The 71,838-nt window shown below is 41.3% G+C and overlaps 3 protein-coding genes across 4 annotated transcripts; 1 reads left to right on the top strand and 2 right to left on the bottom strand.

The window, feature by feature from the left end:
* Nucleotides 1-32,571: 32,571 nt before the first annotated feature.
* Nucleotides 32,572-43,871, bottom strand: LOC124053909 (DENN domain-containing protein 2A-like). The gene is made up of 20 exons (XM_046379498.1): nt 43,613-43,871; nt 42,531-42,602; nt 40,487-41,578; nt 40,239-40,330; nt 39,591-39,685; nt 39,288-39,497; nt 39,048-39,141; nt 38,900-38,950; nt 38,617-38,819; nt 37,796-37,905; nt 37,481-37,550; nt 36,984-37,061; nt 36,758-36,898; nt 36,127-36,275; nt 35,313-35,490; nt 35,167-35,208; nt 34,953-35,061; nt 34,561-34,839; nt 34,395-34,481; nt 32,572-34,294 (listed from the first exon to the last, which is right to left on the bottom strand). Exons 1-20 carry the CDS (start codon nt 43,642-43,644, stop codon nt 34,263-34,265), a joined length of 3,216 nt encoding a protein of 1,071 aa, XP_046235454.1. The 5' UTR covers nt 43,645-43,871; the 3' UTR covers nt 32,572-34,262.
* Nucleotides 43,872-44,788: 917 nt separating this feature from the next.
* Nucleotides 44,789-56,397, top strand: slc37a3 (solute carrier family 37 member 3). Its single transcript, XM_046378888.1, has 14 exons — nt 44,789-44,924; nt 47,095-47,289; nt 48,510-48,615; nt 48,845-48,937; nt 49,081-49,164; nt 49,611-49,756; nt 50,175-50,271; nt 50,370-50,454; nt 50,762-50,964; nt 51,078-51,219; nt 51,389-51,490; nt 51,636-51,835; nt 52,139-52,204; nt 52,429-56,397. The coding sequence occupies exons 2-14, from the start codon at nt 47,213-47,215 to the stop codon at nt 52,519-52,521; spliced, it is 1,494 nt and encodes a 497-aa protein (XP_046234844.1). The 5' UTR covers nt 44,789-44,924; nt 47,095-47,212; the 3' UTR covers nt 52,522-56,397.
* A 477-nt stretch (nt 56,398-56,874) lies between these two features.
* cdkn1d (cyclin-dependent kinase inhibitor 1D) lies at nt 56,875-61,370 on the bottom strand. Of its 2 annotated transcripts, none has more exons than XM_046378889.1 (3): nt 61,215-61,370; nt 57,864-58,339; nt 56,875-57,657 (listed from the first exon to the last, which is right to left on the bottom strand). In XM_046378889.1, exons 1-3 carry the CDS (start codon nt 61,223-61,225, stop codon nt 57,599-57,601), a joined length of 546 nt encoding a protein of 181 aa, XP_046234845.1. In that variant the 5' UTR covers nt 61,226-61,370; the 3' UTR covers nt 56,875-57,598. The 2 variants fall into 2 exon arrangements, with proteins under 2 accessions (XP_046234845.1, XP_046234846.1); XM_046378890.1 differs by lacking the exon at nt 61,215-61,370 and adding an exon at nt 60,725-61,065.
* Nucleotides 61,371-71,838: the final 10,468 nt, after the last annotated feature.

Raw genomic sequence — 71,838 nt, 5'->3', positions numbered from 1 at the left:
GCTTTCCAAATGAGCCGCGTAACTGATCCTGCCAAGCAGCTGGTGCTGATGGTCTGTGGGTTTAGATGTGATGAGAGGAGCAAAGGGAACAGAGGATCTAAATCTTCTTCCCCCTGTAGCTCATATTTAATTTCATTTATATTTGCATTTTACAGTTAGGAAATATACTCATGCAGCTTTGACCCGAGGTGAAGAAGAAGGGATGGAAGAACTTATTATAAGTATCTTATTATAACTTATTATTATAATTATTACTTAATAATATAATTAAGTATTAATATTGAAGTCATCTACTTGGCTCACAGACTTCTTAGTCTTGTATGGTAAACAACTTTAATTGCCAGGCAACTGATGAAAACTCCCTCACTCCACCTCTCATCATCTACACTTTACTCCTATATGCCTGCTTTTGCTACACCTCTCTTAACACTCACACACACACACACACACACATCCTGCCCCTCCTGCCTGTCGTGCCCAGACCCGTCTCTGTTTTATGTGCCTGAGGAGAGGGGTGTACGTCTCTCCGTCTATGTCTTTACCATGTCTGAACCGCAGGCAACACACGCGACTTCCACTCGTCCATTAATGCCTCCGGATCAGGAACAGGTGGTTAATATAATTCCATTTGAAGGCTTTTCCAACACTGACTGAGCGCTCTGTATTCAGGCCTAAAAGTGGAAAAAAATATATTATGGGACTTATAAAGATTGCGTGAGCAAACAGTTGTAGAACCTATAAGAGGCCATTATGGGATTAAACAAGTTAGAGGGAGTGTTTCTCATTTTCACCGTTCAGAATAATATGCATCCGTGCACAAAGAGATGGGCGTGTTGTCAGGCCCGCATAGCATGACTCCCTCCTTGTGACACAAGTACAACATAAATCTTGTTTGACAAGGCTACAACATGCAGTGGAATTGCTTTAATTTGTATTGTGGTGGTATTATGTCAGTGTCACATTTTAAACATGAATTGGTAAACAGAGTTTTCTCTTTTTATTCTTTCACACCCAAGGATGAAAAATGTGTCACATGCAGTGTCTGTAAATAAACAGCAGCAGGTGAACATAGAAACTTCCCATTAATCACTGCAGAAGAATGCTGGAGTCACATGAGCGTGCCTGCAGACGCAGTTTGTTTGCTTTTCGTATTGTTATGGTGATGGTAAAGCTGATTCTGAAGGCTAAGTGCCAGAACACTTCAGGCCATCTTTTCATACTGCATTTATATTTTTGGCAATGTTATTTTCATGTTATAAATTAAGATGAGACGAGAACCTGCTGGATGGCCCTGAAATATTCAGGTCCTTTCCCTTTGTCAAAATAGCAATACGACAAGGTATGACTGCTGCTAAGTAAAAGTCCTGTATTCAAATTTTTACATAAGCACAAAAATATTGTATACCAAATATGCTTATAGAAGAAGAAAAAGAAGCATTTCAGTGTTTGCTAATCCATGCTGAGCTCATTTTAACCACATTACAGACTCTCAGCTGGTGTCATTTTTAAAATATAAGCACACTTGATGAATGAGTCCTGTGTTTTTTGTGAAATTTGTCATTTGCAACACAACTAGTATCCACAGTTGTTGTCAAATAAATGTAGCGGAGTAAAAAATACACTTTTCCCCTTTGAAATGATGAAGCAGAAGGTCTTCTGCCCGTATCAGGTGGCAGAACGGAATTTTGGGGTCGTTTACTTTAAGACCTGAGTAAAAGTACTTAGTTATTTTCCATCACTGCGTTTATCAATCTCTACAGCCTTGATAAAGCTTCAGTGGTGATTAACTGACAAAAACAAATATGTCCCCTGTGAAAGCTACTGTAAATTATTCCACTGTGACAATGATGAGAAATCAGTGTAAACTTGTATATGAAGGCTCATTATGCTGTATATCTCACTGTAAATGTCTTGCCTGACTGGTCGACTTAGTGTCTCAGTAGGTGGGGCTATTTGGTTCCAAAGCAGAAAGGACAAACTGTACAAATACATTTTTAAAAGCCACATGCGGAAGCAACTGGAAAAATAATCCGTGAGACAAGCTCATTAAACTCCTGCATTGATTATGCTCTTTTATATGGCAGGGTAAAATATAAAATGAATGGCCCTTTAAGATATTGAGGATACAGTGACTGACGTATTGCCCTCTCTACCGTGTTTATACTCAAAGTACACTAAAGTTTGCGAAAGAAAGAATGAATAGTGATGGAAGGTTACATCATAAATGAGTTGTTTAAGATAGGAAATCAGTAATTAAGTGTTTAAGAGTGTACCAGGTCATCACAGGGGCACTTAATGAAGTCAGCACTGATGGTTAATTGAATGACTGTGCCATGCCTTTACTGGAATTCTTCAGAAGCAATAATGAGCTGTATGGCATCTGCACATTAAAGGCTGAACATGGCAAAGACATCAGTCCTGGGTCACCTGCGGGTGAAGAAAATTAGTCTTCTTTCTTTGCTATATGAGTACATGTTGGCTAAGGGAAGCCTTCAAAGTGAGTGAAGTAATGGCAATTACAGTACAATGAAGCTGATGTAATAACCAATAGAGTTTGACTGCTTTATTAAAAAAGAGGAAAAACATCTTTTCTTTGTTTTACAATTTGAGCACAAAAATAAAGCTCAGCTGGTCAATTTGCTATCAATAGAGGCCACATTCCCTCTTTGTTTTCACAATGTTCAGATGACTTGCCTCCATTTCATCTCACATTTTTTCAATTAATACTGTATGACCACGCTGTGGCCTCTTGGATGGGACAGAGAGAAATGAGACCCACAGCTGATCCGAATGGTGAAGTGATAGTGATGGAAATGTAAGGGGAGCCAGTAAAAATGGGCCAGTGCTTTAGTTGGAGGCAGACCAAGACTCCGAGCAGAGAAAACAGGGGCTGGAGAGCCGCTGCAAAGACAGTTGGGATATTATCCACACAGGACGTGTACGCTGAAACTGATTTATGACAGCAATGTAGAGCTTGGCAAGCTTCGTTTTTTAATGAAAATCTGTTTTCTGCCTCTCAGAGTTGTTTGCTGGATTTCACTCTCTGTTTTGACATTTTCTGGCACAAGGTTTGCAAAGAAATCATAAGAAGGAAATTAAAAGTCATTCACAAAGGCTTTTTTTTCGCAGCAATGACTGTCAAATCATAACTTCTCTTTCTTCACAAATGGAAAGAAAACAGGTGCTGCTGGCATACATGGTACAGTCAATTGATTCAGCAAACCATCAGTGCTGATCTCGTTAAGTGCCCATGTGATGACTTGGTAGACTCTTAAACACTTAATTTCTGATCAGTTCATTGGATTTACTCCCCCCCCCCCCCCCCCCCCACACCACATTCCTTAATCATTGGTCTCAGGGATTAGAAAAGCTACATTTAAAGTCCCTTCCAGCACCTAAAGGTCCAGATGAAACTCTGAGGGACATGCCAACATCTGACATCCTGAATGAGACTTGGCACAAAAGCCTTACTGGGCCTAAACCCACTGTACACTACCTAGTCAGGTGAGGAGGAAGAGAGAAAGTATGGGATTTAGCACTGAGAGTAGGTTTCCTAGCTTGAGGCATTAGAAAGTCAGACATAAAGAGCACTGCAACCTTGAGCTTTTTATTATGTGAAATTCTGGGACACGAGTCAGTCAGGCCTAACAATTGGTCTTCAGAAGAGTCCCCTGAGGAGCCTGAGATATAGAAACCATCACGGACCTTGATGCTAGACGTTGCTCTGCTTGATCTCTCTTTCTCTCCTCATCCAAAAGGTACAAGAACTGCTTTACCTTGGAGAACTGAACAATGTAATTGAATCACCAGACTTTCCTTAGAAGTGAGAAAGGCCAGCATGGATAATCAAATAAAGTCCCTGGTCAGGTAAAGTAATTGGTCATGTAGAGTAATATGTGCTTATGAGCCAAAGCAATGACTAACAGCTGATGAGTGGAAATATCTATAACATAAATGCAAAATCTAGTTGCCCCCACCACCTCCTCCTCCTCCTCCTCTCCTCCCTTCCTGCCTTTCCCGCCATTAGAGATTTTCTTAACTTCATTTCATGGGCATACCCCCCCCCCCCCCCCCCCCCATCTCATTTTCCTTTATCTTCCCGCTCTCTCTACAAACAAATCGACAAATAAACAGATCTCACGTGAGCTCCTCTTCCACGTCTGCAGAGAGGACACCACCCTGTCTGGCCTCTGCGGCGACCTGAAGTGCACTCTGATTGGCTGAGGCGCAGAAACTGTAGCAAGAGGAACCACAAGTGGCAGACAGGCATAGTGAGACAAAAACACAGGGCAGCCTGCCAGCTGCTGTCCCTGAGGGGTGAGGACTGGAGACGGAGAACACTGACTGAGTGCCTAGCTGGCTGCCGGACAAGTCAGTGTGAAGGTTTTCACTGCAACACACTGTACATCTGTTCTGCATGCACATTGTCACCACATGCTGAACACTTACAAAGTGCAGATGATTATATCCTTCAAGTGAGTATTTTATTTTTGACAGTCAACCTAAATATCACACAGAAACATTCATTACAGCAGTCATTGAGAGGAGATGCTGGAGTTTTTAAACATATCAAATTTAGGAATGAAACACCTCCCTTGTGGGCTGGCCAAGTGATGAAATGACTGGACGCTTCAGCGGATGACAGATGCTTGAAACACCTCATGGAAAAACTAACTAAATCACAGTTTTTGTCAGTTATAAAAGAGGTCTGGCACTCACTGCTCTGAATGTGAGTTTTCAAAGCAACATGAGACAGCAGAGCTCTATTTTTGCCTCATGTTGACAACTCAAGTAATCTGTTCCCAAAGTGCAGCTGCATCCAATCAGAAAAGCTGCAAATATGGCAAGAGTAAAAAGTCTTTAAAAAGTCGAGACAAAGAGGAAAAGTAGTCACAAAATAAAACCTAACCAAGAGGGACGTTATTAACATTAAACATCTCCTGACAGACTGAACAGCTCCCTCACCGCTGACTGATTAGGTCTCTCTTTAATTGTCCTGCTGAATGACTAATTGTCTGTTGGTGGGTGGTAACTGCAGTAGCTGAGTAGACTACTGAGCTATGGTATGCTCACTCACGCAGGTGCATTGGGAGGGACTTGCCTTGTAGTTAAAGGGAAATTTCACATTTTACATGGATGTCCAATCAGTGTTGATGGTAAATGTAGTCAACTGAAGCAATAAATTCCACAGTGAATTTCTCTGTCAGTATAATTGACTGAGTTCTCCTGTTGTAAAATTGACGTGAGTGATGTATTTGGTGTCAAGGAAGAACCATGGGCCCTTTGAGTTTCTGCCTCTGGGTATCCACTCTAAAACAAAGCTTATTCTAATAAGTCTTCTTATTAGAATAACAGGAATTATTCTAATGAATAATTTGAATACTGACTCTTGTGTTAAGTCTTTTTCTGTTTTATGTCTTGCTGAAGAAAATATAAGGTCAATGAGAAACAAATACAGCAAATAATGCCATCTTTAAAAGAAAAGATGAGGTAGTCTGGGTGACCGATGAAGAGGCAGAAGGAGAAAGAATGTGGGGAAAGAGGATCTGGATGGCCCAACAATCTATACAGACTTAAACAGCTAGGAGATATTTGCTCCAAGGATTTTGCAGACATCCCCAGCCAGTTTCACCCTGTCACGCCCTGAATCTCCCTCTTCTCCCCCCCCCTTTGACTGACAATTAGCATTTTGCTTTATGTGTCTGAACCTGCCATGATGGAGCTGCTTTGCCTCTGTTAAATATGTCTTTGTGTGTCATGCAACTACTCATCTCTAACTGTGTGACCTAGACAAGTGATAGTGATTTATTTGGTTACGCATAGGCCAAGTTGTTAGACAAACCTCCAATAAGATGATCTGGGTTTAAATACCAACCTGACGAGCACCCGCCCTGGATTGGAAAAGTCCTTTGGGTAAGAGAAAGTGGTGACTAAAACATAAAAAAGTACAAAAATGATAACAGAAAGACACAAACATTTGGTTCTTATTTTAAATGAACTTTTAACCATCTTTATTTCTTAACACTCAGCTGTCAAAGCTGCCGTCCTCTTTTTCAACCTACTCCCGCCAAGGTGCTGATTGAGCTTTTCACCGTGTCATCGCTTGAGCTCAGCTAAGGCCTAGGAAAACATACACCTTTATTTCCTAAAGTACTATGGTGTTTCCAAACCATGTCTGGGTTTGAGGTGTGTGAAGCACTGAATTAAAGATGGTTTAGGTATGAGAATATATTTTTGTGTGTGTGTGTGTGAAATGTCTGGTTATGGTGGGCAGCTGTAGCCTAGAGGTTTGAGAAGCAGCTTGTGAGCAGAGGGTAGCCCAGGGGTCCCAGATTGGCAGGACAAAATTTAGGTGTGGTGGCCAATGGTTGGCTGATGTGCCCTTGAGCAAGGCACTGACCCCCCAGTTGCTCCCTGGGCACCTGGCATGGCAGCCCACTGCTCCTGTGTGTTTTACTGCATGTTGCATGTTGTAAGTTGCATTTGTGTGTGTATGTTGCATGTGTGTGTGTGTTTCAATCAGCGATGGGTTAAATGCAGAGGAAGAATTTCAGCGTGTGTGAAAAACATACTGACAAAATAAAGCTTGAAGTTTTTTTTTATGTCTTTGCTTTGTCTTTTATGACAAGGAGAAAAAGTTTGCACTTGAAACAAAAGATGACAATTTTGAAAACAGCTAACTTACTAGCAGGACAGACATGTGAGTAATTCCTCTAAACTCTGATATAGAAGCACCCAGAACCATCTCACACAGTGGAAATGCTGGACAGACAGTAAGCCACTTAGCTAGAAATTCTGATGATTACTGCTTATTTTAAAGCAGACAAACACGTTCCCACATTTGCATTTTTCTATTTTTGGACTTAGAAATGTTATAAAAAAAAAAAAAAAGACACCACTCCCTAAAATCTTGACAGGTCAGCTCAGACTATAAATGGTTGTGAAACTATGAGTAGACATTCAGTTTTTATTTCAAAAGCCAAGGCTGGTTTCAGAGAAATGACCACAGAAACCATTACAGCCTACATACATCAACAAATTCATTTGTGTTAGGGCGCAATGCATCATCACAATGACCTTTGCTTTGAAACTTCCTGCATTTTTGTAGACTTCAAAAGGCCCCTACGGGGGCGTCTTTGCGTCTCCATGGCTGTTTGCTTGTCACCAGGATGTGATGCACAGTGATGTCACCAGAGCCCCAAGAAAACAAAGTCAGAAAACTGAACGTTCCTGCTGCAGGAATGTGAAGAACGCTCGCTGTCAGCCATTTTCGGCTCCCGTGGGGTCATCAGGCAGCTGTAGGATCTGACCGAAGTCTTAACAACATAACAGAAAAACATCCATCTATCTGACAGTGGCGCGTATCTTTCAAAAGACTGATAGGATCAAAGGGTGTCGAGGTCATGCGTGATGTACATGACAAACGACGGCTACAGACAATAGAAGGATCTGTAGGAATGAAGGCTGTTAAGAGTGGTTGTGTGAAGACGGATGAAAGTGAGAGCCCTTGACCCAGGCCAGATATCAAGCAGCTCAGTTGTTTGGTCTCACATACTGTTGCACGCTTTTTGTGTTACTTTGTTTGATGACGAAACCTTTTTTGAAGGCTTTTGGGTTACTAAATGAAAGTTGGACAGCTTTAGGATTGAACCTATAAGTTTTCTTCTGGATGTTCACAAAATTCCTTTGATGCCACCAGAGTTACTGAGCAAATCAAAAACAGATTAAAACACAATTTATTTATGCGGTGGTTCATGGAAATATTGTGTCATTCTTCTGCTATCAACAACCAGAAAAGGCAGAGGGGACCAACATGCTGTTTCCACAACTCCTCGCATGACTCACAAGCAAATGTGAGCCTCACTGATGTCCTCTTCCTCCTTCTTCTTCTCTTTGTTCTAATTTTAAAAGCCTGACACTGACAAATAAATAACCTCTCCTTGGGTTTTAAAATGAGTCAGCAAAGCCTTTCATCACAAGCCGATGTGTCAGTGGGTTCAGACGTCTGTAATTCGATCGTAGCTGAGAGAAAGCGCAATTGTGGCCTTTGACCCCGTGGCCAGGCTCTGCATCCTCTCTCTCTCTCGTGAGACGCGATGCAAAGTTCCAGAGTTTAAACGCTGCCAGGCCTCCGGGACATCTGAGCGCGGTTGCTGATGTCCTCGGTGTGCACTGGGGGTACAGTCAAGTCACAAAATATGTGACTTCAATAATGTTAGAGATTGTTTTGCTGTTTCTGCAGCTCTTTTCTTTCTTTTCTTCAGTCTTGCTTTTAAGTTAGTAAGAACATGTTTATGATTAAGCTGTCAGCCACAAACTCTTCTCCCCACCTCTTTCTCTCTCTCTCTCTCTCTCTCTCTCTTTCTCTTTCCCTCTCTCTTAGTAACATACATTTTGCTAATCCTGCTAATCCTCACAGATATCCACCAGTACTGCAAAATTAAAGACAACCGAACCAAGCCTGGAACAGGGTGCCCCAAGTCCAGACTACATTTTACTTAAAGTGGTCTTGTACTTTCATAAAGTTGGGGGACAGATGAAAATCGTCCAAATCAGTGCTGTAGACAGTGAGATATCTTACTTTTTAGTCCCTAATGTGGGCCAAGCACCAAACACAGCAGATCCTACGATTAAACTGCATAATTCCTTAGACCCAACCCATCAGGTAAACGCCCAGATCTTCCAAAATCCACACCCAGCTTGTGTCACACACTTTCCGTTAAAGATGTGACAAGCCCAAAAAAACAAAACAAAACAAAACAAACAAAACATCATCAGAAGCCTTTCCAGAGTTCCAGACAGCATAATACATCTGTTTGTGGCGAGTAAACTGATTACTGTGTAAAATCTGTGCCTCTTTAAGTTTAGTTAGAAGGATCCCTTGGAGGTTTGACCAGTAGTAGGGCTAAAGAACAGCGTTTTAACAAGCAGCAGTGGTGGAGAGTAATTATTTACTCAAGTACTGTATTTAAGTACATTTTAGAGGTACTTACACTTTACTTTAGCATTTCCATTTCGTTTTGCTTTATACTTCCACTCCACTATACTTCCGAGAGAAAGAGAAGCAGAGAAGCATCATTGTACTATCTACTCCACTGCATTTATTTGACAGCTTTTAGTTACGGATTGCTTTTAATAGTTCTTCCAAGCTGTTACAATACAACACATTGTTAAAGATTAAACTAGTGGTTTACAACCTTTTGGGCTTCTGATGTCTCACATCTCAGCTGTCTAGTTGTTAACAGCTCCACCAAATAGTGATTTTACCCCCTAAACTTCTCACATGGTTTCATTTCAACAAATGTTCAAATCACTAGTACTTTAATGCCTTAACTACATGTCGCTGCAAATGTATTTTTAATTTCGTAGGTTTTCATATGCAGGACTTTAACATTGCTGTGTTGGTGCTTTTTTTTTTTTTTTAAGTAAAGTATCTGAAAATTTCTTCCACCACTGACAGTGGAGGCAGTGGAGGAAACTCACAAAGAAGCATATCAATGTGCCAACAAATGTTTTATGAGGAAGGAAATTCATTTGTATATAAACATAACTTCACAGGGCAACTTTAAAGATGTCAAATTTGCTTGATCTCTGAATGTGATGTTCATTGATACTAGTGTTCTCAAATCCAATGCAAAACAGAAAAAGAAAAAAAAAACACTCACAGCTGGAGATAATTAAAACAAATTGTGGACAGTGATGAGACAGCTCCAGGAAGATCTTGGAAAACCAAAAAAATATGGCATTGTAAATCTGGAAAAACTCTTTGGTGTTGGTGCATTGATAGGCTTCCAAAACACAAATTGGCCCTCCAAGCCAGTGAAGTGCATTCATTTCATGCTAAAACATTATACCATAAAGTTTAGCACGTAGCGTGTATTTAAAATGCATCATAATTTATACAAAATGGACACACGGCATTTGCATAAGGATGCATGTACAGCACACACACTCACAGAGTCAGGCGTTCATCGGTTTCACACAGGACAGTGACATTGAGGTGTGACTAAGCACAGCTGTGACAGAGTTATACACCACATGACCTGTGGCTCACTGACAACCTCACACTGACCATTTCTACTCAAACCGAAACCTTGACTTTTGAATTTTGTTATTAATTTTGTTATTTACAAGCAGGATCTGATGGCCCCCTGCAAACTGCTTTAATGAAAACCACACAAGCAACCCGTCACAAAAACCCTTCACATAACATATATCTGAATGTCCATAATAACTCCATTCAGAGTGTGTTAATATTTTCTGACAGGTTAACACTTTTCTGCATCTTGAGTGGGCTGCCTTAAAATGACAGAGGGGGTTGGTGTATGATAGACTGTTGATAACTGCTGTGTGGTGTAGCAAACCACACAGGGCTGTGAAACCACTGCTGAGGTCTGAATCATGAGGAACTATAACTGTCAAGTTCAGATCCCCCCCTCAAACACACAAACAGTCACAGCATCTAAAATCCTAACCAGCCTCGAACATGTAAATGATTTTGTCAGTTGGTTTTAGGTAGAATCCCAATTAGCATGTAGATGCATTAAATGAGCTTGATGTGAACGACTTCACAGCTGTTTGGCAAAGTTAGTGTCTGACGGAAAAGGGTCTTAAAAGCTTGACAGCTTGCGCCACAGAGAGACAGACGTGTGTGAAACTTGTCCTGACGAGCCCTTTCTACATCGACCACAGACTCCTGATCAATACTAAACACACACACACTCTGACACACGCACATCCTGCGTGCATGGCAGCACACTCCAACACATGACTCACATGATCTGGCCTATTATTAAAAGTGGGTACATGATAGACATGTGGTGAAAAAAATGGCAGGAGCATGAGTGGAAGAAGGATGTCGAGGTCGCCGAGTTCCTCCGCGCTCCTCTCGCTGGTCACGCCACAGAATCACTTCTAGCTTCTTCTAATCCTCTTTCTGTCTCTTCTCAACAGACGTGCAGCCTTACCACACACTAACGGTCTGAGTCAGAGAATGGCCCTCTTATGAAATCCAGGTTTGCCACATCGCCCCTCTCTCAGTTAGATAAAAAGAGACATAAGTCAGCTCTGTCTTTCAGCACTCATCCAAACTGCAGCATCGAGACCATTGCCTGACATTATATCAGTCCCTGCAAGATGAAAACCAGACACAGGTGATGTGTGTGTGTGAGTGTGTGTGTGTGTGTCTGGTGTGCGAGCCTGGATGCTTGCGGCCTCCTTGTTGATACATGGACCATTTAATTGTCATGGTCCAACTTGGTCACAACATGAACAGCTTGAAGCATTTGGCAGATGTTCCAAAGTGATATGGACCGACCTATATTATAAACATAAATGTGGCAGCACATGTTACCACTCAGATCAATGTTAAACCAGGATTTTATGGCAGGAGATGGCGTTTTTGGTTTTGCTTAAAGAGGGGGAAAAAAAATACTACTATGCGATCCAAATGTTTTGCACAGAGATGTGCAAGTAGTCCACGCATAAAGTGGTGCATCGGGATGGATCGAAGAACATAATCCAAAGCTTGAAGGAACATAGTGCTGCTTCATACAAATAAAATAAACCAACCACACAATTAGAGTCAAGCTTTTAGGGTTTGTTTTCAGTTAAATAAACACAGAGGAGTCACAGAGCAATGTAGCGGGCATAATGACACACAATTAGTTTCTTCAAAGTTTACATGTTGGTGTAGTAAAAGATTCCCATCATTGTGTATGGTCACATTTTCCACGATAGAACAAAATCGAAGCCTGAGATTTGCAGCTGTGGTGTAAAAACTTTGTTTGCAAATGAGCTGAACGTAACAGCAGTAATGACAGCAAAAATACTTAAGTCGACAATAAGTCGCTGACACAGTTAAAAGATAATGCCTGTAATTAACATACATAAGCTTCACTTGCACAGCTGACAGTTAACAGATGTGGGTGCATTTTACAGCACTTATTTTAATGTACTGTTGCAGGACAGAAAGAGAAGAGAAAGAGAGAACAGTGTGTGACATAAGCTCAGGCTCACATTACTGTGTACACATGTGGGATCAAGACCATAACAAAAGGTGGACCAACACATCAAACGCAGTTAACTGCTTTTATTGAGAAATGAGGTCATAACCCAAATACATACAATGTGAATATCTGTCAACAAAGTCCATATCATCCAATTATCTAGCTGTAGTAAATCCAGGGTTGGTGTATTTCCGTCCCTGGGAACGACAAAACATCCAATCCATCATAAACAGAACGTTTGTGCTTTCATACAGTGTGTTTTCCTGATTAAGAAGCCACATGAAATTCAGCTGGGTGTTGTTTATTACATTATTTGCACCCCTGAATTTTTTGTTTAGATTAACATTTTTTTGTTTATTGTGAAAAACATATGCCATTGTTCTCCATCAGGTAGGACGCAATGCAACCTCAGGTGAGAAACCCGTTGAATCAAGTTTCAGGGGCAAAACGTTTTTGATGACGTTAGAAAAGCTTGCACAGACTTACAGTTACAGTATGATTTCACTCTCTACAAAAACAGTTGACAAATTGTGAACTTTAATGAACTTTTCCTTGTGTAAACTCACTGTCCTAAGGAGAAGCGACTCTATGTTCACTCCTTGACTGAAATAATTGAAAAGAATATGACTATCATTGATGTCAGTTTGCCTCAGGCTGAATGACAGGAGGATGGGAACAACCAAACCAGAATAGTCACTCTCACACTTCATCTTTCTCTTTCTGTCCTTCCTCAAATTATCAGAAAATGTAGTAAACCAAAAAAGTACTTAGGACTTGTTTTAGTTAATGCATGGACACGGATGTTCTGAAAACATCATAAGGTATAAAACAGGTCAATCAGACAATCAGAACACTTATAAGGCTTTTTAATTAACATGTAACAGCTACCATGGCTAAAAATATTATGGTATAATGCAGGGTCATGGGTCAGCCCCCAAATAAATGAATACAAAAAGGGAAATGGTGTCTGAAACAATGGTAACATAGGCCCAAAAACCAGCTACAACAAAAAGACACCATATTTACAGAATAAAAACGCTTTTCTTTTTTTTTTTTTTGACAGCTGCTGCTAATTGGGATGCAGCCACTTTAGAAGGGATTTCAATACTTAATCTCCCTTTTCATGCAGTGCAGCTGAAAGAGCAAACTGACGGGAGTTTATTTTTAGGTTATGCTATAACTCTTGTGCCAAAGAACTTGATCAAACCAGTAACATGATTCTCACTTTTAGCTAAACCAACAAAACTTTAGCTTAGGTCCTGAGGAAATATTGAATAATGGAAATGGAGTTTGTCTCTTCTCAAACCCTCTCTTTTCCCAACAAACCACTTCCCAGTCTCCCATTTCCTTATAGAGATGTAGTCACGATTGGCAGGAGCAGCCTGATGAGCTTTCCCCTCTCTGACAGGTTTACCGACTGAAGGATTCTGTGGATAACAAGGCCTGACCAGCACCACCCAGCCACATCAAAACTACATCCAGTCCCACTGAGTACATGCACATTCTTTTTCTTTTAACCAGCAAGCAAGAAAACAAGGATCTTCTATTGCTGTCTCGCGGCCAGTAATTTTCCTTCAGGGCACCCGTGGGAGCCATACATTTTCACATATGGCAAACTGAGTCTGGATTTTATGGGGTGAATTGTTTTGGGATTCTGTGAGAAGAGAAAGAGTAAAAATTTAACTGTCTGTGGCAAGACAGAGAGACAGAGGGAGAGAGAGAGAGAGAGAGAGAGATGTTTTGATCTTGCTATATTTCTGTTGTGACATGAAAAACAGGTCCAAGCTCAAAGTTATGGCCTGCATTTCTAATACACACTGAGATGTAGAACCTCTAAAAGAGAGCACTCTATACTTTCATGTGAGTTACCTGGAGATTCAACACATTTCTGAGGAGTGTGCCACCCTCACTCCGGCTCTGCACACACTCATGTACCTACAGGAGAGGTGGTTCGTTTTAATGCCATGTTGCCAAAGGTCAGTTCCAGTTCAGGGCTTCTGTTTGCAGAGACAACACGTGTTGACACACATGTCACTTAATCTTCACAGTTTGACGCAATCTTTGACACACTGATTCCGGTAGGATAAATTAACCTGGATGTGAAGACCAAAAACTGAAGAGGAAAACAACCAATAAAAATTAAAATACAAAAAATTTAAAATACAATGAACAACATTAATTTGTATCCATGATGGGGAAATTTAATCTTCATCATGGGTACAAATGCATAAAAAATAGTAAATTCCCAGTGTTTGAGTTTATAAGTTTTTGGAGTAGATATTGTATTGCACTTTTCTTCAAATTGTTAAGTGTGGGCCTTTTACTTGACCCCAGTAGCTGTGAAACTTAAATACACTGAGTACAGTGCCCCCTAGTGGACTGCCAGTTAGATGTTTAAACATTAAAAGGTATCTGTAGTTAACAAAAAAAAAATCTTGTTAATTTGTGACACTTTCTCTGTAAAGCTTGTTGTTATTGTACATTCTGAAATATTTCTTTAAAAAATAATTATGTAATAGTATTTGATTTTACTGAGTCTTGAAGCCAAATGTTCATTTGTGTCAATACAGCTATGGTAATCAAGCAGCAAAACAAACACCAGTTACACTCAGTTTTATTTGTACAACATTCTTCCACACCCACACACGAAATTAAACACAGTAGGAGTGCTGACACATCGGTATGATGGGAAAGGATGTATCGATATGTCATCTGGTAGAACTGAGCTTCAGAGATGATATCAAGCATCTCCATTCCCTTAATGTTCAGCACACACATGTCCATGTAGAGTCCCATTTGCATCCAGTTATTATCAATCCATTTCATAATCAATGAGCAGTCATGAAAACGTGCCCTGGCGGATGGGTTTTCACACGGTAAAGACAGCAGCTCATGTCAGTCCACCTCTACACCTAAGGTTTAAATTTCTGCCCAGTTACACAAGCCCATAGCAAGTGAAACTGCACATTCTGGCAGTTTGACCGAGCTTGACCAGAAACACCTGTTTGAGGTAAACCAAACAGCATTTCTGAGATGGTCTCTCATCATTTTAAATCCAGGGTATGAGGCATCCAGTTGGGGTGATGGGGATCAGGGAAAGGTCAAGTGATACCACCTAAATACAACCTGGAACATGACTTTCAAATAGTTGAGCTGTTGGTATCGGTCGATGCTTTCAGCACCATGCAGGCTCTATTTTTTTCCTATGGGACTGTAAAAATTTGACTTTTCCAACCCTCAGGGAACATCCTTCAGAACAAGCTTCTATTAAGTGTGTCATTCTCCTCCAATAAAACCGCACCCTCGTCTGGGAGGATAAGGTCTCCAACTTCCCGTTTGTGCTCTTACTTCCAGATCCTTTTTCAAGAATTAGTTGTCCTTCCTTCAACTATACTTTTGCTTATGTAAATTTTTACATTTGAAGGATTTACGATTGTCTTTTAACTATATGATGTACAAATGTGCATTGCAGTTTATTTCCGCACTCCTTTGGTCTCTTCAAAAGGTGCCTGCTAATCTCAATAGGATCCAGCAAGGTTGAATGACGTTCCTTCCACTCCTCAGCCCTTCCCCTCCACCCTAAACAACCTGTAAACCTCTGATTTATTGTTATTACAGCTGAGCTGAATCAAAGAGTGGCAGGGGCATAGACAGGAAAGGCAGCGAGGAGGGGGGACTGACGTGGCCCAAGGCTACGGTCCTCAGACAGTATATAGACTTTTAAATGGAGTCGGACGAAATGGCATTTTAACGTGTCTGTCGCAGCAACCTCCATTTCCTCGTGTGGGTCAGTTGTCGTCTGCTAGGAAATCAAACTCACTTCAAAAGGTTCAAGGACAAAAGTTGGTATGTGCTGTGACAGCAATCTGAATGATAAAAAAAAAAAAAAGAAAGAGAGAGATAATATGGAATAATCAATTTAAGAAGATTCACATTCATGACCCCTTTCTTGTTTCTTCCAAATCTTCTCTCTAGTTTTGTTTTGTTTTTTTATTTTATTTTTTTCATTTTCATTTGCAGATACCAGAACGGATTTCATCAAAAAATTCTCAAGTTCAGGGAGTCCTGCACTGATTACATGTTCATAAGAACTGTGTGTAGCATAATTATGTTCTTCTGTCCTTTTTTGTCCAGATGAATCCCTTAGAAAAGTATGACAAGTCAGATGGCACAGACCTCTCTGTGTCACATGAAGTCACACAATTGCTGTTCAAAGGAATGGAGAGCGGTAATTGTCCAGATGTTTCATAATTTTGACCCTCTTTCAACATGATACAGCTGTATACAGTCTTCCTGACTGACTGACTAATTCACTCAACAAAATCCTGCTGGGAATATGTTAGCAATCAAAATATATAATCTTTTCAATATGGGGAAGAACAATTCTCAGATCAGTTGTTTTCTGGCAATGTCCCATCAGTTTTTTTGTTCATTGATTTAAAAGTTCATGAGTCAAGAGTAGTTAAGAATGTGCTTTTTATGTTCAAAGGGCCTAAAAGGTTTACATTTTAGCCATGTTATGAATGAATGGGCTTTAAGTGGGGCTGATTGCTCCCACACCAACAGAATGAGCATGTTATTAAGAACAGTTACACCCAGGCGCCAAATACAAAACCTAAAAATGTTGGTGACTGCATGTAAAGTGACTAATGTGTGTAATTTAGGTAGGCCAGGGGGAAGGAATTGGTTAGGGCCAACCTAACAGAAGAAAAAAAGGTATTTTCATTCTGTTTTGCTGTTTTCTGGTGTCTGTGTGCATCATTCTTCACTACATATCAGACAAATGGCAAGCATGCTTCAGCCATTTGCTTCTATTTCATACAGTCGTTGCCCTCTAAGGCTGGCACTAATGGTTTATCCCTTGCATGCCTGCATGGCACTGTAAAAACTCAAATCTACAGCCCACCTGCTGTGTAGACCCCACACATTGTCTCACATCGTGTATAAATTGCACACAATCGCCTATCATTGTTTTTCTTTGGCTATACCAGTGTGCCATTGATAGCATGTAACCGCTACAAGTTACAAAATGTAGTGTACAAGTATACAAGTACAAGTTACACACTATCTTGGACAATGTCTCTCCCACCCACTCCACGATGTCCTGGTCAGGCACAGGAGGTCTTTCAGCCACTGACTGATTTCACCACGTTGCCCCACAGAGCACCATACGAGGTCATTCCTGCCTGTGGCCATCAAACTTTACAGCTCCTCCCTCTGAGTGTCAGACATTCAGTAAATAGAGAGAGAGAGTATTTTATGTTTATTTTTATATTCTAGATATATTTTTACTTCTATTTTTATTATAGTGTTTTTGTCCTGTAGATTTCTAGCTTTGGTTGGAGCAACTGTAACAAATCCAGTTTCCCCCAGGGATCAATAAAGTATTCTGATTCTGATAGCAGTGCGATTCTGTGAAGCACAACTGCGAGTGATGCACGAAGTGGTTATTGTTTCTCGCTCATGTGGCTGCATCTTATGTGCTTTCACATTGTTAATATGAAGCAGAAAATTAGTAGTAGTAGAAAATGTTGCATGTCATTAAACTGAGGTCCTTACATGGTTCAGCAATCAGCGTGCTTGATACCATAACTTGAGTAACTTGTTTTTCCCCGCTCTTGTCAGTGGTTGGATCAACCAATCAGTTTGCCTGACATGGACGGCGTGTGTGAAGGTTTTTTCACTGGAACACCAGCACTTGCACTTTGTCCCCCTAAACCTGCTGTTTCCTGCTTCCTAATGCCTACAGTTTCACAGGCTAAGTTCCCACCATCCACCCTTCTGTCTCTCCCCCACTACCGTTTTTTCCCCTTCCTCCAAGTAACTGCTTCTGCTACACCATATCCATTTACAGTCTCCTTACACACCTAAATCCCTCTTCTCTTACCACTTTAACCCCCTCCTCTATCACTTCTTAGTTAATGCCCCCTTTCATTTTCTCAGCTCCCTGCTCTTTCTCATCACACTTCTGTCCTCCTCTCGCTTCCCTCTCTTTCTCCTCTTCTTCTGATGTTTCCCACACTGTACACTTCTCATCTCTCTGACACCATATCTACCTTGGGCCCTCCTCATTGACCATGAAATCCACTTCCAGCTGAGTTCTGCTGGGAGCCAGAGCTACCAGATGGCATCAGGCAGAACCCAAACATCTGCGTTACCCAACTCGGCCCAAAGCAGGCTCCAAAGGATACACAGCTGTGTAAACAGCTTGTGTGTAAAAATGCAAGCTATGCAGCTAAACACAAGGGTCCTCACCAGGTCGCTATGAAAAGAAATATTATTAATAATGATAATAATGACAGAGGAAATACCTTAGCTTGAGACGTGACTATGTGCTTGTGTGACAGTGGAGCATGGGAAAGATGACAGAGGCCTCAGGCTACTACACACAGACACGCAAACACTCAAAACCATCTCATGTGTACTGAGTTGTCTTAGCTTTCTCCTGATAGTGCTGCTCGAGTTATGATTGCATTGTGACATTAAATTCATTCAGCGTTGTTGATTATTCCCAGTGGGTCAGAAGTAAAAGTTTCCTTCATCCTTTACGGCAGATCGGGCACTAAATGTGATGAACAAAGCAAGACACCTGGATCACATTATCAGGGATGATTTATGTGATGACAATTATGTTTAGCGCCAGTGTTGCAAACTGTATGCACAGGCCAATATGCTGGCACGCAAATTTCATCTGTGTACTGTATGATGTTAAAACAGCCCTTTGCAGAGTCTTGTGCAGTTCACTCTGTACAGCTACTGTGGTGCCGCTATAGTAAGACAAAAATGAAAAGGCTTCTTGTGGCATAGATAATGTCAAACTTCCCACAATGTCGAACTTTTCCTGCAATATAGCCTGAGATATAGCTCATTAATGCTTTCTGATCACTTTCTGATTTCTTTATCACTCATGACAAACAAAGCTACAGACATGAAAAATGTGTAAAACCCAAATGAGAAGTGCAATTATTTGTAATACAGTATTTTGAGACAGCATTTTCACTTCATTTTCATTTCTTTTTCTTCCATTGAAAGTATGCAAAAATAATATGCATGGACTGATAAACAGCTGGTACTCCCCAAACTTTCCAAATAGAACTTTGCCTTTTTTTGTTTTGCATTTACACTATGCAAAAAAGTTTGCATTGACAGATCAACTTCTGGTACTTCCTTAACATTCTGAGTACAACTATGAATGGTATGAAAGCTGCCAGACAGACACACGCACACACACACAAAAAGCACCCAAAAAGTCCCTTCTGGTGAAAGTTGAAGTGTACACAAATGCCAGGATTTAGTGAAACAATAGAGCAGCACACAGCACATGAATGACTAAGCCAAGCTAGATGAGTTGGGCTACCTGGATTACCTGCATGTGGACCATAACACAAGTAACTACAAAACTCAACAAAAGCATGATCTTCCTCATGTCTGTTCAGTGCACATTTTGAAGAAACACAGATTTAAGTTGTTCTGTGTTTGTGTGTTGTGTGGATTACAATATCTCAGCTCACAGGGAGCCATTGGTGTATTCTCTTTTGCCTCAAACTTTAAAACAACACTCAGGCCCACTCGAGAGTACTCTGGGCTTTGGATGAGTTTTTGCCTCTGGCTCAGAGTCATCGGCACAAGAATCTGGCTTCCCTCCAAAGACAATATTTGTCAGAGTAGCCTTGTTTCAAACCTTTATTGTTTATTACACTCTGTAGCCCTCACTTTTTGTTCAGAGATGGGGTTTCAGATTCAACCTTAAGATTCCAGTGAAAAGCTCTTTCATGTTTTTAAGAAAAAAAGAAAGTGCAGTAACGGTGCAGTAAGTGTTTTAATCAGCGTGCACAGCTGCACAGAGAGTGAAAAAAACACGTACTCATTTTTCATTCGCATCATATGGTTCAAATAATTTCTTTCACTATTCTTTGAGACATTGACTTGAAGAGCTTCCAGTCAGCACAGTGGAGCAGGAAGATGTAGGCAATCTGGATTTGAGAACTCTTAAAGACCACACTGAAAAAAAAATCACATCTCAGCCAGTTTAAAATTCTTACTTTTCTGAAAAACATGCCAGTTTTGTGGAAGAAGTTTCACTGCAACTCCAGGCTGAGTCCACCACTTAAGTAACAGTGAATCTAGAAACAATAGAAAGGCCACTTGCAGTCATTTTTCCAACTGCTTTTACAGAATAAAGGTGCAAAAAGGTTGAATTCAGTGAGTGAAGAATCCAAAACAATCGAAACTCCCTGACCCTTGCTGCTGTTTGGTTACACAGGCATTTGGAGGGTGGACAGAAATTGGCTCCTCTTCAACTGAAACCTTTACAAAATGTTTAAAAAAAAACTGCACAGACAATGCAACAAGGCTTTTAAGTCAACACTTTGGGTCGAGTATGAAAAGACGGGACCCAATTGTGCCCAGTGTTTAGAGCTGTCAGCTTCCTGCACCTGTAGGCTCAGCATATGGCAGAAGTCTGGACCTCCCGTGATAAGTCAGTCACAACACTGCAAAAAACGAGCTTCTCTCAAGTGTGTGTGTGTGTGTGTGTGTGTGTGTGACAGAGAGAGAGAGAGCAAAAGAAGCTTTTTCATGTCTCTGTTCTTCGAGCTGCACTGAAACCACTTGAATGGGTTTAATGCGTCATTTCAAAAGTCTCACCACAAATTTCGGTGGAAATTTCAAGTTGTTATGTTTACATACAGTCTTTTTTGGGTTACTGAGATTTCCTTTAAAATAAAGATTCATGATACAGTGGCATCTTAGCTGGTAAAGTCAACTCCTTGGCCTGGCCTCTAATGGATAAAACACGCCACATGACCAGATTATTCAGTCTGTTCAGCAGGAACATCAAACTGCTTTGAAGATCAAAGTGAAGCGTGCACCTTTGCATCTGAGCGTGTGCCCTCACATTGCTGTGTTTAGTGCCAGCTCCTTCCTCTAAACTGCGGCCCCATACACTGTGAATGGCAGGCAGCCACGGCTCAGGTTCTCCATCATAATGCAACGGAAACCCCTTCTGTCCATTGTTTGAAAGCTCTCCCGTTGGCACACAAAGCTCTCAAAAGTGCAGATCTGAAAATGTTCTGTGTAACCTTAATAGAAAATGAGCGGCGAGGTCTCCCTCAAATGACTTTCCAGCACATTAGTGCCAGGAAGCCGTTCATTTTTAATGTCAGGGGTGTATTAGCCGTGCTATATAGTGTTTTGACTGTAACTATCTCAGCATTTACTCTAAATATACACACAGCATTCTTCCTCTGTCAAGCATATCTTTAAGGCATAGTTAAGTAATTACTGGAGATTTTAAAATAAACACATCCGGTGCACAGACTCGGTTTTGTTAACAGGACGACGGTTACCACCCTTTCATGGTGTACATCCAGCACTGTATAACACTTGAGTTGAAGCCCAGAGAACATGACACATGAGCTCTCTCCGGAATGAGGTGGGGTGCTGCTCTGGGCTTCTGTCCTGCATCTCAGCTCTACAGTACCCTTCATATTTCACATTGTCGTGGTTAAAGAACTTTTCATTTTTAAGGCCCTGGTGTCCTGGTTACTCAAGCAGGCTGGCATGTGTGGTATGTAACCGCAGCACTGTGCATTTAAATCTGGCCCATGTCATCCCACCCCCCCCTCAATTTTCTCCTCTTCCTGTCTCGCTTTAGTTCAGAAATCTATTCACAAAAAAATGCTCTTTGGGAAAAGATCAACAGAACTGACTTTAAATTAAACAGAGAAAATGCAGAGAAATAAAGGGGAGGACTTGCTACTACAGTGCTGTAATTAGGATAACGTAATGTTAAGACTGATGGGAATGAAAAGTTTATGGATCAAAGTGATTACGAGTCATCTTCCAGGAAACATAATTGTGAGTACCAGCTTTCATATGTCCCAAATTTTGTTCAGGCACTTTTGTCACATCCATCAGTCTCAACCTTATGATGGCACTAGAGGAAAAGTAAACAAAGTCATTAGGATTGGTCCTCTGGGCACCACAAATGATTGGGTCAAATTTCGTGGCAATTTAGTAGTCATTGAGCCTGGACAAAAGTGGCAGACCAAACAGACCAGCTTACCAAGCCACATTTCTATCTGTAGACTTATGCAGGCAGTGCATGGATACAGAAAAGGTGAACAAAAAATCTTTTGTTGAATTCATTTATTCATACATACTTCTTTACAAATGTATGCAAGGTGTTAGCCTATTTTAACTACAGTGAATTTAATTACATTTATAATTTAGTGCAGTATCTCCCTTGAAAAGATAGCTTTTCAGGGATTTATCGGTGTCTGTGAAAGCCATAGTTTCCTCAGTCTGTGTTGTCTGTATTCACTGTCTTGGTATTCAGCCTGGCATCCACTGCACTCAGCTATCATCACGACCAAGCCTCATAGTCTGGCACCAGTCAAAGGTATTACAGTAACATCCTGTCCTCTCCTCACAAAGAATGCTTGTTTTGGCATACATTTGGATGTGCTCTCCATTAGAGGCTTTAACACTCCGCATTATCTGCACTCATCAATGACTGTCAAAACACGGGGAGGAAGGTTACAGTGCCAGACGTAGAGCAGGATACTTGACACCACTTCTAATCTTTGCCTGCTCGAAATACCAAGCAAAGTAGGTGAACAGAGGTACACAAAGAGAAAGAGATTGTTGAAATGATGATGATTAATGGCAGTGAAATGGTTTCATTGCAACTTGCAGTGTAGTGAAATGGAGCCATAAGTAACTATGTGTTTGAGTGACTGCTCTATCTGATGCTAGACTATATTTTATGTATATGTTCGGTGTTTCTGTTTGTTTGGGTTTTTTTTAGGTTTAAGTTTTAGGAAATAAACTGATTTCTTTGGCAAGAGTTAAATAAGAAGACTGATATCACTCTCATACCTTTATGGCAAATATCAAGGTAAAGCTTAGCTTAGCTTAACATAAACACATGAAGCATGGGAAACAGTTAGCCTGGCTCTGTCCAAAGTTAACAAAATTAAACTTCTCAAAAAGTTCAAACTAGACACGGGTTAGATATCACAACTTGGGCAGAACATTAAAATATAAATGAATAGCAGTTCTGCTTTTTATGAAATTATCTTAATAGACTTGAGCACCTCGGCGTGTAATTTTTGCCAAGTATCCTGATTAAGACTCATGTAAGAACTGGACCTCCCTGGTGTTTCCTTCAAACACCTGCTTTTCAAATCTGCTCTTGATCGGGTCAGGTTAATTTGACCAGACTCCTGCTTCACATGTGCTGCAGGTCCTACCAGATCCTTTCTAACTGCCTGTGATAGGTAAGAGCCACAGCACACCATTAGCTGGGAAGCAGAATGGCTGAGAGGGCGCGTGGGGTCATCCAACTGCTAATTCTGATGGTAATAGCCTGTAGCACCCTATGGCACATTCAAGTGCAGGTCCCTTTTCTTGGTTAGGTTAGTTATGGGTTTTTTACACACTACAAAACCTCACACTTTTCTTAAAATTCAGTCTGAAGTTCTTTGTTTTAAGACAAAGTAGCATAGCAGATGATAGTGATTGGAGGCTCACTGCATTACTACAATTCACTCTGCGAGCTCTGTTTTCTGTTGCCTTTCTAATGAGCTGGTCCTGGGCCCAAACCCTTGGGAGCAGTATAATCGCAGTTTAATGAGCTGCATCAGGACCAGGGCCGAGGACTAAGGGATTTAGAGAGTTCCTGATGAGGCTTCGGGCCCTACACTACCTGTTACCCCAAATGCTCCCATAAATGAACATCTGGATTTAATGACAATAAAACACAATTTGTGTGACCATTATTTACGCCTGTATGAGGTTTGGCCAGTTCACCTCATATTTATCAGCAAACTGGTTCCAAAAAATAAAAGGCTAAAGTGTTCATTTGCTTCATTTATCTTCTGCAGCGATTTTTCCAACCGTTACACATATAGAGTACCACAGGTGGTACAGCACTGTTTGTAAATCTGTTGGACCATATGAGTGCATAATTCAAAGAAATCCTAATTTTCTTTTGTCATTTTTGAAACTGCATACACAAACAAAACTAACAACAGCTCTGGTAGACCATATGCAACTGCTGAGTCATTGTCAACAGCTTTGGCTCCACAGTGGAGACTGATAGATTGTTGCTAGTACAGTAGCACTGGAGAAAGATCTTTGATTAAAAAATGCAAAGTAGACTCAACAATCTCAGGCAGCAGCAGTAGAACTTGAGAACATATGCTACTCCACCTACCAAAGCAAAATTTCCCACGTGTTAGGGCTCTTGACTGCTGATTGCGTAATCACCAGTTGCGAAAAAAACGTGTGCTGATGCTCAAAGAACAAACACATTTTCCATGGAGAAATCTGGTGCTACTTTGTGACTTGTAGGATTATTGAAAAAATTATGCTAGAATGCATTAAAATGAACAGGTGTTATCAGCTTGGACGACTGGCTTTCTTTATTATGTATGAGTCTGGGCATATGAGCGAGTTGGGGCTTGAGAATGGAAAAAATTCATCAGGATGCGCGCAGATGGCGCCAGTGCGGTGACAAGCTGACAAAGAATGACAGGATGCAGATTAAAAAGGGTGTGTCATGGACACACTGCAACATGTTTAGCAGTGAAGAAAACTCCAAAGTTGTTATGAACTCTGTTGCTGAAGTTTATCATTTTGTCGGGACTTGACCAATAGTTTCACGTCTCTTCAGTTTGATTTGCAGTGATTTGGGAACGGACAAGCCCAGTTTGCGCTTGTGCAGTTTGCTGAGTCATTATGATGTCACGCAAAAGTGGCCTGGCTAATGGGTCGTCGTTGGACAACTTTTGACATGGCTGACACGGTCATGAATTCCTGGAAGAGTACGAACTTTAATCAATCTAGACACTTGATGCAGCATGTGTGCCTCTTGTTATTGAATACTGACTAGAAAAGCAAGGATCTGGAGAAAGTACATCTGTGTGCAGCTGGAAGAGCATTTCTGTTATTGTCACATCAAAGTAGACCAGCAGCTCCTTTAACATAATGCATGTGGCATTATCCATGAGGATGTCAAAGATGCAAAGTTTGTAGCATTGTAATTAGATTAGAAGACTTTGGGTTGAGAGCAAAAACAGTCTTCATTATTTTACAGGTTGGTTCAAAGACATAATATATATATATAATATCCTCTCTTTAAGGGCCAAGACTACTACTGCTTTACTACTACTTTTGCAATAAAAACTTTTCTGATTTCTCTTAAATCAAAACAAAGTACCGAGCTGGGGTCATTTCAGATCAAGTTGTTTTTACCTGCCCAACACTTACACATTTTACCATATAAATCTGTTCCGTCTGTGCATCTGTCTCTCTTGCATACATACTGTCTGAAATGACATGGTCTCCATAGCCAGGCCAGGATGTATTTTGGTTCCTTCTGAGTGGAAACTGACTGGAAGGAGACCCTTCCCCGGAGGCAACTCTCTGAGCCACAGACAGCCAAGACGTATAAAAGGACAGTCTGTGTTTGTACAAGTGTTTCACATAGGACCAGTCCCAGACATATTTCTGAATAAGACTAAGTGATGGACGATTTTCGGAATCACAACTTTTTTCCTCTCTGAAGAGACCAGTCAGATTCCAGGGTCTTCAGACGCCTGCCTCACTTCTCAGGAATTCAGCTGCCTGCTTCACCTGTGTGTTTGCATTATTTTGTGCAAAAGCTAATTCATCTTGCCTGGACGTTATGTATGTAAACATTCATGCATCGTCTATTAATCAGTAATGAACATCTATTATGGCACTAGTCATGGTTGCTAGGACATTTTTGATGCAACCAATGAAGCTTTAACAACTAGACCACCCACTGCCAGGTTTATTTGAAATTTCAACATCTAATTGATTATAAAAGCTGCTGAAATGTAAACTACATTTTTGCAGGTCGCGCCAGATTCTCTTGTTTACTACTGTTGCTCTCACTTCATACCTTTGGTTTTGGAAGAGAAAAGACAGAAAACCATGAGCCACGGGCTCCATCACACCGAGGATCTATACTAATTGATAACATGTGTATAAGCAGGTAACTTGATATGAAGCTAGTGTATGACCCAAACTCAGGCCACCTGCTGCGGTTTGGGAGAGAGCTGAGTTTATTTCCCGCCACAGTGGAGGCCTTTCTGATTCAGACAGTTCAAATGAGGACACACTGGCCAGAGTCCATAAGTCAATCAATCAACTTGTTCAGTCTAAGGTCCAGTGTTGAAAAGTTTGGCAAGAGTGGGATTGTTGCCTTTACAGCAGCAAAAAATGGAGAGCCACCTCCAAAATGCAATACATTTATTTTCGAGGGGAAAAAGACTTTAGGGGAAGGTCATTAATCACTGTTTCTAAAATAAAGAGAATCCAACAGTGTTTTGTCAATGGAAGTTTTTTTTTCACAATTTCATTGTGTGCTGCTTGGCAAGATAAAGCTTCACCTTTTTCCAATAATGGATATCTCATTTTGGAACAAAATGTTCAAGGGTTATTGCAGCCAAATTGACCCATATGTCATTTAGAGGATTTCATTAAATGTCTCTGGCCTGTAGGTCATTAAATGTTTTCGGTTTGCGCTTTAGCCAAATGCGAGCTTATGAGCTGAGTGCAATTACACTGTATTTTCCTTTACAACATTTTTTCTCTCTCTCTGGACAGTTTTGTACATATCAACTCATAGTGCAGAGGAACATCCTGAGGAGAATGGGCTCAGACCTCTGCACTGTCTCTCAGGCCCACTCAATTGTATAGAGAAACAGGCCTGTGGCGGCTGCCAGCTACCACACACACAACTGTTCTTGTCACTCCCAGGACACGGCACAGTCAGTGGCTTGGACAGTGCACAGATAAGATAACATACAGCCCAGCCACTTCCCCTTTTCCCACATTTATCAAAACAAGGTCCAGCTACCTCATGTGAACTGTACATACGGTACAATATGACAGCCATGACATCTGCCATCAGCCAGAAATGGTGGTACCTTCATTTGAATACATGTTGCAACCACTGTAGAGTTTTCCATGTTGCTTTAGGTGATTTGATGCAGCATTTTCCTAAACAATGTAAATGTACTGTAATATAAATGTCACATTTAATACACTTTGGGATATTGACGTCATGTTAGAGTTCACCTAATTATGCACATACCCACTGTCTTGACTGCCTGGGCCAATCAGAGTTACTCTGATTACCTGGCAGCTGACACCTGCCTTGACGTATCTGCAAGCTGCAATTTGTTTTTACATGCCCCGATGAAGACGTATTAAAGAGTATACATTTTTGCAAAGCAGTGTGCCTCTTGTGATATTTATTTATTTATTCGTAGATATGATCACAATGGCTAGGTGTGACCGAGTATTTGAAGGTCCAGTGTGTAGGATTTGTGTGTGGTTGCAGGTTGCAAGTCGTCTCAGCCTCCCCTGTGGTGGCCACAGGACCCATATTCGGTTTGTCTGTTCTGTGCTACTGTAGAAGCATAGCTGTACAGTATGGTGGGTGGACTCTTAGTTTCAGGTGATTGTACATTAATGAAAACATCATTGTGAATATTATGAGACTAATATTCTGCTGATATTATTGTCCATATCTGTCCCAAAATCCTACTGTGGCTGCATTTCATAGAAAAACACATTTGGATTCATATACACCCAATGTACTCTACAAAAAGAAACACATCCACTTTTGGACTGTATCCGCATGTTATCTCACACGGCGTCCATGAGGCGGAGCATGAGCAGCATGTTAGCAAAGCAGTAGCAGCACGGTCCAACGGATAATAACTATAGTTATGGTGAAAATAGACTTGAAGTGTTTATGTGCATACAATGCTACTGAAACAGAAGCTGTTATTCTGTGTGGACTAAAACAGAAGCGTATTCTTTTCCATCAGACACAAGTGAGAAGGACAACTAAAAAATGCAGCTGAAACGCCTCCTGTGTAGACACGCCACCAGTGGGGGCCCATTCGTACTCAAAACTGTTTCATGGAAAAAAATGACCACTTAAAAAATCCTCTCATATAACATTTTTCATTTATTTTCATAAAGAACTACACATGTGCATACATTATGTATGAGTCCAGTGAGACAGTGAGTCAGATTAGCATTTCATTTCTGTATGTGAATGTCCAAAACGCTGGCAAGACTTATTTGTTTTAGCAGCTCAGCTGCAGCTCAGCTGCAGATGAGATGTGGAAAACTGCAGTCAAAAGACACTCAAATACTGCATCTCTCTTTCAAACACACACACACACACACCTCCTCTTTATTACAGTACACTCAGATGTATTTGCCATGTGCCTAAGAGCTCCATGCCAAACTTTAACTGTTCCTCCCTGTCTCTTTTTTTGAGCTTGTCAAATCAACTTAACTGAATACATGTCGCATATATTTCAGTCCTTCATTTTTACAGTAATGGATTTTCAGTATTTAAAGCGTTGATCTGAATCACATCACGGTGGGGTAGTAAAAACCTTGTCTTTGACCTGCAATAACTGATTCAACACCATCCACAATCTGTACTGGTGGAAAAAGTTCCCCATAACCTTTTCCAGAACTTTCCAGACTTGTGCCAGTTATAAACCTACAGCAGTACAAATCACTGTGAAGACTGGCTGAAGTGGAAAGTGAAGAGGACCAAAATAAAGCAAAACCATACATATCTTTTTTTTCCTCACAGCATGTTTTCTACTACTGCCATCTAAAGTGGAGAGCAGCAGGAGCAAAAGCATCTCTGTAAAGATACAACACTAACATACTGCATGTCTTCAGAGACTTGATATATCTTGGCAGGGTGTGTGCAAAAACCTTGTAGAGTTTCAAGGTTGCTTAGAAAAAAGGAGCTATTTACTTCCTAAAAACAAGTCAAATACTGTTGAATTGTGGCCTTTTTTCAGGATACTACCAAACAGAATTTAGAGCGATAAAAAGCATACAGAAAAGCAAGATCCTACACCTGAGTGGAGATGTAGATCATTCTGGACACACACAAAGACAGCAGCTAAAAGCACACTTGTGACAGCTCCACAGCAAAATAAACACGGCCACCAAGAGATAAGCATTTCTAATCCCAGGGAATAAATGCACAGGGTGATGAATGGCTGAGTGACAGCTTAAAGACGGAGCCTATTTGTATGGGCGTGCTTCCTCATGGCAACATTACTCACAGGCAGCGCGTACAGTTGTCAGGCAATTTTCTCACTCTGCAAATAGCACCGCTCTCTCAACACACTCAGTGTGCTCTGCGTGTCTGCACATTAGTCCTGTTTTTAAAAACACCCATAATTGCTTCAGTTGACATCAGCCCAAAAAATGAAATTACAGTCAACACATTACCACAAGTGATGGGATAATCCCCGATTTGTTATGCATACATACAAAACAACACATGAAACACACACACACGCACACACACAAACATAATCCTGATGTTAATGTGAAAACCACACGTTAGTGTGTATTCTCGTCTTTATAAGAGTAGCAATTGTCAGTCAGGCTGTTTTACGTCATCCTGCGCACTGTAAAGCTGCAAGTGTGTCGGACTGAGCACCATGGCAGGTGATAGTGGATCACATTTCGTCAAGAGTATCTTTTTAGCAGATTGCAGACTCTACAGGAAAAGATATTGTGATTGTTGTGGACAGTCACACTGTTAATGTTGGCAGGCTAACTGAGAGGGAGGTTGAAAGGTGAAGAAGGAGTGTGTTCAGAGAGAAATGTGCCTGTGTGCACACTCATGTATGTGTGCATGTGCAAACAAAACCATGTGCATCCTGCATAAATTTCACCTTCAGACACTCAAACAAAGGTCAGCGTGTAAATATAGTGCACTTCATAGTAAACAGGGTACCCACTGATTTCAGACACAACCTTGCTTGTTTCAGGATGCAACCACTTTCTAGAGCTGCTTTGACAACAAAAACAAACTTTAAATGAACTATTTGGATTGGCTCACTGCATTGTGCACAATGGGACAGGACTTATTAGAGTTCCAGGACACACACAAAGCTACTCAAGTCCTCACATACAAACCACATGAAGCGAGATGAGTCTACATACTGAAACTTGCAGACCGGACCACCCTGCAACTATTCTGACAAAGAATTCCCCACCGACCAGTCTACTTGTACATGAGTGTGTGTGTCTGACTCTGTGTGTGTGTGTGTGTGTCCACTCCTCGGGCTCCAGACACACTCCTCTCCGTGCTAAACACAGGCGAGTAAGGTGAGATGGGAAAATGTGAAAAATCAGGGGTGTGACCCTTTGAAAGGTCCTTAGAACTGCACGAGTGAGTGATAGACAAAGCGAGAGAGAAAAGAGAGAAGGAGTTTAACCCTTGTCATCAGATGCCATGACTAATGGTGGTGTAATAGTGGTGTGGATAAACTTGGACACTTAGAGCAGACCACATGCAGACAAGCCTGACTGATGCACCTTCAAGCCTGGAAATCTGTGTGTGTGGCCTGAGCCTCCCTGCAACCCTCCCCACTTCTCTCCCCCTCCCTTTTACACCCCTTTCTGAACCTTTATCACCCCCTTTTTCTTTCTTTCAAAATTTGAGATTATGGAGAAACAGAGGCCACGAAAAAGGGTCAAACTCACAATCCACAGTGGGTTTGCTTTTCTCAAACTACCCTGACTGTGCATGTCCAGCACCTCCCCTGCTCTCCCTCCTCCTTCCTTTTTTTTCCCCCCTCCACCCTCTCTGCTAGCTCCTGGTCTGTGTCCACAGTTTTAAGGCTTTGCTGTAACATGGCTTAGCAGCAGGGAAATCCTCCACTACTAATCCTTTTTCCTCTCCTCTATACTTTGCACCACTTCACTTCTTCCGCTGTCAAATTCACCTCTCCTGCCCTTCTCGGCCGTTCTGCTCCTCCACCTCCTCCTGCTGTTATGTTCTCCATATGCTTTAATGGCTCCTCCTCTGAAGGGGGGAAATGATTCAGGCCCCTGGCATGCATGGCAGGGCTGCAGCTGGACACTGCACCTGCAGCTCCGAAAAACAAGCTGGCGGGTGCATGTTCGGGAACTTCTCGACGCATGTGTATGTGTGCGCACTGTGCAGGCATTTTTGCATGTGCACAAGTTTTTTTTTTTCCTCATACATCAAGCTCCTGCTTTTTTGGCAGCCCTACTCTCCGTTTCCCGCCATTTTTGCTTTCCTGCTTTTTTATTTTTTTTTCTCCTTTGTTATTCCCACACTTCTGCTCTCACACAGGCAGCATCAGGCAAATGAAAATCAGTGTGACGTGTTTAGAGGAGCATTAGACTCAGTCATGGCCACTGGAGGTCCAGCCAGGCACTAAAGGACTCCATGGGAATCTGCAGGTACCATATTTGTGTCGTGATGACAAGAATACCCAAGGCACACGAGTATAATTTGTACAAAATTGCATATATCACCTAGGAGTTAAAACCACCATGACCCCAAGCTTTTCAGCAAATTCATCCTTGCCAAAACAGTCCTTTTGATTGAGGGTTGTGGGTGAAGAGGTATAAAAAAATAATAAAACAGAATGATGGAAAATGACATTGAACTTTTCGTTTTGATTGATGACAAGAGCTGCTTAGTTGCTGCACCTCCCCCCACCTCCATAAATTACACCATAAATCATGTAATTAGCAGGGGCAACCCTCAGAGACTTTCAAATGCAAGTTTGCAAGCCTTAAAATGAGGTCAATAAATCTCTGGAGGGATTTTATAATTAAATCTGTAGTTGGTTTTAATGGACCGTGATGTTTGTATGATTTTATTTCTGCTGAGAATAATAGGCATAACTACACTGCACGACTGAGCCTTGCAGCAGGTTCTCACTTGCAGGTAGATGTTTCCAATTACCAGCACAATGTGGTATCACTGCATAGCATCTCTTAAAGGTGGAATCCAGTCAGGTAACAGGGACCTCTGAAAGGCACTTTGCACTGAAGATTAAAGTTTCAACAAGCCATTGTTGTTTTGAAGTGGCAGATAAGAGTGCTCTCTCTCCCTGACTGAAAACACATGACATTTGTATTGTGGTGTTGAGAGATATTCCACAGGGAGATTTGCTGTGGAAATACACCAGTGCAGGATGTAAAGCTTTAGGGGGGTCAACCCCTGCTGACTGGAATTAATTGAAACCATAATTACCTCCGCACTAACAAGCCAGTTGTGTTGAGCTGCAGCCAGGTGTTTAGCAGGAAACAGTATGTGACAGTGTGGGTTTGGTGTTCGCCCATCTGCACACATGTGCAAACACACTCCAAAAACCTGAGTGAGTGAGCAAACATTTCGCCTGCCGTCAATGCTCTTCTCTCACCACATCCATCTTCCTGAGATGCCTCCTGTCCCACAGCACCACAGCTTCCCCACCTTGGGAGCCAGATAGGAAACTGTGGTATGACTTTCACATATGTTACTGTGCGACAGCTTCACTGAACCTGCATGTTTTACGGCAGTGTTTCCCAGCCGTCTTTGTACTGTACTCCCGCGACACTGTCACATAAGCTCAGCTAGGTCTAACTCTTCATCACACCCAGAGATATAAATGTCCACACTCACACAGATATTTCTTAAAATGTGGTTTTTTATGTATTTTGGCCTTTCATGTACACGTTAATGGCTCTATAGGACACAAACACAGACTTTTTGGAAAACTCAGTAGAGTTCAGAGTTTATGCCTGGATGAGCAGAAATTTTTTTTAGAAACTATAACACAGACACCCACCTCACATTGCTTCACTGGTTTGTCATGCTCCTATCACATGACGCTCTACAGGGAGAAAAACAAAGACACAACCATAACCTTGCAATCCGTTGCAAGTCGGAAATCAATAGTTCTAAGTTGGTTTTCCCATCTTCAACAAAAGTACAAATGTACCCACTGGTAACACGCAAGGAGTCCCCAGAGGTACACGCCTGGTTTGGAATCACTTTTTTAAAGTACATACAGTAGTGTGTGTGTGTGTGTTTTGTACTATGTACTCATGGCTGTGCATCTGTGTATATGCATCAACATCCGTGTCAGCAGGTGCGAGTGAACTTGCCACTAACAAAGTGACAGGTTAGGTGCTGTGTGATGCCATGGGGCCCTCGGGCTTGCTCAGCATGCACAAAGTGAGTGCAGTAGTCCTCAACAATACACTACTGTGCTCTGCTCTGCACCTGTGTTATGTTTTCATGCTGACAAAGATGTGCTTTCCTCTTTGTGGGCTAAAGATCTGCTTTGTTTCCATGACTCAGAGACTAAAATAGTAAAGCTGCCACCAACTCTGAACCGAGGCTCTTTGTAGTAAAAAGGCCAAATAACGTCGAACACACAAACACAGCAGTGGATGGTTAGCAAATGGGTGGTATGCGGATTACTCACTGAGTAAAACTTGCACACAAATGCTGAGTGAACACAATTCACTTGGCTTTGATTTTCTTCTCAGGATTTTCCAATGTGTAACAAGGCTCGTATTGTAAAAGGTGCCCAGTGTCACTGGAGACATTATGTCTTTACCATAAAGTAATCTCATCATTCATAACCTGCAATGTGGAGGATGGTGGGGAAAGAGAGTTTACATAAATGAACTTTAAATGTGTGATGATTTACGAGACATTAGCATGGTTTTAATGGGGGAAAACAAGCAAGAAACTGACCCACTGACTCACTTCAAAAGAGAACGTTTATTTACTTGTTAAAAAAGTCAAGCACTTGTGATGCTGTCAGTGTTAGGACTGAAAGAAAACTGAAGTATTAAAGAGCGGGAAAGCAGCTCTGTGTCATTTCTGGTCAGTCACTATCAGAGTGAAGATCATATAATCAGAGAAAATATACTACTGCCCTCTAGTGGTAAAAGAGAATGACTTTTCACATCAAATGACCCTGCATACAAATGGTGACCACCAAACTCTGAAGCATATCATGCATATATAAACATATAGTATGTAATTCACAATGTATTCAGGTTTTGCCTTTAAATTGTCAATCATATGTAGCTTAGAGAGACAGATTTTATTTTGTGTTCTTTGTGTGCTCATGAATGTCGTTTCCTGAAGAATATAATTTCAAACGATCTAACCAGGAACCTCTTAAATACCTCTGATTTTGCAGTCCCATGTTTCTTTACTAATGTGAAATACAGCGAAGGATTTTCTGTCCACCACAGCCATCATCAGTCCTTTGGCCAAACCCTCAGTCTTAAACACTGACACAGATGAGGATGGCACAAGTGATCATGTCGAATTTCAGCAGTTTGTGAAGTCTTTCTTTCCGTTCTTCTCTTTAGTTTTGTGCAATCATAGTTCCTTTATTTCTTGGAAAGAAATTTCATTTTGTTTCCTGAAACAAAGGAAAGCCGACAGTAGATTGTTCGTGTGGCACTTGTTTCACTATGGCAAAGAAATTCTGGCTAAGAAGAATCACTCAGAAGCAATCTTACCCAAGCCTTTGAGAAACCTGTTAACCCTCCGGTGTTCATTCTCATGAATGGAGTCCAGATACTCCTGCACCCTCACTTCAAACAGTCCTGAGGGAAGAAAAAGAATCGTGAATCACTGGTTCGCTTCTCAACAGTTGTATGTCTTCTTTTAACTGCAGCTCTTCACCTCTTAGAGCCTGCCTGCGGTGCTCTCTCTCCTGGATGAACAAGCCAAACATCTGGGTCTCCATGAAGACCTCCAGGAAGCGGCGCACAGTCTTAGACGGGATCGCTTTACGAAAACCCTCACGCTGGAAGGAGCAGGGGACCGGGGAGGAGGAAGAGGAAGAGTAGCCATCTTCTCGTTCTCCGAAGATGAAGAGTTGGTAGTGGCCTACCAACTCCACGAAGAAACGAACAAAGGCCTCGGACACAACAGTGCTGAGATGGCCTGTCTGAAGAGAGTCTGGAGAGGAGAGGGTAAATACTTCAACTTGCATACAAAAACACAACAGCAAGGCACTGCTGAAGTTACTCAGTTGCAAAATTAAAAAGCTGTGAGTTTTCAGTCCTTATTACCCGTTGGTGTGTCTCCTCCTCTCTCATTAGCAAGCTCTCTTCTCCTCTCCAGAACATTCTCCAGGGCTGACTGGAGCTTAGAGGGCAGGATGGAGTCCTCATCATCCAACTAAATGTGACAAAATAGGGTAGAAAATCCATTTATGGCCATATTACTGTTATTGATCCTGTTCATCACGTAAGAAAAAACACACTCATTCAACCCATGGCCTACCTGTCTGAGAAATCGACTCTTTCCAAGATCCACCACCAGAACCTACACATAAAATGTCTAAATTACTGCAATTTCTGGATTCATGTATTGTTCTTATTTAGATGAAGTTTCACCACATGATTTCTGAGAATTAGTGCCTCTCTGACCTCCTCCAGGGGCAGCTCAGTGAGCTGGGGCAGGGAGCTGGACAGCAGGCCAACGATGAACGGGGTTGGAGTGCAGACGATGTCGAGCATAGCCGAGGGCAGCACAGGGATGTAGGTGTGCTGCCATACAAAGGGGTAAAGCAGCGCCACAATGGCATGGCAGCATTGAGAGAGGGTACTACAAGGAGAGACACAAAGAAAATGAATGGAGGGGATAGTTGAGATGCAGCAGTCAGATATCATTAAATAACAACGAGGAAATGCTTTTAATTGTACGTTTAAGGCTTTTACAAATGATTTTTTTGCCTTTTTTTAATGCAGAAACTTACTAATTGTCACCACATGGGGGTGCTATGGTCTAAAACACCATCAAGTCACTCTGACTATTCCCCAAACTGAGAACATTTCCCAGAGAGGAAAGCAAAGCCTCATAGTTCTTTTCATTTACGTCACTCAACTTTGCATTCCAGTCATTTACTAGTTTGAACGCTCCTTCTGACTCCCACCGGCTTTCTCCTGCTGAACAAACAAACTGGCCCCAACACGAAACAACTCAACAGGCTGGCCTCAAAATATCTCACTGGCTTGCTCCCTGAATAAATCCGGAGATGCCTTAAATTTATTTTAAAATGTGGGTCTGGACCACCCGCATCTCTTCTTACTTCTTAATGAAAATATCCCAGATGCTTGTACCTAATTTCTGCCAACTGCAAAACCACATAAACAGTGGAGGAAGGATGTTCAGTGTCACCTTTTATTTTAAGATGCATCAAATGAGCTGAATGGAATAAAAGGCTCCAATTAAAGGACCAACCTCAGTTTGTCTGCGGTGAAGATGACCCGTCGCTCCAGCAGAAGAGACCCGAACACCCGGAGAAGAAGCCGCAGACTCAGACAGGAGAACAGACACTCAAAGTCCACATGCTCCAGGCGGGAGTCAGAGGGCCGGCAAAGCTCCATCACCTGGGAATCAGATAGCTGAGAGATAAATCTACAAAGTTATAGAACATCATAAATATTGTCATTTACGTTTTTTTAAATGGACATCTATTAAATTGTGACTTGAATTGACTAGTTTTACCCATAGACCAGCAGGCTTGAAATTCTAATGGACAAAAAAATACAAAAAGTTTTAAAAATATTAATATTTTATCTGCTTTTCTATGATCTTAAAGGGACAGTTCACCCCAAAATCAGAAATACATATTTTCGTCTTTCCTGTAGTGCTATTTATCCATCTACACTGTTTTGAGGTGAATTGCTGACCTTTAGAGGTATCGGATGCACTGTGCTTGTGATGCTCAAGGTGGCAAATAAATACATTCAAAAAGCTTTGAGAAAAGTAATTATTTTTCATTTTGGGATGAACCATCCTTCCCCCTTTTTGTCAATATTTATGGAGCCTTTGGTGTCAGTTGTTCCAGATGACCTCCTGGGTCAATCACCTCAGTGCCTGAGCCAGGGAGGAACGTTTTAATGGTTATGGTTTTGCCTGGGGCTGGAAACTGAGCCTCCATGATGGCTCTCATAAAAGGCTGCACAAGCGCTGGAGACAACGCCCTCCGTCTCTCCACCTCATCCAGCACCTATAGTACACACAAACACGAACACACTTATGTAAATTAGCTTTAAGTCTTTTGAGTCAACAGTAAAACGGACCAGTGGGTTTACCTTGGAAAACAGGTTGAAACAGCCAAGGTGACTAACAATACAGTAGACCTCTGGCAGACGTTTGCCTTTTCCACTGGGCTGCAAAGAGTGGAAAGTTTGTTTATGATATGTGTAACCTTGTTGAACTTGAGAAATTCAGTTTAACATCCAAGGATCAACAATTGGGTTTTAAAGTATTTTATGTGTCCAAAAATGTTCCTGAATTTATGTTAATGTACAAATTAAGAGTAGTAAAGCGCAAAAATATAAGACATACTGTCCAAATACATAGACACAAACATATGCAAAGGCGCGCGCACACACACACACACACACACACACACACACACACACACACTTTCCCAGCCTCACACACTTCCTCCCAGACTCTGAGATGGACTGTTTTCCCACAGGCACACTGACTATTTTGGCACGCTTATTTACTCAGCCGTCATCGTGGTATTTAGTCACTTCCTGTTCAGTAGCAGGACTCATTTATTCAACTCATTTCTATTTACCAATAAACGTCGACAGTATCCAAACCTCCTGCTCCCATCCTCTCCAGTCAAAACAAAGGAGAACATCTCACTATGAGGGAAGACCCGCAACAAATACACAAATAAACACATGATAAGAATATATTGATTGAACATATGAAAAATACACACAGATAAATACATACATACCAACTGTGATACTGACATTAATTATTTATTTATTATGTGTATCAGCAAATTTTCCCAGTGGTAACAAGAGTTTTAAGGGAAGACTATTCGAAAGTGTTTTGACCATTGAATTAACTTGTGACATTAAGTTAGTTTTTACACTCTCACCTCGGGTAATTCTCCACTGGCTCCCAGTCTTTTGCGTCAGGGAAACAGAACTGAGGAATGATCCTCAGCTGATCCTCCGTCTCCCTCATGAACTTGAAGCTCCGCTCCAGCTGCAGCATGACAAAAACAGTAATGCAATGAGACTCATTTTTTGAATCTTTCATGTATTTTCATTTTCACTAATTACTTTTTCTACCACTATTACTTGCATATTTATTCATATTTAACTGGTACACATTTGCTTGTTCTTGTTAACAAATATAGGATTGTGTAAATTTCTCGTTTGCATTTATTGAGACTTGAAATCAGTCACACATTTTGAACTGCTTTAAACGATGGCCTTTATCTGTCTGTGGTAAAAATGTACAGTTCTGTTCTGAGGAATTTGATCCCAAAAGTTAAAGGGGTACTTCAGGGGTTTAGAATTGTTGGGCCCAGATTTGTTTTTAAAGAATGGTCAGATTGGATGTAACATAGGCCAAGTATGAGCCAAAAAATGAAAGACTGGATCCTACATTTCCCATAATTCACGCATAACGATCTTTCCTGCCTCCTAAATCTCCTCTTTCAAATATCATACCCAATCTGTAATTCAGGCTTTCTGTTAAATTTAAAGCCTGAAGACTCCATTATGGGAATTTCCTGTCTTTATAAAGCTCCCTCTGGAGCTACACAAGATGTTACACAACATCAACCTTTTGCAGTCTGAATAGTTCTCCATATGAGTAAATGTGTAAACTGAACTTAATCAGTGTATTGCCCTTTTAAAATAAAATAACCACCAAAGCAAGCAAAGATGCAACCCCTCCTCTGCTCCTGACCTTTAGGGGAAACTGCTGTGTGACCTCAGGCAGATAGTGAGCACCAGTCTTCGACTTTTGCAGTGACACAACCAGAAAATATTCAAAGAGCTGACGCTGGTGGAGCTCCTGTTCCAGAGCACTGTTGGCACCGCTGTAGTGGACTTGAGCCTGGCTTGGCTTGCTCAGTATGGACTTGACTGATACAAGACGCTGACGATGAGCTGGAAAAGTGCAAAGCTGACAAAACTGACAAAAGATGTAAAAACTTACAGACAAAAAGAGGTGATTTGCGGTAACCTACCTTTTGCCCTTTCTTCAACTTCACTCTCAGAGTCACTGTTCTCATCTGTCACTGCAAACAAAAGTCATGTCTCTTAAGCCAAAACATTTGCTTTGTAGACATTAGAAGTTTAATTTCTTCTGGATAACCATCATTCCAACATCATCACCTCTTCCTGAGCTTGTTTCAGCGTAATGATAGGCCCGCCGAAGATGCTTCTTTCCAATCCGGGACTCAAAGATGCTATTGATCCTTAACACAACCTGTTGGAAAAAAGTTCTAACTGAGTGTGAAGAAATACTGCATCATGATAGCTTTCCTCAAGGATGTGAACAGAGCAACTTCTAGTCTTGTCAAGGGATTCTGGATAAGAAAATGACATAAAAAAAATATGTACATGAACACACACCGTTGGTATCCTGCGGCAGGTGCGGCTGTAGGGGTCCCCTGAGAGCCAGGAAGTGTGTTCAGGCCCACTAGGAGTGGAGGGAGGGCTGAGCTGGGGAGGCGATGAAACACCCCCACTGCTGGTGCTGTGGGTCAACTGGTTGGTTTTCCTCAGGTCCAGCAACTTGAAGCTCCTGGCTGAATTCTGCCTAAAGAAGCCAGGCCTCGAAGTCTGGAGACAGAAAAAAAAAAACTTCAATCGACTTTCGTGATCATTTAAATATGAAGTGTTGTCATTGTTATGCTTTGCTTGTACCACAGAGACCTTGGTGCTATCAGCGCCAGGAGAGGAGGGCAAAGACTGCTGGGAGCACTGACTCTCCAGCTCTATGTCCTCATATGGGTTCTCTTGGGATGAGTCTGCAGAGGAGACCAAAGATGGCAACGTTCAACACATGTTCATAGGCAAAATTAGGAAGTCTCAAGTTTCGAATATTACATGAATCAGAAGGCTATTCTGATATGTTGAAGCTGCCAGTAGTAATATTTGATATTTGTAAACCTAATCTCTGTGATGCAACATATTGATCGTTGAACGTCAAGGAGTGGAAAAGCATTGGAAACAAAGACAGTCTCACTGTCTCTCACAGTCTCTCATAGTTTGACAATTTGGGAAATACTGTGAACTTCAGGAGAACACTGCCCTCAGCCAGAAATAGTCCAGCACATAACCTTTGACTCTTATGTTTTTTTTAAGTTATTACTCACAAACAAGAGACATTGTTTTAATTGGTGAGCTTTAGAGGTGTTTCTGTTGTTTGCCTCTGATTCTCATCTTAATCCTAAACTAAGATATTAATTAAATATGTGATAGGTGTCGATGTTTTCATCTAACTCTCATCTAAATCGCATGAAAGCAATTAAGTGTACCGGTACTTGCCTAAATGTCACACCGATAGTAAAGATGACTTACCGAGGATGTCCTCATAGTGATGTTCCTGAGACAGCGAGCGAGAGGAGGGCAGGCTAGCTGACCCTGTGAGGTCTTCAAACTCAAAGGAGTTCCTGTCACAGTCAGCAGAGAAGTGCAAATTAGTGTATATGTGCTTCAAAAGTATAAATTATTCAGTTAAATGTAGTTTTAACTGTTCTTATCTATGTATGTTGGCTCAGTTGTGGTTAGTATATGATCAAAACATTAATTTTTTGCTCTCTCTATACCTGTTGATGTGTTCTCTGACTCTCTCACTCCTCTGTCTCCCGTGGACACCAGAGGGAGGTTTTGAGGAAGTTTTTGTTGAGTTGTGGGGAAGCGGGGGAAGGTTCCCCTGTCTTCTCATCTGCCTCTGACTCTTCCCAATGGAGGCAGAAGCTGGATGCTGGAAGGTACGTTGGGGCTTGGGGACTGGGTTGATGGGAGGCGCCCCTGGCTCTGTATACACATTCTCCTGCTGCTTTCCTTCTATGCCCTGAGGGGATTTCTCTGCACTACTGTGAGCCATAACTTCAGGTTCTTTCTTCTTCACCTCTATCTGTTTGTCTTTGCTAGGTGGGCTGAAATAATTTCCCAGCTCTGTTTGAGTTTTCCCGTGGTTATCCCCCAAAGCCTCCAGCTTTTTGAAAAGAGTAAATACAGCTCTCTTCTCCTGGCTGGTTTGTTTGGCTGTCCACCTGTCATTGTTTTTCCTCAATGTCCCCACTTGTTCCTGCGCTGCCACCGTAGGTGAACAAGGCCTTGAATCCCCAGGGTTCTCCACATTCTCTTTCTCGTGGATTTGCTTTTCCCTGTGAACAACTCTACTATCGTCTTGTTGGTTCTCATTGGGCTTGCTGCTCTTCAGCATCACTCTTTGCTGCTTTCCAGTTTCAACAGGTGAACAGGGCCTTGAATCCCCATTCTGTTTCCCAAGATTTTCTTTTTCCTTATGGGCTGCTCTCCTGCAACTCTCTGCACTCTGCTCATCAGTAGTTTTATTGTTGCTTTTTGTCAGGGATTCTGTCCTTTTTACGCTAGCACCGTGGCCCAAAGAACCCAATGGTTCCTTCCCCTCCCAAAGAGAAATCTTGTCCTTGATGTTGCCTCCATTCGATCTGGGGAGCTTGTTGCCCACCAAGAGAGTGTTCTTACTGCTGTTAGGGTCAAAAGTCGGCCCCCTGTGAGCCATTATGAGTGATTCTTCTCTCTGGTTGCTCAAGTTATCCAGTGGGGATAAGGGGAGTTTAGGTGCTCCCTGTCTTCTTTGGCCAGTTCCCTTGTTTTCCACTGAAGCAATATGGAAACCGCTAATTTCACCTAGACAGTCCCTCTTAAGCCTAAACACACACACAAAAAACGTGTTTTCTTAGTTTCACAAATTAACATCAAAATTTCAAACATCACATGAACACAACCAAACTGAAACTTTAAAAAAAAAAAAATTAAATGGGACTTTGTGAAGTAGTGACATTTTAAAGCAGATTTCCAACTAGGCCTATTAAAAAAGAAAAATATAATATATATATTATATATACACACATCAATACTGCTCCTCCACCAACTGATTACTCCTAGACATACTTTGGCTCCAAATGACATCACCAGCAAAAGATGACAACACTTGTATCCAAGATATTTTGGCTTCATTTTAAAACAATAGACAGAAGTGGAGACGCATTTTTAGTCAGTGGGTTATTGACTTTACTTTCTTATAGGCCAACTGGTATTAATTGATCTTTAAAATCAATTTAATTGCACAAATTTAGTGAAAGCTTCGTGAGCTCATCTCATGGGATTATGTTAGACAAAAAAGATGGAGAACTGCAAAATTTCTCAGTAATCTTTTTAAATGATAATATTATCACCGGTGCCAATGAAATGCCTCTGACTTCTATTAGAGTTTCCTGAACTTCCCATTGCAGTCACTGCAAATGCCAGTTTGGGGACACTTAGTCTTTTTCTGGCAATAGTGGGAAAAATTCAGCCTGAGAGTTAAAGCCAGAGGACAGCCCTATGACCAAGCGTCTTCTTCTCATTGGCCTTGCTAAATAAACACATACTTGGACCAGGGCCCATTTCATCAAGCCGTTATGTTTTAATAAATAAACGGGAGGAAATGGGAAGCCCTAGGTTGACAGACCTTTTCTGACTTTTCCTTCATGGATGTGATGAGTGAAGGGCCACCTTAACTGCGTTACTTATTTCTTAAGCTCAGAAAGAATTTTTCTGAGTAAAATGCTAATTTCCCACAGGGAGAGCATTCCCTGATAAACCTGTTCTGATACAGACCTGTTGATGGTGGAGTAGATGTAGTACGGCTTGGTTGTCATTCTCTCAGTGCCTGCCATGATCACTGTACACCTGAGACAGAGATGGAAAGGAAATCAACTTCAGCCAATCAGCCTACAAGCATTTCTTAGAGCTGAGTTTGAATAGCAACATTTTTATTGGCATCTCTTCCTGTCTTGGGTCCATATCTGCACATGCAATTTGTTTTCATATTATTTCTCAAAATTAGATTAAGAGCCTTGGTAAGACTGACATTTTATACAGTGTGACCATTCACAGTTAGTAATGTGCAGTATGCAGGAGCCAGCTGGGCAGACTCAAGGAAAAACATGACAACCGGGGACTCAGTGTAACTCCCTCGAGCAGTTCATCACACAAACCAACATTTCAACAGCCATTAGGGAGCTCTTGCATGATTGAATCACTCTTCCTGCCTTTTCTTATTGATGCATGTTCCTTATTCTGCTGCTTTCTCCTCACAGGAGACCAACCTTTGGCCCTCACTGTGAATAAAAAGCTCTGCTCTCCTCTTCTTGACTCTCATACTTTCACATCTCTGAGGCCAATGTTTCAAAGTTCAGTAGCCTCCAAGATAGCGCTTGGTAATTTCCCAGCTCTGAGTCTGTTGTGATCATTTGTTTAGTTGATATGTAGTCCAAATGACAGGGCAGCTTGAGCAGAGGGACCACATTCAGCCTTTAAAGACGTAGTCCATGACTGGGAGCTGGGAAACCTTCAGATACGTGTTCACCGTGTGATAAAGACAGCTAGCCATCCTGAGCTGCACAGTTATTTAAAAAATGCATAAGCAGTTGCACTTTTCATTATGAGAGAACCCTTCAGAAAATACATATCCAAAATAAATTTATTATCAAAATAAACATACCACATATTATTTTATTTATCTACAGAATTTAAGCAGAAAATATATTTAATTCAGAATGAACGTGCTTTACTCTGCAGTACTGAGTATTTGTGCATTTGAGGTGCAGACGAGCTAAAGAAAATATGAGACAACACAGCCTGTTTAAATCCCACTATACCAATCACATTAATCATACAAAATAATATCCGTTTCTTACCTCCTTCTGTCGTACAGTTTCCATGTGTTCATTAGTAAACTGGGAGCATAATGCAACCGGTGCTGCTAGAAGAGTATCCATTGGTATAATGTCCTGATGTGATGAATTAAGCCTTGAAGTGTGGTCAGATGTTCAGTTGAGTAAGAACAGAGACATAAGAGTCTCACCTCAAAATGCTCTCCTCTCCTCTCCCTGTCTCTTCTCCAGTATCCAGCTTTCATTCACTCTTTCTCTGCCCACACACACACTCTGAATATGACTTCCTCTCTCTCTCTGTCTCTCTCTCTCTCTGTCTCTCTCTCTCTCTCTCTCTCTCTCTTATATATGTGTCTTTATCTGCTGGTTGTGCAGCTGATATTATTAAGAAGCCTCTAGAAGAAGAAGAAGACTCTAAATACTGACTGAAACTTTAACAACATCATCTTGTCCACTGGCTTCGCTGTCCCACATGGGATAGACCACATGTCATTGTGTTACATTATTTCCCTCCAAATCTGAAGTTCGTTGGAATTCACGTCACAGCTGCTTCTGAACTGGAGTTGCTAACGCAGCTGTGGAGTATCAGTCCACCTCTTTTGCGCTATTACATGTATTATTTATGTATTATGTATTATTATGTATTATATATTATATTATTATATGTATTCATCTCCATAAAGAAATTAAGAAATTGAGTTAAATGTTACACTCAAAGGGAAACTAAATCTTTATTTGAACTCCAACACAACCTCAGGTGTAATTCACTCTTATATTACTTACATAAATAAACCTTTGAATCCTGAAATTCTTTTACACACACACACACACACACACACACACACACATACCACGGTGGAAATTTTCACCATGCACAACACCCCCTTTAAAGTATGTTTATAGAGTTTAAACACGTATATGCTAAATACATACATAATAAACAAACTAACTGTGTATCATTTTTTACAGGCTTACCAGAATTCAAGTGATGACCAAGTTCAGCGTGGGTCCCTGTAACAGTGTCAGGCCCTGAACCGGAGAGTTTAATGAAAAGGATTTGTGGCGGTGCATGTTTTGAACTATGTAAGGATTTTCCTACAGCCAATGATAGGCTGGCCCTTCCCCACAAGTGGTACAGTGACAGGTGAAGGCTGAACAGCTGCTTGTCTCCATTCACTCTACTCTGTGTCTTACGCCTGCAGTTCCACTCCTGTCCTGCTAGTGGCAGCAGTGCGTCGCTGTGCTCTGCTGGCAAAAACAACGTCGGTGACAGAATTTATTCGCAGATTGTTGCCACATCGAGAGAAGCCGAGCCAGAGGTTACCTGAGCGGAAAGGTAAGGACGGACTATAGTTTGTTTCTGGTTTGTTAGGAGTTTGAAATTGTAACTGTCAGCCATTTGTTCACAGACCTTTTATTCCCCTAAATTTAAGGTGTAACAAAACCGGAACTGGCTATGTCACGTTAACGCTAGATAAAGGCTGTGTGACCACACAGGGTGAGTTGTCCCTCAGAGAGGCAGAGATGCACTGAAAGTACTCTGTGGTTTCCTCGGAAGAAAAACGAAATGCTGGCAGAGTAGACTGAATTGTCATGCCTGTAATGTGTATGGTAAATTAAAGACGAATTGCTCCTCTACGAACAAGCTAAGTCATTTCTTAAAACACAGAAAGCAGAAAGATGTACAAACGAATGCCTGTCTGTTGTGTTCTATTACAGACAACTGATAGTTTCATTTGAACAGGACGTCCTGCTCATAGTTTCTCTTTCAGTGTGGTGGGCTGCACACAGCACACAGTGTAACTATCCCACCTGTCAGTTACTCTTACGTTAACTGCAGAGGTTAGAAAATTGACTCCAGTCGTATTTAACTTTAGGGAGTTTGTCTAACATAGCAGGGAACAACCCGCCTTTAAAAACCTGTTTAAAATGAAACGAAGATAATGAAATTATTGCAGGTGACAGTCACTGCATGCTTGTAATGTGAACTGAACTCTTGGTGAAAGCTTTGTTTTTATGAAATACAAGAGAAAATAAAAGAAAAAGTGGTTGTCTTTGCTTTGGTTGAAGCACACACCATAATTCAAGATTTATGAATATATTTCAGACTTGGCCCATATTCACGTTGTTAATTGTCTTATTTGTCTGAGGCATAATGTAGTTGACACACACCAGTTGGTATGTTCCTTGAGCATATGGGTGGAGCAGAAGACCTCGTAAATCATGGGAAGTGGTTTATTAGGGAAATGACAGTAAGCCCACTCGACTTTTGTATCAGTGTTTCTCGGATGAAACTTCGAATCTGGCATGGTTGGTAGGAAGAATACATATCATGATTATGGTCTGTGTTTTCTAGTTGTAAATGAATGAACCAATGAGGCTAATTTACATTTAATGTAGTAAGCAGTGATTATTAAAAATCATTATCATTCCACTCTTTGTGAGAATATATAAAGCCTGGTCCTGCAGAGGAACCAGTCCCTTCCCCATTTGCACAGCATAAATGCATACATGTAACTGAAATACAGAGTGTAGGTAACCAAAAGGGCACATTGGAGCCTTGCCAATACTACAGAGCTGCTGGAACAGTGAATGATAGTTTGACCAGCATATAAAAAAGATAAGTAACCTATCCAGTCTTTAAATTTTTCGTACGTTGGCAAAGATCTCGACCTTATTAAGCAGACTTAATAAGTCAGTCGCTATGCCAGTTTTTTTTACACACAACAATTTCAGTTGTCTAATGAGTTCCACACTGCAAGGCACAGAAATGTTTTAATTCAGGCGAGGAGTCGGCACTGGGACAGGACTGGTGCTCAGTATCGGGACAGAAAAAGCCCTGTGTGGAGAAGAAAAAAAAAACATGAGGCGATGCATGGTTCCAGCCGAACAGGCCAGTGGGGGAGGTGTAATGGTTTTAGAAGTCGGTCAGTAGTATACACTAGGCCCATTGATACCTGAAGGTGTCAGAGCCCACCCCAGCATTCAGACCAGATCTATTCATGCTCGTCTTTCACCCCAAGGAGATGGATACTTTCAGCAAAACAGTTGCAGTACAGGTATCATCCAGGACTGGTAAAATCAGTGAAAATGAATCCTCACCTGCTCACCAAAATCGAGTATGAACTCAAACACTGCATCCTTTGGAAGGAACATCCACCCTTATAGTATGGCGTATTGCACGAACACTACTGGGTCAACTTTAAACCTGTGCTGCTAGTAGTCATGGCTGCATGTTTGCCCATTTTGTGGAGAACCCCTCTATTTTGTCACTGATAAACATAGTTTTGTGTCATCCCTTAGTAAGCCAATGACTAATATTATATTATGCTATTCTGGTGTGCTATAGCTATTATGCTGTTAGAGGTTTTATAAGAGGTTTTCCTACAATTTGTAAGAACCATCAGAATAGTTTTAAGTTTTGAAATTGGCTTCTAAATGCTTCTTTTCAGGCCTTGTTGTTCCTTGTTGTTCCCCTAGTGATGTGTCTGTCTTATCTGACATAGTGGAAGAACATAGCTGAACTCCCTCCCTGTCCTGTTGCCGGTCCCCCTGACGACCTCCACCACCACCACCTCCTTCCTCACCCTCCACCTCCTCTTCCTCCCTCCAGTCGCCCCTGTGATGCCTCCCTCGTGCTGTGGCTGCCTGTCACAGTACACGCATCATCACCTGGTTGCTTTCCTGCTCACCTTTTTTAGGTAAGCAACACCCTCCATGCCCTAAAGAGCTTCCTCAAACCTGTGTTACCAGACATCCCCTCAGAGTAATAATCGTGTTGCTTCATTGCATTGTCGTCGGAAATATTCACTGGAAAGTTACAAAAATGAGATTTGTTTGTAACAAAAATCAAATTATTCCTCGCCCAACAAGCTGCATAAGAATGAAATGTAGAAAATACAGAAACGCACATGAATAGATGTGAGCTGTTATTTTAGGTGAAAGGTTTATGGGGTAAGGTAAAGCCAGGTCAGATAATGTGGACAGTAAGTACTGATTTCCAATAGACATGATTGTTAAAACGTTCTTAAAAAGTTGTCAGAATCAGTTGTAATATGCTGGTGTTGTGAAATTCAGAATGTACGTGAATGCTGAACAACAGCGCAGGATATGAAGTGTATTTGTGTCCACCTGGCACACATTTTGTTCCACTTGTTTATTTCCAGTACTGTTAATCTTCAATTACAGTAGATATGATATCACCTGTCTGCGGGCGTGTCACGACACTCCTATCAGGAGAAAAGCAAAGTGCTGCCTGCAGTAAGTCATAGCCTGCGGTGAATACTGCTGGTCAGCAGAAAATTTGGTTTTCGTTTCCCTTTTCTCAGATAAAGATGTTGCATTTCTGTGTTTCCTGTGAATTCTTTCAGAAGAATTAATGTGCAACTCCTTAGGAATTTAACCCTCTTAATGCCTCATGTGACCTTATGTAGGTCACGTAAAGAATTTTTAAAGGACTGTTAATAGCCCAAGTAGGTAATGTGGTTATGTTATGATATCATTACATTTATAGTTGCAATTTTTCAAGCTATTAGCACTTAAAGTAACATTGAACAGAACAAGAATAATTTTGTGTGAAAAACTGACATTGCCTTATCTTTTTGTTTTGTCTGCAATGTGAAAGGATGCAGGAAATTTTAGGTTATGTTATTCATAAACACAATCATTTTGGGTACTTGAAAAGTCTGTACCCTTACAACAAAACAAATCCTCCCTCTTGCTCTTCAGTCCTCTGGCATCGGTAAAGACAAGTGAGCAGAGAACAGGTGGTAATCGGGAACAAACAACACATTTCTTAGCAAACTTTACAAATGGACTTGAGTGTCGCAGGTGTATTGTTCATTCTACATGGATGGTTTAAATAAATCTCAAACTCCAGTTGCCTTTGCTTGCTGAATGAACCTGTTTTCTGTCTCTTCAGCTATGTGCTGCTACATGCGTCCAGGAAGACGTTCAGCAATGTGAAAGTGAGCATCTCAGCCCAGTGGACACCATCCATCCAGAATGAGAGTCTGTCCCCTGACAAGGTACTGAGCACCGACAGAACAGAGCAGCATGCGATCCAGCACCGTCCAGTGTTTCTCCCACACATAGATTCTGACTTGATTCAGTAAAAACATTACAGGATGCAAAGTTACCTTTATTTCATCAGATTTTCTGAGAAAACGTATGAGTTAGCTGCTGGAAATTTAATGTGTCTGTGATGTTTAAACCTGTGTTGCATGTGATTAACTAACTGTTCTGTGACTGTCTCAGACATGGGAGGACAATCATCTGTTTGCAGATGAAAAGCAAGCCACTCTGTTCCTGGGAGCTCTGGACTCCATCTTTCTATTCTCATACGCAGTGGTGAGTAGCAAACATGATTTTCTGTAGGACCAGAGAGGACCCCTGATTCCTGTTGCTTAGGTTCATTCAGGAATGGTCACCTGTGTCTTCAGAAAAAACCTGGGCAATTAATTAAGACGTGTGTTGGTGCTGTGTCCACACAGGGTCTGTATCTCAGTGGTGTGGTTGGGGACAGAGTGAACCTCCGGTATGTGCTGTGCTTCGGCTTGTGTGGCTCTGCCGTGGTGGTGAGTACATAGCACATGGCTGGCTGTTGGTGTAATCATTCATAGGATTCTTTTGTTATTAACAAATTGTACATTTTGCACCGATTTCACTAGTGATCTTCAAATAGATGGTGTCAAATCTGGCAGCGATTCATTGTCAGTACTACTTTATCTGTCAGCTGTATGTGATGGAAGAAAAATTAAAAAAAAAAAAAGTAAAGCAAGCATCTCAATCACTCAATACAGGTTCAAACATGGCCAGCCCTAACAGACAGAATTGTACTTCTTATTTCACACATGCAGCACATAATTCTCTGTGATGAAGTTAAGTCAGTTGTATCTACCTGGCCTCTTTGGTGGCATTAATGCAGTTTCTGCATCAAGCAATAATAATGATCAGGTGACATTTGTGTCCAGTATTCACATGATGTTTTGAAATCCAACCGTAGCTTTCTGTGTGTTTGCAGGAGTTTGTGTTTGGCACTCTCACTGAATGGCTCCACATCTACAACATCTATCTGTACTGCAGCCTGTGGGTGCTGAACGGCCTGCTGCAGTCAGCCGTCTGGCCCTGCGTGGTGGCTGTCATGGGCAACTGGTTCGGCAAGACAGGGTGTGTGTGACATTTCTCTCTTTATGAAAGCTGTACTTGTCTAATTTTAACTTTGGTTAACAACTGCAGGGTTTATCCATCTAGTTCCTGTCTGTTAAGGTATGCTTTGACAGACCGCTCCAGCACTTGCACAAAAACGCGCTTTCTTCGTTGCTGCTGCCGAACACACAGACATCATTTATTCTGAGAGTTTTCCTTACTGGCAGAATTTGTAAACATATTTAGCTGAAAATAGAAGTATTAATTTGACCGAGCTGAGTGTGTTTCATAAAATCTAGTGCATTTTGTTAGATTAAGTATTTGAAGTGTGTTGACACGTGATCTGAAAATGGAACAGAGGGCATCGTTTTAAAATTTTTTATGTATTTATATACATATATTGTAAGTTTTTGTAACTGAAGCTGATGCTTTCTTCCAGCCGTGGCTTCGTGTTTGGCCTGTGGAGTGCTTGTGCCTCCGTAGGCAACATCCTGGGGGCCTTTCTGGCTTCTAGTGTGCTCAAGTATGGATATGAGGTAAGACACACACAAACGCAGGCTTTATTCATACCGTTTACCATAATATGCTCGATAGCTAAATGCTAACATGATGCACTGTTTGTCGCTGTGTGCAGTATGCCTTCCTGGTGACCTCAGTGGTGCAGTTTGCCGGTGGGGTGGTGGTGTTCTTCGGCCTGCTTACCTCACCAAAAGAAGTCGGTAAGGACAACAATACACATGTTAGAAAAACTTATTCCTGGCATGCTTTAAGTGTATTTAGGTGCATCCCAGTATGTGCCAATATTCCACATAACCATGTAAGACAAAATCTTAGTTTCTGCTTAGGTTTGTATAGTCTTGCATGGATCATATTTCTGCTTTTTCAACAGGACCATGGAACTCTGTTTACTCTAAATTGACCTTACTCCCAAGGAAGACATTTTGAATTAGTGTCACACTTATACTGGGAAATAAATAGAAACAGTTAAGTGTCTGATTGCCTAAACTCTTGAGTCTCCTTTGTCAGGTTTAAGCTTGGAGTCAGAGACTGTGCTGAGCCCGCTAGAGACGGACGCAGAAAGCCACAGGCCTTTGATGAGCGACGAGGAGGATGAGGTGGAGGTGAACAGCAGGCGGTACCAGCCAGCTCAGCAGCCAGAGGAACCTCTGCCTGAGTCTCCTCAAGCAATCGGCTTCTTCCAGGCTTTCTGTCTGCCTGGAGTCCTTCCTGTGAGTGCACAAATTTTTGAACAAGCACTTCACCTTAAACTGACATAAGATGATGCAAACCCAGTTTTCAAAGCGTGTTGACTGTGTTGACTGTGTCCCTGTTTGTCCTGCAGTATTCCTTGGCTTATGCATGTCTGAAGCTGGTCAACTACTCCTTCTTCTTCTGGCTCCCCTTCTACCTGAGCAACAACTACGGCTGGAAGGAGGCTGAGGCCGACCGCCTGTCTGTGTGGTATGATGTCGGAGGAATCATCGGTGAGCGGCTGACGAATTTCTGCATTTTAACCTAACCTAAAACGATCAAGTGGTATAATATATAAAATGAATGTAAACAATTGCAACTACAATGTTTGCCTAAAAGCCAACAAAATCTTTAGCTAATCTGTCATATCTGTAGAGTTTTGATGTCGGCTCCCTCTTTCAGGAGGGACAGTTCAGGGTTTGATATCTGACTTCATGGGAAAGAGAGCCCCAGTGGTGGCCATTAGTTTGGCGCTGGCGATGGGAGCCCTGGTGGGATACAGCCGTGAGTATAGATTTGACAGTCAACTAATTGTTTCGGTCATTATTCAAGAAGTTCTGCTTTTCAAATGTGAGGTTGGCGGTGGCATTACAAAAGAGTCAGGCACAGTTTTACAACCTTACAGTCCTGTTTTCTCCATCCTTTTCAGGTTCACCTAATGACCAGGTGATAAACGCCGTGCTATTGGCTACCACTGGCTTCTTCATCGGCGGTCCATCTGGTATGATAAGCTCCGCCATATCTGCTGACCTGGGCAGACAGGATGCTCTGAGGGGGAGTCAGGAGGCTTTGGCTACCGTCACTGGCATAGTGGATGGAACTGGGAGTATAGGAGCAGCTGGGGGACAGGTGAACAAAAACATCTCACAAGGAAAACTGAAATACAAAGAAAATGCATTAAATACTTAACAGCCAGTAAAGAATAAATCACAGAATAAAGACAGAAAACTTATTTATGGTTCTGCACACAAGTTTGGTTGATGACTCTCTCTGCGCTCAGCTGTTGAAACGCTCTGATTGCTTTCAGAATGCAGCCACTGTGGGGCACTTGCAGGTTTTCCAACGCAGCCAACTTCTACACAAAATCTCGCGACAACTGCTCCATGTTAATTGAAAACCTGAGAGCTAATTTATGTTCCCACCCTCCTCTAGTACCTGGTGTCCCTGATTGAGAGCAAGCTGGGCTGGATGTGCGTCTTCTACTTCTTCATCGTCATGGTAAGATAACTTCCTATAAACCCACAACAGACACACTCGTACTTTTCCTACTAAGACAAATCATTGTATCTCACAGATCTTTGTTTTCTTAACATATTGATATAAATATGACTTTTAACGACAAAACTTACTCAGAGGAACACTCCAGCATGAAATCGCACAACTTCAAATGAAGAAAACCCCTGTATAACTACAGTATGATTCTTATGTTGTTTGTTTAACAGACAGGGGGCAGCATTGTGTTCATCGCCCCTTTGCTCATCAGGGAGGTGCTCGCCATGTGGAGAGACAGGCAAGCACTGCGCCACCAGCTGTGAAACATCTGACAGCCGTGATGTCTCTGCTCTCATCTGTGACAACACTGCAGGGCTGCTCAGACACTCACCTTATAGGTGAGTTTTGGAAGGTTTTTGGTGACACCGTTTTCTGACAGCCACAGGTCCAAGGTGACCAGGGGTTAGAGAGCCAGCAACAACTGATTTTTGGAGCATCCAGAGAGTATTTGAGCACAACACTGAAGTCTTATCCACTTACTAAAAGCCTGGAAATGTAAATACAAGGATTTAGGGGTTAAGTTTAAGTGCCTGATTTTAAAAAAGAAAAAAAAAACAAGAAAAGGCTTTTAAAGGGACCTTGCTGTCGGGCACAACCAATCTGTGAATTCAACACAGAATTTACTCGTGTAAAAAGCCCTGCGATTGACTGGCGACCAGTCCAGGGTGTACCCCGCCTCTCGCCCGTAGTCGGCTGGGATAGGCCCCCCGCGACCCTGACGGATAAGCGGTATAGAAAATGGATGGATGGATGTACTCGTGTATATAATTTGAATTTTGGCCTTTTAATCAGGAGTTCTTAACTTCTCTCCCTGCCCTCTGAGACAATTTTGGGGCTTGGGATTGCATAAAGAATGTGAAAAATTATTGTAAAGTAGTAATGCGTTGTCATCTTTTGTAGATATGTATCATATTTTAGTTGTTTCTGGTTGAGGTAATGAATATTGCACTGTAGTATTCTAACAGTAAATATTTAGTCTTGAAGATTTTAGTGAACCACTCAGATCTTAGCTGGACTTTGGGAAATGTTCACCTGATTTGTCTCATTTTGTGAAATCAGGGTCAGAAAATGTACTGTTCAGCCTTTTCAGTACGGGGACTGGTCCTCTCAATTCTGGTTATGTATCTGTCACTGCCTTGATATTTTCTCATGATTTCTTTTTCACTTCCTGTGCACTGGAATGTTTTTTGCTTCAAGTCATAGTGTCTTAAGTTGCACACACAAACTGACAGAAATGCAATTTGAAGAATCTCCCACGGTCCTCCCTCACGTTTAGTTTACAGTGCAGCATGCACATGCAACACGCAGCGAAGTGTAAAATGTATACTGACATTGCTTAAGAGAAAAGTTTGGCCAGTTTGTGGCAGAAAATGCACATTTGTTTGTGACTGTGAAAACATTGTCTGTTATCATGCTTTAAAAGCCAAGTAAGACAAAAGACGAATGTTTTTTACACTGTAATTATTCATGATCACAGTGTTGAAATTGTCATACACCAGCTGTATGTCAGGTAATGTTTGGACAGGTTGTCTGCATTACTTGACACTTTGGTCATTAATCAAGTCATCATTTTGGTTAAAATGAGAGAGGGAGAGAGAGAGAGAGAGAGAGAGAGTGGAACTTGTCGTTTTCCAGCCAGTATGGCCAATAGACAAAACAAGTAATTTGTTCCATTGCATGCAGGTACATGAATCACCATGTAAAGTGCTTTTGAGACAAGTTCCTAATACTAAACCTGTAGCTGTGGAGCTGACAATGAGACTTGCCAAGTAAAACATAAAAGAAAAGTACATTTAAATGTATGTGGAATGTGTAACACTATCTGTGGTGTATTTTTTTTATTTATGTGTACTTTTAAAGTTTTAACCATTGTAAATGCAAATTTTCACTTTAAATAAATGCAAATTACATTTTGCAAATTGTGACCTATCTTGTGCAGACCTACAGAATATTTTAGATAAGCTAGTTATATTACCACTCTGGTCTTGTAACTACTATATTCTTTCTGGTCTTTAATTTATTACAGCCTCTAAGTTGCTTTAAGTCACATAATTTACAGTAAAAATAAATAAATAAATAAATAATTTAATTATCAGTTGTATGTTTTCAAAAACCACCAGAGGGTGCCATAAAGTCGAGAAGGAGCCTTAAGCTTTTTCTCCTCTTAGTACACAACACTTAAACAGGAGTGGAAACAAAAAACTTTAGACCAGCGTTTTGTGGTTTATATCAGCCTCATTCACTGACAGTTTATTATTCCGAGCTCACTATAAAATCAACAGTATGAAAGGCAACAGTGCACCAACAACCCAGCAATATAATATTTTCTGTACAATATTATCAAAAAGGATATGATTCTGATCCCATACAAATACACTTCTTACATGTTGCAAGGATACATATACCAGTATTAAATTACAACACATTTATTACAATTGGTGTACAAAGATTATCATACATTCATGCATATACAAAAAAACAAAAAACAAAAACGCTACACTTTTATATAGCTGCAACAGGAGAATTAGGAAAGCAAAGTTTGCTAGGGCACAGAGAGACACAAAGCAGATTGATCCTGACTTTTATTATCTCAATTTTTCATGTATTTTATTTCCTCCAAACAGACTTGAGGAAAATGAACAAAGCTGCAATGAAATCCCAAAGAACTAATGAACAAATATCAGATACTGTGTTAAACAGTGTCACAAGTCTGACTGGAGGACATAAATAAGCATTTATATCATAATAATACAAATGGTAAATGTCAAGAAATTTCTAATCTGTGCCTCAGTTTCTCCATGAGTATTTGTATGTTTTTTTTAAGATTACTAAAAAAATAGTTCTCTTGTCAACAATGTTTAAAGTAGTGCAAAGATATAGTTTCAGAAATAACACAATTAGTTAGTTATAGCCAAAAATAGGGAATTTATAATTATTTCCCCTCTTGACAAATGATACAAACTCAAAATAAGTTAATAGACTTTTGAAAGTTTCTTCTTTAACACACTGAGAAGATAGGTGCACTCAAACACTGACTCACACACACACACACACACACACACACAATCCTGACAAATTCAAAATGATTTCAAATAGCCATGGTGTTTGCTATTTTTAGATCTGCGATGGCCTTGTTGAGCCATGAAAGAATAACATGATTATGAACAACTGCTTTCATGCCGATGTCTGGCAGAGACTGAGCCGGCTGGGTCATGAAAGAGAGGCTGAGAGCCTTTTAAAGTGGGGGCACACAAAAGCGTGTCTGAATTGGAGGCCACTTGTCTGGCCGGAGAAACCCTTTGATCCAGAAGGGGTCTGAGACGTTTTCTCGTTTCCTATTAAAGTTAGTCCCTTATCCCCCCCCCCCCAGTGACTCCTCTGCTGAGCCTGTCTGTCTGTCTGTCTGACTCTGGGAGAGCTGTCAAACGAAAGTGAGGCAGCAAGAGAGGGAGAGACAACAAAAGCCGCCCAACCCCATGGGGGGACGGGACGGGAGTTTCCTCTGAGTGGAGCTGGGCCCCGATCTGACACAGTGACTCTTTTACCTGATGTGAAACTCTACACGGAGCTCTAAACCTCGACAGCTTTCACCACAACAGAATAATAAGACCCCCCCCCCCACTTCTCACCGCCGATGCAAACAACCTGAGCTACATTGGTTTTGTTTTGTTTTTTTCATGTATCTAGCTTGTGTGTATTTAACTTGTTTGTCTTACTGAATCACATGCTGAGGTAGTAAGAGTGGATTAATGCAAGTTATGGCTTTTTATCCTTATACAAATTAGAATTTCTGTGAGTAGGGATAAAACTGCTGGTCGCCAAAACTGTTAGCTAAGCTTCTGTGGTGTTTTGACACTCTGTCTTTGAAGATCTGGACATCCTTGAGACTTTGTGTGACCCATAACTGATCACCCAAAACAGTGAGCGACTTGTGTAAGTCAAGAGTTTTTGATTTAATGGCAGAGCAATTTTCTCTTTGGTTCAACTGCCTCAGCTGCCACAGCCCAGGACAGAAAACCCTCAAGACAAACACCAAACCGACACAGTCATACACAAACACTTATAGGCATATATACACAATGCAAATACTTAGTGCGGCGCCAGAACTGCAGAAAATGCGATGCAGCCTAACTTCATATATATATATATATATATATATATATATATTAAAAAAAAAAAAAAAAAAAAAAAAAGGGATCAAAGGTGGAGTTTTGGTCCCTCCGAGCCGCAGCACAGTGATAAAAACACTACATTCCCTTCATGGAGAAAAGAGGCATATTTAAAACCTACAAGATGGAAACTGCATGAAGACAAAGAGTGGGAAATGCTACATTGTTACAAGCATAAAGCTACAACAAAATCATACAAACTAAATAAGGTAGGTTCTTTCTGTTGCCAAAAGGAATTTTTACAACCCCATTATGCGAATAATACAAGCAAAAAGGGAATATGTTTGGTGTATTTTTTTGCTATGTTGTGATGGTGTAAAATATCTATGGACAATTTTTTTGGCAACGGTGGAGTGTATATGAGACTTAACCTAACACTTAAATCACAAGTTTCCATGAACACCTTATCTTACCTCGTTTTACGCATTCCTTGTCTATTTTTTTTAATCTATTTTATTTTGACAACGATTTAGCTTTCTGAATAATAAATAAATAGTCACTTATGAAACATTAATATAGCTACTCAGAATTTAAGTCACTGTTGCACAGGTATGGCCACATTACCGCATCGCTAAACCTCCACCGTTGACCTCTAACCTGGAGCTAATCAGAGTCGCGCTGCCAAATTTTGAGCCCTGGCTGAGGTTTTGACCTCTGGCTTGACTCGTGCTTTGGGAGCCGTGCGGTGAGACTAAAGGCAGAGTGTGACGTGAGGCCAGGAATAGTAACAAATCTAATCAAAACCTCTTATTACTTTTAGCAAGAGGGTGAAAAAAGGTCGAGGACTGAGGTCAAATACTATCCAAGGCCTCTTAAAACTAGAGGAGCCCGCTTTCTGTTACTAAGAGTGCATTCAAAATCATTTCACAGTATTGACAAAAGCTGAAGAAAACACTATACAGAATTGAATATATATATATACCGTTATAATTTCCAACAAAAACCGTTTTTATGGTCTGGGCTTAATAAGGTGGGAAAAGGTAGCTTCCTTGTGCTGAAAATTAAAGGTATGCAGTGTCAGAGGAGTTTTTAAGCCCGCGCTGAATGAGCTTATGGACAGTCAGTTACAAACTGCTACATATATACATATGATATGACACATGTCTGTGAGGTGAAGTGTAGAGGCGTGTGGACCATAAAGTGATCCTCTGTTGGGCCTAGTTGTGATTTTCTACTGCCGAGAAGAAGCTTTGTAATGCAGAAGCTTTGTCTTCTTCACCTTGAAGAAATCTGGAGAGTCAAAGAACAGAATGCAAAGTCAGGAAAAAAAATCTTCAGACAGTTTTAATACCTCTGTTAGCTTAGTTTAGCACAAAGACTGAAAATATAGAAACCGGCAGCCTTGATTTGTCCAAAAATAATGACACTCCCCTACCAGCATGAAATTGAAAAACAAAAATTTGCAGTTTCCTAAAAATGACGTTTGATGGACTTACCTGTGATGGTAGACTGTCTGCGTTTTCCTTGCCATTTGAGCCGATAGCACCCCCTTGTGGTCACCTCCAGGTACTCATCGCCAGACCCGGACGAGCTGCTGGACCTCGGGGAACCCTCGCTTGACGAAGACGATGTCCGCCTTTTGCTTTGTGGCAGCGGCACTGGCCTAACCGTGCAGCTGCGGTAAAACGCTGGGACATCCTGGCAGCGCAGCTCCTCCCACTCAATGTTGGAGCCCTTTCCTGGCTTTTCACTCTGGAAATCGAAGTTCCAGCGCTTGTTGGCCACCTCCACGCTCATGCAGAGCAGCCGCTCAAAGTCCTGCTGCAGCTGCTGGTGGTCGACGGGCCCAAAGAGGTTCCTCCGCACCGGTCCCACCTTCAATTTCAAGGCCTCGATGCCCCCAAGGCGCGAAAGTTCTGAGTCAGACGCTGGTCCTGCCATTGATGTCGATGGAGAGACTGTCGCCATTTTCCTGTCAGAGAATACATAGAGATTAAGTGTTGGCTCTGTTGACCTGCAGTGCTTCAATTAGGTGTGATCTGGATTTTTATTGGCATATATTACATACAAACACACACGCCATTAAGTGCCCCGCCACACACACACACACACCAGCAGTATCTGCCCTCTTGGGCCCCTTTGTGTTTTATGTGATCAAACGCACGTGTTCTAACCCGCTGAGTAATTACTTCTGCAACAGGTAACTGATCCAACACCAAATAAATCAATCACCAATAAAATTCACTGCTCTGCTGTGTCAAGTGAACCCGATTGTCCACCTGCTCTGGTGTCTGCCAGTCAAAGGTCGACACTAGAGGTCAGCAGGTCACGTGGAGAAAAGGCCCGTGTAGGCTCCTTGTGAGGAATGTTTCCCACATACTCCAGCTGCTATCTGCCACATGTAATTAGAGCAGCGCTGTTGAATTCTGACATTGATTTCTACACTAGTAGCTGAAATTCTGACTAGCATTTTTCAGGTTTACTCTATCACAACCTGCTGTTTCTCTACGTGAAGTAAAACTTAACCTGTAGGTGGATAATAGCCAAATCCCTTGCTGAGCTTGTGAGGCTCTGTTTGACTTTCACTGTACTGGTTGCTCAGTGCTTTATCTGCTATGTGCTGGCAGTAAATGACGTGTTTTTGGGCAGTACCTATTGTAGAGATGAGAGAGATATGGTTCTGCTGCTGAAAGCAATACTCTGCAGTATGAGGTCTAAAATGCTGCAAATCGCAACAGATCTCTGATATTTCTGTGGTAACACTTTTTGTTCTTGATGCTCTGTTCTGTTTAGCAGTCCTGTGTATATGCATACACTTAAATACATAATGACTTGCATGTAATCAAGTGGCTCGAAGTAGCTTTGAGACAGGGGGCGTGGGGAGCTGGAAAGGGGCCCCACAGTGGGTTAATCCAGCCCTTCCCTCACATCTAGCTTAGACTATAGTTGCACAAAAATCACCCGCAACCTTTACAAATTATTAACACCAACCAAATTATAACAACCAAGTGTTTTTGAAATTTGATACAGTACAAAAAACAATAAGCTGATATTCAGGTGTATTACACCCCTAATCAATAGTTAACATTTAAAATATTGTCACATTCTTTATTTTAGTGCAGGCCTAGTAGTTTTTATGCACAGTTTATTTAGTCAAATAGAGTTTGGTTTTAGCCAGTATACTTTGCACAGGATTTTTTTTTTTTTTTTTAGCAGTGGCGTTCAATTGTAGTCCTCATTACATTTTAATTAATAGGCGAATTAAACTCTAGATGGTCCTGTCATCCTCGGGCATCACAGTTAAAACACGACCAGGAAAAATGTACAATCACTTTCAAAAGTACCATCAAGTCATCACATAAGCCCATCAGCCATAAACCAGGCTGAACACAGAAATAAGTGGCCGGCTTGAAAACAGAAACCCCCCCCGGAGGGACGGGTGGGAGGGGGGGGGGGCGTTGCGCAATTGTTTGACACATATTGAATAAATAGCTAGTAAAAGCACTTTGACTTGTCAAATAGCCTGTTATTTTACGATGTCTGTCTCCTCACACAAACAGCTAAAAAAAAAACAGGTGTTTGCAACCACAGTAGGCGACCGATTCAAACATTTGCATGTGCGTATTTTGCTTTAATCACTACTAACAATAGATTTAGACAACTTTCTACATAGCCGCACAGTTATATATATATATAAAAAAAAAAAAAACTCAGTGAAGCGACACAAAACCAAGCTTCCTATCCAGCCACAGAGCTGCTCTCTCGGAGTGAAAGTTGTTTGTGTCGAAAAGTGGGCGCGGTATGCAGATCAGGTTTCCACTTTGGTCTGTGTCCCCACTTGTAGAAAAAACACCGATAAAACCCTGCGTAATTCAACCCAACTCTCCAAACAACGGTTTTAAATGCAACAATTAGCTATCTCTGCAACAGCAGCAAACTATCGTGCAATAAAACAACAGCAGAAAAGCTCACTTTTAGGCTTTTTTTTATAATGATTTGAGTGTGAAGAGAAAACGCAGTCGGCTTCAGTGCGGATGTGGGTCAATGAGATGCGACACACAAACAGACCGCAGATTGTCAAGGCACTTAACACTCACATTACACACACAACGGCAAACTTAATATTCTTATAAACAGCCAAGAACAAACACATAAAAGTGTTGTCAACACTACTTAAAACTTTTAAGTGCGTGTTAGCAAGACTAGCAAAGCGGCGGCAACAGTTTAAAACTACGTCCAAGTGATGCCAAATCTAACATAACAACTCAAAAAGAAACGACTTCATAAGCATACGCTAAAAAATAAAATTTGAAAATGACGTCAAAAAGACAATAAATAAATGACGTTTTCATCTCACCATCGGCGTCTGTATCTCACGAAGTGTTTTCAAAAGTTTCACGACTCGAGCGTTTCGTCCTGAAACTGCGCACAGCTCATCCAGAGGAATGAAAGGTGTTCGTGACAGCCCCGTGGATACAAACAGTGTCACGTTGAAAAGCGTTCGTGGCCACTGCCCACGGGAGGGTCGTGCTCAGCCCTTATCTACCACTTGTTTGTAAAGAACTCAGGAGACAGGAGGGGGGACGTCCTATTAGAGGAGCCAGTCACGTGGGTTTCCATCAAAACAGTCATTGTTGGCGCTTAGCCAGGAGGTAAACATCGTCGTCGTAAATTCTAACTACAACTGAATGCAACACAACCCACAGCTGTATTGATGCAGATCTGCGCAGACAACCAAGCAACCAAATAGTGCACGAAAAAGAAAAGTTATAAAAATGCATTTATTGCAGTTTTTATTGTATTTCTTTTCATAAAAGTGTTAATAGTGATAATAAACAGTTTCTTACCCTGTTAACATGTTGCTAAAATCCTCTGATCCTGTCTGCGCGCTCCTGCTCGAAAATCTGCAGCCTGTTGCGCCTCTGTGCTTCACTTCTCCTTCAGAGAGACCAGAAGTAGGTCAAATAACTTGGCGGCCATTTCCCCTTCTCCGGCAAATGTGACACACATTCTCGTGTAGTGCTTGCATCACGTTTTGTTTTGGAACCAAGCCCACAGCCTCAAGTCACGTTGAGCTGCAACGTGACTCCAAACCCCGAACAGACAACTCCATGTTCACTACTTCTCCTACAGATTTACCACATCCTCATATGGAAATACACATATAGGGCTGCTCGGGTCTATGAAGTGGATCAGAAGTACTGAAACGCTGCTGTGTTCCAATCGTGTGCATTTAGTTAATAGAGAGAAGTCAAGAGGAAACGCTGCTGTTTCTGTCTTGACAGCTGAAAAAGTGGTGACTTTCTGACCTCTTAACTCACTCGTGTCTTGTAGTGTTAAAGCAGTGAAAAGCATAAAGCATTTGGTTCTAGGAAAATCAAACATATTTTGCTGTTCAAATTAACAGACTAAACTGTTCTTATCCTTAAGTAAAGCCATAAGAGGATTTCACTTATTTTTCTGCAACAGTACAATTTCAACAATATGCTGAAACACATGCACAAGCACACATTTTATGACTTATTCACTTTTTCTTGTTTATTTTTACTTTAATGTTTTAGAGCCACCTGGATATAGATCCACAAATACACTATACAGACAAAAGTACTGGGCCACCTGATCATTACACCAACACGGACTTTAATGGCATCACATTCTAAATACATTGACAGCTTTGTAGCAACTGTTTCCACTCTTCTGTGGGATTTTTTTGTCCATTCATGCAGTAGAGCATTTGTGAGGTCAGGCACTGATGTTGCGCCAAAAAGCCTGGCTCACAATCTCCATTCCAGTTCATCCCGAAGGTGTTGGATGGGGTTGAGGTCAGGGCTCTGTGCAGGCCAGTCAAGTTCTTCCACACCAAACCCATCCATGTCTTTAAGAAGCTTTGTGCACCGGGGCACAGTCATGCTGGAATAAAAAAGGGCCTTCACCAAACTGTTGCAGCAAAGCGAGAAGCGTAGCATTGTCCAAAATGTCTTGGTATGCTGAAGCATCAAGATTTCCCATCACAGGAAATAAGGAACTGAGCCCAACCCCAGAGAAACATCCCCATAAAGATGTGTGTCTGGATACTTTTGTCTATATAGTGTAGCACCACTCTGATATTGAACTAAGATAACAGAGCTGAAATGATTAATTGACACTTCAGAAAATTAATCCTCAACAAATCAGATAATCAGTCAGTTTCTAAGCAAGTTTCCTAACAATAAACTCAATATCTTTAGGTTTTGGACTTTTAGTTGGACAAAAAAGTGCATCTGAATGCCAGTTTAGCCTCTTGTGAGTTGCAATAGCCCTTTTTCATAGGTTTGTCCATGATTAATCAATTAGAAAAGAGATACAGAGAAATCAGTTTAACCCTAACATTTAAAGGAAAAAGCAGTATAAAACCTCAATCCCCCCCCCCATAAAAAGCAGATTCCCTCCTTTCTCTTGTGCTTTTTTTTCCCTTCACACTCTTGTAACATCATTATTTCAAATTCCTGAATGGTGGCTCAGTAGCCTTTCCTTATTACATCATGTCTGCTCCCCATAGCACTTCCTACACCTATTGTAACACATTTCTTTCTTTCCTGAATTATTATGACATAATATAGGTTCTTCTTCCCCATTGTAATTGACAAATAGATGCTCATCTTTATTACATAAGCTCCCTGTTACAAGCACGTTACAAAGGCAACAGCTTTATTGTTGCATGGCTTTTCAGTGACACATTATCGGAGTCATCTGAGAGGCTTGCTGGCCAACCAGCGCCCCTCACAAATAGAGAGGTTATTTTAGGTGTCACACACGCACAAACACTTGCTACTTTTTACACATTGAGTGCCTGGACTGCCTCAGTGAGTAATGTTTTCCCCTCTCAGGCGCTGCAAATCGAGGCAGAAAGTCTTCAGAAAGTCATTCACAAGACATACTGCTTTAGTAATGTCAAAGCGGGTAGCGGCGGCCATGGAGTGGTCATTGTTTGTGGGCACTGTGTGTGACAGCCGAGGCTTAGAAGTAATTATGTCACCGCTGTGGAATGTTGCTTGGTTAGAAAAAGCTATTTTCACATGTGGGGGCTTAGCTCAAGTTCAAGGCAGTTTGGCAAAAGGCTCGAAAACAGTTTGCCCAAACACAACCAAATGTTTTTATGAGTTTCTAAATCTTGGACTAAATGTGCAGGGTCTGTGAATAATAAGGGGCTGTATCAAAATTACTGTGATATGGAGGGGAGTTTCAATAGGTCTGCAAGAACAAGTAATCAAATATGTAATATGTCCATGCCCAGGGTTCCAGGTTCGAATCCTGGTCTGTGCCCTTATGTGCAGAGTTTGCATGTTCTCCCTGTGCCTGTGTGGGTTTTCTCCTGGTGCTCTTTCCAAAGTCTGTTGGACAATATATCAGTTTTCATGATGTGACAACAATATGGTCAAGGTTTAGGCACAAAAAGCGACTTGGTTATGTTTAGGGGAATGTCGTGGTTTAGGTTAAAACCGCTTCTTCGTTAAGGTTAGCGGAACTTTGATGCCATGATGTCAGTATTAAACGCGTGGTTATGATCACAGCTAAGTCACAGCACAAAATCGGCCTCTTGTTTTGTTGTAAGAGGAATTTATCACTCTGTAACATGCATGTTCATTTGCCTCTGTATGAAATGAAAATACCCACAACAGAGTGTAAAAATCTAATTTCCCATGCAAAATTTATAAAATATTCAATTAGAATTTCTGAATTTATCCTTTCAGCACAAATCCTTATTACATTTTTTATATACTGATTTGGTTTAGTTCTCTCCCATAGTGATACATAATAGTCAATTAAGGTTGTGACCCAGTTCCCTAATTCTCTGCTAATCTGTGTGTCAAGTGGGCTTTATACACTGTCAGATTTGAGGGTTCATCAGCAGACAAGGAGACCTCAGCAGCATGATCCCTCACTGTTTTGTCAGCTCTCTGACCTGTATTTACAGTCATCTTATTGTTCATCATTAAATTCCTAATCCTCTTCTTGTTGTCTACAGTGCTGTGTGTGTTTTGGTGTGAACCCCCACCCCCCCACCACCACCCTTAATCCTGTCCTCTGTGTTACAGTTTGTAATGCAGTCATTAAGCCCATTGTCTTCCCCTCCACGGTCAGTGGCCTTTGAATACGTTAGCACGCTTGTAAAACAACAGTCACAGTACAATGTGACTTGGGTCAGAGGACGACGTGCTGGGGAACTGTCATGGTGGGTCTTGTGATAGCAAAAAAACCAAAAAAACAATTCACCTCTTTTCATACAAATGTTACTGATTTACTGAAGCGTAAAACACACAAAGGCCACAACAGAGAAGCTATTAGGTCATAGTGATATCCTACAACTGCAGGCAGTGATTTACACATGTATGTAGTTTGAGTGTTAATCAGTTGGGAATGAACAGAGCTAAACGTAGACTTTGCAGAACTGATTCATGACCAGATACCCTCATTTAAACACCTTGACTAGTTGGTCTTATCAAAGGAGAGATAACATAGTTCAGACCAGACTGATACCCATCTCACATCTGTGCACTAAATGAAACAGGAGCCAGCAGCTAGTTAGCTTAGCTTAGCTTAGCTTAGCATAAAGACTGAAATCAGGGGAAAAAACTAGCCAGACTCTCTACAAATAAAACATAACATCTGTCTATGCACAAATTTAAAGCTCATTCATCAGGACTTTACATCTCATGTGTATAATGCGTACAAAAACTGAAGTGTAAAACTGAATAACTGTGGTTTGATGGGCAGTCATGTGCAGTTTGTGCTGAGCTAAATAACTGGCTGCATATTTATCAGACAGATGTGACAGTGGCATTGATCTTCTCATCCCTCAGGAATGAAGGGACTAACTATATTTCCTGAAAATGTGGAACTATTCCTTTATGGTCACTAGTTTACTCAACATTGTATTATTAATAATATGTATTATTAATGTTTTTGCACTCCTCTTCTGTCCTTGTGAGCTGCCACAACAAGTGAATTTCCCCACTGTGGGATCAATAATGTTCATCTTATCTTATCTTATCTCAAATCTTGTTTGGGCAATCAATATGACAAAAGAACAAAAAGTCATACTGTGGGTGACTTTAATTAGTGTGATTGCATGGTAAAGTACGAGCAAGGATGTTGTTTTCATCTTTGGCGATACAACGTTAACCACATACTATCAATAGTAATACTACTTATTGCATCACTTTATTTATTTTTTTTTTTATTCTAGGATCCTGTTTGGTTTCACTGCGGATGAGAGTGAAGTTTCAGAAAGTTGCAGGTCAGAGGTTGTTGGCTACACCAGAACCTTGAAAGTGAGAACTGGGTGCTGACAGGTGACAGAGGATACACAGTGTGTACCGTGTGGCAGTCTCACTTCAGCAGGAAGTCTGTGATGGAGAGAACATGACAAAAAACAGACGAGAGGAAGTTGCTGGTTCACAGGTGCAACATGGGGGTTTCCTTCACCCGAGGAAGCAAATACTGAGAAACTAATCGCAGACAGTAGACTGAAAGAAGGGAGACAGTGTGCATGCATCACTCAGGCAAGCTTTCAGAGCTGCCTGCTTAATGGTAATTTAAGAGATGAATGGCTTCTCATTCATTGATTTATTTCTACACCCTGGAAACATGACTTATCATCTCCAAGCAGTTCACACACACATACGTGTCTATATGCAAATATTCATGCATTACCATAAACAAGTTGTAAAACAGCAGTACTTCAGGATGTCTGTAGGTTACAACAGTGAAGACTGCAGTAATCATAACATATACATGTATGAAAAATTAATTATCAGTAAACAAGGAGCTGAAAAGTGAACATTTTTGGCCACACTAGCAGCACGCTACAGAAGATAGCAATGTTTGTCTGTTGGTCGGTCCACCACTTTGGTCTGGACTGAAATATCCCAACATTAATTGGGTGTTCATGATCCTCAGAGGATGATTCTTAATGATTGAATTGCTCACCTGACTAGCTGCTAGCATGTCTCTAGACTCTCATTGTTTAGATGGAAGGATGCACAGAACTTTTCAACGGGCTATTTAAATATGCAACAGAATCAAACTACATACGGAAATATAAATCAGACAGCTGCTGCCATTTAAACAGCGGTTATCATTTCATCTGTAAGTCACCATATCCATTCTTAATGTATCCAGACTTGGGTACACAATGCAGCTTATTCCACCTTTTCCTATCTCCAAATCTGCGTGATCTGTAGGGTGTTGACTAAATTTGTAATTTTCTACTTTGTGAGAGGTGGTGGGCGAGTATTGAAATAATCAGAAGACTAAAAAAAAGCAGTGAATCTAAAAATAAAGTCACACACACACATACATTTCTAAGTAGGAGGAGTTTCCATGGGAGTATTCGCCCAGCTGTGGAGGCCACAGGTGGGGTTTTGGGGGATGAAGGAGGAGTGAGCTGTAATCTAATTTCATACATGTGTGTGTGTGTTCTTGGTTACTTCTTGGTTAGGGTCTGCAGAAATTTGGGGTGCATGGAGAGCGAGGCAGCTCGTGGCAGCTGGATATTGTCAGGGGTTCACCGGGGGGAGTTTACTTGTCAGGGTGAACGGGTTTAAGATGAAATGTGCCCAAGGAGACCCTGACTCATTGTGTTTGTTTTGGGGGGGGAGTCCTTAGGGGACTGGCCTGTGGGGTTTTCTGGCAAAACATACAGATTGGGGTCTTGGATTTATTTACTTTGAGCAGTGGTGGCCTGTGTTAAAGTGTTTTGAGTGTTGCTCGCATGCATATACCTGTAACTGTAAAGCACTTCTCTTCTCAGAGCAGCCTGCGCTTTGAGGTGATAACATGGTGCCCTTTGAAATATTGTTTTTGCAGAGTGTGTTTGTGGGCGTGGGGGGGAGGAGGAAGAGGGGTTGAAGGGCGGGGCGAGGCGGGTGTAAATCGATCCTTTGTTTTTGTCCCTGCATATGTGTCTGAAAGGGACTTGTTTTGGTCTCCCCAAGGTGACTTTGAGACTAGTTCAATGTCAAACCTACAGAGAGAGTCTCAGCACTACAAAGAAATGTGCAAAAATCTTGCAGAATATGTTTATTGTATCCAAAAAAAAGGCAAATTTTTCCTCCTCAAAATGCATCAAATGCTGTTTTGAAACAAAGCACTCGCTCGCCTATCATTATATATGACTGTTTTCGGTGAAATTTGACGTAAGCAGCCAGGAACTGTGAGGATACACTGTACCTGCCATTCATGACTCCAGGAGGACTGTGTCCTGCATCTGTTTCTGCTCCATCCGCAGCTGAGGTGAAAAGGTGGTGTGCTTCAGCTGATGTGTTTTTTGTTCTTATCTACATCTGGAGAACATCTGGTTTGCATCTGGCCATGGCACTGTAGTATTAGGCTGTGCGTGAGCGTGACCGTACGCGTGTGTTTGCAAGAGAAGGAGAGGACACGGAATACGTTTGTGAGTTTGTGATTAGTGTGTGTGCGTGACTGGCTGGATGAGAGGATAAATGAACGAGGGAGCAAATGGGTGAGCAAATCATTGTGAGAGAAGCGCGTGTGATCGTGTCACCTGGCCTGCAACCAGTGATCTTAATGTTGATGTCTTAAACTGTCAGAATGCTGAGCCTAAATCATCACACATGGGATTTTTTTACAAGAAAAATCTGATATTTCATGCAATCTGTTCAACACCTGTGACTATCAGATAGGAAATCTTGACTTAACAGTCAGCCATATCTGTTTGACATTTGTGGATAGAAACTTCTTTCGACCAGAGATTTCTGGTTTTATGATTCAATTTAAAGTGGAATGATACCCTTTTCAGATGTAATTGATTCTAGTGTGGAATTTATCTTTAAGAGTTTAAGAGAGGGTGTCATCACAGAGACAGCAGGATTTCACATAGTGAGTAGTGACCAGGCTGAGCAGCGACCCTCAGATGACGAGATGTTTTTTTGAAAGGAGCAGTGGGGGAGGAAGTCTTCAGAGTGATTAAGAGAGTAAAAGCACCAGAACTTCAAATTAGGTTGCTGCAATTTAAGACATGAAAAGCATTAAACTAATTACAGTACTTGAGTGCATGTAATAAGTTACTTTTCACCCCTGGAAATGAGGGATACAAGGTGAGGAGATGGAGCAGGAGCCCCTGTGTAGGAGGCCCATGGTATTAATGGCAACAGAGCCAGCTGGAGTTGAGGTATGCAGGTATGCAGCAGCTCATCGGTGAATTCTACCTCCTCCAGATGGAGCCCTCACATGCTCCTGGCTTAGAGGAACACTTCACCAACCTTACAAATTAAGTTCAGTTTACTCCTCTCAGAGAATGGCACACCCTCTGCTCTGAAGGATAATGTGAAACCCCCGAGCTAATCAAGGTTGTCTCAACAGAAAGCCTGCATTACAAACTGGAGGTGTGGGGTTAAGCAGAAACGGGCAGTTAGGAGTTGGATAGGCTGTAATGAGGGACACTATTGTGTGGCATCATGGGAAATGTTGGATTCTCCAGTTTTGAATGTTGAACCATGCAAAGGACTAATAGTTAGGATGTGTCAGCCTCTGCTGTTTGTTTGTCTGCTGTTTGACTCATGGTGATACATTCTTCAATATGTTTCAAGCAATTCAGATACCGTGGTGTGAGTGGAAGAGCTTTATGGAAATGCAATACCACATCCCTGGATTTAGTATTGCTGATCACCTGTGCTGTGTTGTCTACATTTAAACAGGATTTTATTTGGGCAAAAAATGCAAAACTATGAACAAAGTTAAATACGTAATCTATTTACATAAATAATTGTAATAAAACCCTGCTTGGCGCAGCTTAAAAACGAATGTATTTTTGCCATGAATACCTCCAATGATTCCTAGTTTCAATGAGCTTCTTTGTGTGATTCACTCAATACTTAACTCCGATTTGGTTCACAGGACAAGGAGGTGAGTGTCACTCTGTAATGAGGCCATGGAGAGATGCAGTTCTTTCATTCCTGATTGAAGCGAGTGTGTATGAGGGGAAGGGCTTACATATCTGGATTAGATTCCTTGAAACTATGATCTGGAACAGTGAGCCTTGAGAGGGCCCGGCTTCTGTGCCGTCTCACTTCTGCCTGGCTGAGCCTCTTCACTCCTCACTTACTTTGCGTTACGAAGACAAGTACACGACCAAGTGCGTGTTTAGCGCTCCAGCTGCATGTGTACGTGCATCTGTGTGTCGTTTACATCCTGAATGGTTTTAAAACTGTGTGTGAGAACAGTAGTGACAGCAGGACAGCAAGCATATGTTAAAGTGTGTGTGTGTGTGCATATGAGGGAGTGAGACAGGAAACACCTAGGGGCCCTCTCTCAGCCGCAAAGTAGTCGTAGTGATAGTCAGCAGAAGTAGGTTACTGGTGTGTGCATGTGTGTGTGTGTACATAATCTTTTGTTTATTTAAAACTTAAGAGTGCACCTTAATACTGCACCAATGTGAAGATGTATGTGAAACGCAGCTTGTATTGATATATTTACACTCTTTGTGTGATGAAGTGAACTCCCTCCTGAGGGACGTCCAAAGTGGAAAGTCATCATGATCTTGCTTGTTACATCTCTGTGATAACAACAAAAAGGCTTCTCTCTCTCTCTCTCTCTATCTATTTCTGTTTATTTTCCTTTTGTTTTTATTGTGATCTCCACATCTCTTCTCTGTGTCTGTGTTTACTCCCTAAGATGCTGCCAATCAGCTAAAAATATGGCATGACTTTAAATAAAACACATCATTTGTTAGTATCCATGCCATCACTGCCTCATGTAGAGCTTCAGGCTTTGTTCTGTTGAGAATTATGTGTCTCATGACGTAACACAGGGTCATGTGTTCCCTGTAGGCTCTGTAGCAGCTTAATCCCATGTTTTGATCCAACTGCTGAAGCCTCGGGGCTGATTGACCTCAGCTTATCACCTGATGTGAAACTACTACAAAAATACAGCTTTTTTCCCCCCCTACATGTGGAGTTGTATTAAGGATCATAGCTTTTAGTGAGGTTTTTTTTTTTTTTGCACAGGCTACAGAGATGACAGTAAACATGTTAACATAACACAAAATATTGTTAGAATGTTTTTCTTTCCTTTTGCAGGGAAACTTAATAAAATCCCATCACAGCATACGCTGCAGGCTGAAAATAGTTGACACACTTTTGCAGAAGTCTCTGCATCTTCATTGTGCTGCTCCATCTAGTGTTCTTAAAAGATACAACAACGTGCTTTAATGAGGACGTCATGCAAAGTCACAAAATGTCAGCTCTGAATATGATTTGCAACTGCAGCAGGCAGTGTGTGCTTGTGGCTCCCTCTGTTGGTGAGCAGGCAGGAATGCAGCTTTAAAAGGCCTCCCTCAGAAAGCAATCTGTGACACAGTGAGCGAGTATTCAGTGGGTTCCAAGGGCTTGTTAATGAAATAACTTGACTGCGTGCCAGTTTCAAGTCAAGTAATTGCTGGAAATTTGTTTCCTGGAGTTTACTGCAAAGTGGTGTGATGATTCAGTTTGTTGGATCTATGGGAAGGCCCCATGGTGACAGCATCAAACAGGCAGGTCGGTTAAAAAGTCTGCTGTTAGGACAAACGCATTCAGCCACACCCTCTGAATAACCCAACCAAATTATGGACTGTATGTATAGCCTCCCTCTTAGCAGCACAGTAAGAACTCACAAGGCTAATACTCCTGCAGTTTAGTTTCTGTTAAGTTGGAGGACTCGCAAGAGATCAAATGGCCAAAATCGATGATAAAATTCTCAGTTTTTATTCTTCATTTTAGTACCCAGCAAAGGCCCATTGAAAAGCTCTGTATCTTACATTTAACATGATGCTGCTCAGTATTGTTTCCTTGTAAGATGAAAGGGAGGCATGGGGTTCCTGTGTAACTTCAAGTTTGCAGCTAGGTGGAGAAAAGATATGGAAGTGAAAAATATAATCCAAATAAGGCAGAAATAATATTATGATTGAGTGCATGCAAACCAAATAAAAGAGTTTTGGAGATATTGACAGTGGTGTTCAAAGTGCCAAAAAATATTTTGATATATCCCTACTACATATGTAGTTTTGATGTTGAGGTGACCTTTAATGAGGAACTACAGACTGTAGAACTAAGACCTCTGCAAATATCTGCAACTGAGATGCATACTCAACAAAATTGTGAAAGAGATCTCAGGAAATGCAAACAGTAGTATATAATAAGATATAAGATGTTTATATCAGCATATAAATTAGGTTATGTCATTGTTTTTTATTGCTCCTGTATTGATGTTTTGGTTATATATTGAGGTTTAATGCCAGCTAATCTTGTGACAACTGCAAATAAATGACAACAAATAAATAAACAATGAAACCTGACACATAGAAATACAATGGAAAGACTGACTTTTATCTTTAGAATAACAAAAAGATTTAGATACAGAATATATTACCCTTCTATTAGCTGAATTAACTGGAGGTATAAGCTAATGGAGGGAGGATGGGAAAAGAGAGGAACA

This window comes from Scatophagus argus, chromosome 22, assembly GCF_020382885.2.
Source record: "Scatophagus argus isolate fScaArg1 chromosome 22, fScaArg1.pri, whole genome shotgun sequence".
NCBI classification, from domain to species: domain Eukaryota; kingdom Metazoa; phylum Chordata; class Actinopteri; family Scatophagidae; genus Scatophagus; species Scatophagus argus.
Note: the sequence above shows the minus strand (reverse complement) of the source record. Positions and strands in the feature narration are given on the sequence as shown.

What these genes read in the sequence shown, in the direction of transcription:
- LOC124053909 (XM_046379498.1), bottom strand. Translation starts at nt 43,644, where the DNA reads ATGAACACATGGAAACTGTACGACAGAAGGAG. An exon ending in GATACTGTCGACGTTTATTG is followed by an intron (nt 37,062 to 37,480) that starts GTAAATAGAAAT and finishes CACTCTTTGCAG; the next exon opens with CCCAGTGGAAAAGGCAAACG. An exon ending in AGGAGGAGACACACCAACGG is followed by an intron (nt 34,840 to 34,952) that starts GTAATAAGGACT and finishes TCTCCTCTCCAG; the next exon opens with ACTCTCTTCAGACAGGCCAT.
- slc37a3 (XM_046378888.1), top strand. Translation starts at nt 47,213, where the DNA reads ATGCCTCCCTCGTGCTGTGGCTGCCTGTCACAGTACACGCATCATCAC. An exon ending in TGCTCAAGTATGGATATGAG is followed by an intron (nt 50,272 to 50,369) that starts GTAAGACACACA and finishes CGCTGTGTGCAG; the next exon opens with TATGCCTTCCTGGTGACCTC. An exon ending in GTCTGCCTGGAGTCCTTCCT is followed by an intron (nt 50,965 to 51,077) that starts GTGAGTGCACAA and finishes TTTGTCCTGCAG; the next exon opens with TATTCCTTGGCTTATGCATG.
- cdkn1d (XM_046378889.1), bottom strand. An exon ending in CAGACAGTCTACCATCACAG is followed by an intron (nt 57,658 to 57,863) that starts GTAAGTCCATCA and finishes TTGACTCTCCAG; the next exon opens with ATTTCTTCAAGGTGAAGAAG.